At 41.9% G+C, this 72089-nt stretch overlaps 2 protein-coding genes and 1 pseudogene across 4 annotated transcripts; 1 reads left to right on the top strand and 2 right to left on the bottom strand.

Annotated features, from left to right (window-relative positions):
• Positions 1-20382: 20382 nt before the first annotated feature.
• On the bottom strand, positions 20383-53433 carry Map9 (microtubule associated protein 9). Of its 3 annotated transcripts, none has more exons than XM_021655679.2 (14): positions 53284-53433; positions 52382-52531; positions 51532-51616; positions 47769-48092; positions 42738-42961; positions 40065-40158; positions 37261-37505; positions 35383-35453; positions 34035-34203; positions 33226-33315; positions 31862-32023; positions 31591-31736; positions 31291-31423; positions 20383-24553 (listed from the first exon to the last, which is right to left on the bottom strand). In XM_021655679.2, the coding sequence occupies exons 2-14, from the start codon at positions 52454-52456 to the stop codon at positions 24431-24433; spliced, it is 1941 nt and encodes a 646-aa protein (XP_021511354.1). In that variant the 5' UTR covers positions 52457-52531; positions 53284-53433; the 3' UTR covers positions 20383-24430. The 3 variants fall into 3 exon arrangements, with proteins under 3 accessions (XP_021511354.1, XP_021511355.1, XP_021511356.1); XM_021655680.2 differs by having other exon boundaries at positions 53031-53387; XM_021655681.2 differs by having other exon boundaries at positions 53051-53387.
• On the top strand, positions 28482-29347 carry LOC110559999 (small ribosomal subunit protein uS5-like; annotated as a pseudogene).
• Positions 53434-70245: 16812 nt separating the features above from the next.
• LOC110560001 (prothymosin alpha-like) lies at positions 70246-70657 on the bottom strand. Its single transcript, XM_021655684.2, has one exon. It carries the CDS (start codon positions 70594-70596, stop codon positions 70246-70248), a length of 351 nt encoding a protein of 116 aa, XP_021511359.1. The 5' UTR covers positions 70597-70657.
• Positions 70658-72089: the final 1432 nt, after the last annotated feature.

Here is a 72089-nt window from a genome sequence, read left to right as displayed (position 1 = left end):
ACCTAACCAGATGTTAACGCTCATAGATTAAAAAGCTCTCTGTATCCAGCTAAGTGGATGGATGGCGACTTAATTTGATTTTACCTCATACAGACATTCTGTGACTATGCCCCTGGGGAGAGGCACAAGGACAGGAGAGGACCACCATCCTTGGGGACAGTTGCTGTGTGACAGAGATCTCTTTTCTATTTTGAGTGGAGGGATTCAGATAGCAGTATTTTAAGCATGATAGAAACTCCATGTTCAGGACCCCTGCCTTTCCAAATCACAACACTTTTGAAAATGCATTTGAAAATGGAAAGAACTGTTTTGTCCATGACTCAGTCCAGATCCAACAAAAAAGGGTGTGCTTCCCCTTACTCATGGGCTAATTCATTTACCCTGATGTGTCTGTCTTAGCATCCCTGCACTTCGGTAACCGGCGCCATGCAAATGCACAGTTATCAAGGAAGAGGTCTCTTCATTCATATAATCTCATTGACCCTTGTTCCATGCAATACAGATGATAGCTCCAAGCTTTTGTTCATGGCTTAGAATAATCCCCTGCCTGTTAGAGCAAGCTTTATTATTAAAACATTTTAATAAATATTGTTAAGAAGAGTGTGCCTAACTTAAGTTTTTTTATGTGTTTCATGGTCTGACAATTCTAGGAGGGTCAAAAATCATGATTGAAATTAAAACCTCAAGACTTTAAGTCCATTTTCTCATGAAATATCATGAACACATAAATAAAAGTTCTCCATGCCATTGGATGCAGAGACAGTCTGAGGTCTGGGGCACAGTAGGAGTCACTTGGTTCCAACTTGCCAGGGCATTTTGCTGGGAGAACAAAGATCACTCCCATCCCTCATCAGAGTTCTACCTAGATCTTCCATTGGTTAAAGTTTGATGTCAGTCCTAAGATTGATTATTACCTCCTCCTCTGGGATGTGCTTACTTCTTTCTGTTCTAGAGCTCTGGGGTGTACTGTTGAGTTTTTAGTACGCCACCTCCTCTCTCTGTGGGGCTCATGGTCCATGCCACCAGGGGAACTGACACCGCACAGTCAGGGCTTTCCCCCACTGTTGTGAATATTACACAGGCAGAGCTGCTGCTGCAGGCCAGCTCAGATGAAATGTGTTCCAAATCCAGCCTTTGCTAAAAGAAATAGGACCTGCCATCCCTCTCCCATCTGCCGAGGCTGTGATAGCTGCCATTGTCCAGACACACCTGACTGAAAACTTGAGACAAGCTCACTCAGATGATGACATCCACAGACAACAGCGCTGAACTCCTCCAGCACCAGGTGAATTCTCTTGCTGGGTTCTGCTCCAAAACAGGAGCACTAGATCCAATAACTGCTACACATGGGGTGGGAGGAGGTTTGTACAGTATTGGAGAAATGCTCAGTCTTTGTAAATGAATCAAATGCTGTTCGAGACCATTGAAGAGGGCCTTTGAGAGACTCCACATAGCACTGTATCAAACAGATGCTGAGACGCATAATCAAACTTTGGGCAGAGTGCAGGGAATCATATAGAAGAAGGGGGAGTTAGTAAGACTCAGAGAGGACAGGAGCTCCACAAGGACCAAATATATCTGGGTACAGAGGTCTTTTCTGAGACTGTTTCTCCAACCAAGGACCATGTATGGATATAACCTAGAACCCCTGCTTGGATGTAGCCAATCACAGCTCAGTCTCCAAGTGGGTGTCCTAGTAAGGGGAACAAGGACTATTTCTGACATGAACTCAGTGGCTGGCTCTTTGATCACCTCCCCCTGAGTGGGGAGCAGCCTTAACAGGTCACAGAGGAAGACAATACATCCACTCCTGATGAGACCTGATAGGCTAGGGTCAGATGGAAGGGGAGGAGGACCTCCCCTATCAGTAGACTTGGAGAGGGGCATGGGAGAAGATAGGGAAGGAGGGTAGGGTTGGGAGGGAATGAGGGAGGGGGCTACAGCTGGGATGCAAAGTGAATAAAATTTAATTAATGTAAAAAATAAAAATTTAATTAAAAAATATTTGGGTAACAAAGTGCCTGGGAATGTATTTGGCTTATGCTCAACAGGACATTATATGTTTTCTTCTATAAGTCATGTCCTAGAAAATGGAATGTCTTTATTTAAAATAAAAATTGAACTATTCAGCATCAAAAGAGAGAGAGAGAGACCATTGTTAACACACTAAAAAATCTCTGTACAAACTTGCTCTTGAGATTCAGCCCAGTAAGCAGTTAAGTTGTTCTTTGGCCCCACCCTTTATTAGCACTATGATCACAGTGTGTTCTATTTTGTTGCTTGCAGTCTGCCTCATCAAAATTTTAAGATGGCAGATGAGAAACATTGCAAAGCCACTGCCAGTTGGGAGCTGGTTCAGTACCAAAGTCTACCCAGCACAGAAGGCAATGGCTACAATGACCCTCGCCTTTATAAAACAAAAAAGAGGACCTGTGGCTCATGTGGAGCATGCCACCAGGGGACCTGGCATGGAACTGGCGAGGTGGAGCATGTTCAACCCCCAGAAATCTCAAACTTGAGACTGAAAATCTCCTCCTGAAATGGCAGGATTGGGACCACTCCCTCCCCGTTTCCGTGCCTGCCTCTAAACACACAACATGGTGACCCCCCCATGGTGGTCATGGGTAGCCAGGCCTGTAGCCGGCCATCTGGATGCAAATAGACCATTACCCGCATCCCAGCCACAACCAATGGAATCCATTCACTCTAAAATACACTTCCCACTGCCCAAGGTTCATGTAGCACTTGTTCACCCTGGAAAAAAGGTTTGCATAACTGTTCCACTAAACATCATTTGAGAGTTGTTTCAACCTTGCAGGTCTTCTCCCCATAGGTACTCGGAGATGGAGTGGAATCCTGTAGACTCTCCGGTTCCAGACTCTGCTTCATCCTTCTTGGCTTGGTGTCCAGTGGCGTCCAAGCACCGCAGGGAGAAGCCGAACGTGGACTCATATCCCTCCTTTAAAAAAACACAGGCACTTAATGCTATGACTGCCTCAACTGCCACCATTGTGTCCTATAAGTTTGGATATGTTGTGTATTTATTTTCATTCAATTCTAGAATGTCTTTAATTACTGTCTTGTCCCATTTTTTCATCAAGTAGTGAGTTGTTCACTTTCTATGTGTTTGTAAGCCCTCTGTTGTTGATAGGATGCAGGGTGTTCCATGAGACACTGAGAAGAAGGTATATTCTTTTGTGTTTTGGTGAAATGCTTTGTAAATATCTTCAAGTCTATTTAGATGCAATAATTTCTCTTACGAAGGTGTCCATTTCTTCTATTGAGTCTTCAGAGCCTAAGAGTCTTCCACCTCTTGTAATCTGCTGGCTAGTCTAGCCAACAGATGCTCTTGTTCAAGTTTCTAAAGTTTTCCTTTCCAGGTTTTTCTCAGTTTTGATTTTCTTTATTGATTCTATTTCTATTTTCAGGCCTTGAACTGTGGTTATTCATTTCCTTCCCCTGTTTGTTTGTGTTTTCTTAGAGTTCTTTAAGGGATTTATTCATTTCCTCTTTAAGAGCCTCTATCATATGCATGAAGATTATTTTAATATTTTTATCTTATGATTCCGCTATGTTGCAATTCTCAAAGCCCACTATGGTAAGGTTGCTGGTCTCTGGTGGAGACCTAGTGTCCTGATGGTTAATGGTTGCATTTTTATGCTGGTGTCTCGGCGTCTGGGATTGGGAAGACTCTCATTCTAGGTACTGGTACCTGGTCTTGCCTTTGTCGAGTGGGTGTTTTTGTTGTTGGTGGTGGTGGTTTCTGTTGTCCTCTCTGCTTCTTAGAGGCATGTGGTATCCATGCCTTGCCTAGCAGGGAATTCTTCTGGAATCACGATAGGTGTGGCCACTGGGGGGGTTGGCTAAAATGTGTTTCTAGGCATTGAGAGCTGACGTTCAGAAATGAGGATGGTCTGGGGGTCGCTTGTGAGGGACCCCACAGGTGGGATAAAGGCAGCGTCTCCGCCAGGATCTGCTCAGTTCCCTGGAAAGAGCGGCGGAGAGTGAGGACAGGCTGCAGCGGGAGGTCTGCTGCGGAGCGGGATGGTACTCGGCGACTGGATTTGGAGGAGGAGCAAAAATCTTCAGTACAGTAGTGAATTTGTTTTAAAACGTAACATTATTTTTTAATGACATGAGGATTAATCTGTGCCCAAACAATAATACCCGAGGAAAAGCTCCCACGATCACAATGGCGAGACAGACAGCGCAGTGCCCTCACCTTCTGTGTCCTTGCTACTACAGCGTCTGCCTGGGCTGCGGAGACGCCGTGGCTTCCGCAGGAGCAGCATAGGTGGAGGTTAGAACCTTCCGCCATAACGCAGCCAGCTGGAACAAGGTGCACATGTTAACCGGTGAGACTGGTTCCCGAGACTGAGTGGCTCCCAAGAGTGATGGAGAGTTGCCTTTTACAGAGGAGACTGAAAATGTCAGATGGCAGAACGCTGTGGAGAGGCCGGAGAAGTGCTGAGAGTCTGTGCTGCGAGCACTTCACAGACGCCCGTCTCTGTGGGTGGTGAGACAGTGTGCCATAAAAATGCACCCGCATATGCATGACTTTACAGCAGAAAAAGCTGCCCAGGGAATCGAGCTAAAATTCTGCTAGCTTTGCTATTCTGGGTGTTTTTGTAAAGATGAATTTCCTAAAATAAGTGAGTCGGGATTGACTTAGATCATTCAAAATGGAAATAATAAAAACAATCACCACCATTTACAAGTGTGGGTGAGGAGGTGAGAGGCGTGGAGTCACCACACAGACACGAGGAGTCAGGTGAACGCAAACACAGGGCGAGCTGCGGCAGCCTTTGTTTATTCCGGAAGAGAGAACAGGTTATGTAGCTTTGGGCAACCAATCAGGTTCCTCCACACCATCTCTGAGCTCGCCATTGGTCCTCTCTGGGCAGACTCTCCAGCGTCAGCTCACACACTTCCTGCTTGAGTACTTCCTTAGTGATGTCAGCCGAAGCTGCCCTAGGCTGTGAGCCCTCACGGCCACAACTAGGAGGAGAGGGAGATACTCGAAACCACATAAAGACTCAGCAAAAGTCAGAACTGTAAGCCCATCTTTCTAATAAAGATTCACACAAACATTATCAAAATGCTACTTACAAGACATATTCAAAAACACTATAAAGATCAATACCCTATGATCAAGTTGGCCTCCTCTCAAGGAAATAGGGACGGTTCAACATACCTAAACCAGTGAGCATGATTTATCATGTAAATGGCTCAAATGGCTCAAGGACAAAAAAAAAAAAAAAAAAAAAAATCACATGAAAGTTTCAATTGCTGTAAATCAAAAACTTTTGACAAAAATTCAACACCTTCTTATGATAAAAAACCCCGGAAAAAATAATAAAATACAGAGTATGTGGGTCACTCATATAAAATCAACTCACTTGAGAATTAAAAATTAGAGTATTTAAACAAGGTTGTTCTTGACAAAAAAATGACCACACGCCAAAAAAGAATTCCTTATTTTAAAGGGCTGCTTGAATCTTCAGCTCTTACCTCACTTAAACTATTTCTGAACAAGTAAATGGATAAAATGGTTTCATTATTTATATCCAACTTTTGTTTCTTTTTTTAATTTTTAATCTTGTTAACACTTATATTCTCCACTCACATTGATTCTGTTTTAAAAATGGGCCTACTTTTGAATGATTTTCAAGATGACTCTCTTTAAAATCTGTTGCTTGTTTTGGTAGTATCTGTAACTAGTGTCTGTAGCTTTAACAGTCATAAATTAATAGAATTTATCAATGGATGTGCAATACTTTGAGACAATGCACTATTGTCTACTACGTGGTTACACGCTGAAAAGAACTGTGAAAGTCCTCAGCTAATGCTTCCTTTATTTTAAATCCTCCACTGATTTCTTGAGGAGAGCTCTGACAAGGACCCTGGAAGTTCCTAACTGCCCTGGCATCTGCAGTGTATATTTAGCAGCATCACCGAACAGAGCACGTGCAAAAGTCGCTGCACTCCTGACTGTAATACTCCAGATTTTGCTGTGAAACCAAGTATCGTTCTTTTGGACAATTTATTGTGATATTGGGCTAATGGTTAAATAGCCCTCTACATGGAAATACCAACTGTTTCTTACCATGCTCCTGCATCAGTTTGAAAGCAATTTGCCGCTAGGATAAAAGCCAAAAATCATAGCATACAATGATGTTGCCTTGTGTTCTACATTATTCTTTATTGCTTTATGAATGTGTAGACAAAACTATTGATGGCTTGTCATGGTCTATTCATGACAGGTGCAGACAATGGTGCTCATAAAATAACAAGTTAATTATGATTGGGTTAGGTACTTGGTTTAAGTGCAATTCTTTATAGTAGAATCCAAACTCATACATATTTATTCTGAGGCAAAGACGGCAAGTATGTATAGTCTTCCATTTTAGAATACGATGATTCCTAAATGTCATCACTTAGAGGCTGATAAAAAGGAAAATGGCTGTAAGGGAGATGTAATTGCTCTGGAAAATTGGATAATTGTTTCTTTAAATACTTAGGCATACACTTATGCCATGACCCAACAGTTCAGTTCAAAGGCATTTGCTCACCAGAAATGAAGCTCATGTTCCCCAGAGGCCTGAATAAAGTGCTTATAGTAGCCTCATTCAGAATCCCAAGCACTAAGACCCGGCACATGTGGGGTGTTTCACAGTGCAATGTGCTGTAACAGTCTGCATGTGATCAGGGCAGCAGCCGCCAACAGATGCAGCATTACAGAAGAGTATCAACGATGTTTCACTCCATGGAAAATGAAAACATTCCGTGGCAAACCTGCAGTTTTTGCTTTTGTGTAATTCTGATGCGGGAGACCCAGCGGCAAATGAAAGAGCAGAAGTGTGTGGGCTGGGAAGGGCCGTGTGCTTCTCGGGGGGGGGAGGGGTAGAATGTTATGTCTGCGTGCCAGGAGGCTAGTTTATATATAAGTTTATACTTTATACACATAAACATACGTAGAAATCAAAACCTTGGACATCTTCTTGTGACTATTGTACTGTCTATAAATGATCCCTCAATAAAGTATATGTTCAAAGACTGGGAGAGATAATGGCTAAAGAAATGGCTCAGCAGGTAAGAGCACTCGCTGTTCTCTTAGAAGACTGGGGTTTGGTTCTCAGCAGCTGCCTGAAACTTCAGTTGCAGGGGTCTGTTGACTGCTTCTGGCCTCTCTGAGCACCTGAATGTATGTGGTGTATACAAGTATAGTCAGGGCATATACACACATATTAAATAAAATACATACATTTTAAATGATTAAGAAAGCACAGGATGTACACAGATAACATTATTTATGGTTAATATAATCATAGGCAGCAAAATGGAAGGCAAATTTGGTGGGCATTCACCAAAAGTCTGTCTGTTAACGAAAGTGGCTACTGGCTAAGCACCAAAATTGTTTCTGCCCATCCTGGTTCACAGGTGGCTTCTGCGTGTTCCCTCTAACACATGAGCAGGGCTCTGAGCACTGACCAGGGAAATGTGCACCTCTTCTAGGTCTGGCTGTGAAATCCGATCTAGAGTTCATCTACCTGTCTTCCAGCTGGATGATGGAAGTCACTGCGGGAGGAGGCAGGGCCTCTGACTGCAGAGGCTGAGTGTCACTTCTGTCTTCTCCTTCCACTCCTAACCTTATTTTCTAGAGACACACATGTAGGGGGGAAAAAAAGCTTCGATTGCATAAAGGCCACTGAAATTTTGGATTTTCTGGTTGTAGTAACTAGCCTTTTGCACCTTAATGCTTGGTTATTGTAGAAGATGAGATTCATTCTGGTGCTCTGCAGATTATGAGAATGAGAGTGTATTATTTTGTTATTCAGTTACAAATAATTGAAGACCTGTTGTCAGCAAACTGAAGAACTAGTTACTTTTTTTTTAATTAGAACATAAGTTCAGAAGTAACAAGCACTATCTTATTTTAGTAGCTAAGATATACAGAAAACAAGTCTCTTCCTGTTTTCTCATGGTGATAATATGGCTGCTAGAGCGCCAATCATTATTCTGTGTTCAAGGAAAAAGTAACAAAGAGCTTTCTACCTGTGTGTTTTTAATCAATAATTTCAATGCTCACCTACGCTTCTGAGCATGAAATGTTATTTATATTGATAGAAAAATATCATCTGTCAGTCACCATGGGAGCCGGCATGGGAAAGATGCAAAGTCAATGTTTAAACTGGGTACCTTGTGGCCTACCCACACCTCCAACTCTATTACCAAGCAAGGATTGAGGGAGAGAGACTGGCTAAGTAACTGGCCATGTCTCAATATATAGGTATAACAAAGAACACTGCACACCTGATTTGTGGCTCTGAATACTTGTCAGTGCAGGAGATATAAAGACCCTGAAAAGCAACAATGAAGGTGATTCCAAACAATTCCAAAAGTCAACAGAAAATTCTGTTATTATATATTAATGTGTATAATTAGAATTATTTAAGTGAATTGAAATTCCTGATAAAAGATAAAAAGACATATAATGCATTTTGTTCTTTTTCCTTGAACATAGAATAATGGTAGGAGTTACAGCAGCCATCTTATCATGAGAGAACAGCAAGATACCTATCTCTTATTTATGAAGAGGCCACTGAGCCCTTCAAACCCAGCATTTTATTTAACTTATTTCTATTCTCAAGGTTCCCAGCAATTAAAAAAAAGTAAAAATGAGACATCTTTATAAATATGCTCAAAACATTAGGGTAAACATGCCAAATTACAATGTCAAAAAAGTCTCAACGACTTCCATGTACTAGCTTATTCCATCCAATTTTCATGTTTCAATTTAATTGAGTTTTACCTTTCCTAAATTCAGTAGTAGTCATTTCATGTAGTTTGAGAAAAATCAATCCATTAGCTGTCTTCTATTTTGTTTTGCTGGAAATTCCCAATTAAGCAAATCTGAAGAATGATTCATACATAAAGCATATACTTTGGCCCATCAGAAACATCTGGAAGCCGCTTTCACATGTGATATTTGTGACAGATTTTACTTGCTGTCATGGCTCAAGGATGATAATAATTATCATTTATTTGAAGAGTGACATTTTTCCTTATTTTTTTCCTTGATGTGGGTGTTTAAGTCGACAGCTTCAGTGAGCTATATATTTAACCACAGTGGGCGTGGCTCCATTTAGTTTCTCTGTATCTCCTTTACCATAAGACAAATCTTGTCTAAGCCTACATATGAAATACATATTAATTATTACATATTAATATGCATAATTAGATTTAAATGAATTTCTACATAAAATAGTTTCTGCATCTAGAAGTCTAACCATATCAAAAACCTACCTATTTTCAACTGTAATTATGTCTCCAATATGTTCATTACTGTCAACATTTATGGTTGGTCAATATAATTTTTAACCAGGGCAGAAATATGTAAGATTGACCAGGAAGAACTTGACAGCTGTCAAATCTATGTGATAAATACTGCATTTTCACTTCATTCTTTACGACAGTTTTTCTATTAAATAGTACAGGATAAAAGGAGAGAATGTGAATATTGTTGTCCAAACAGGAGAGATAATTTTTATATGTTAGTTGATTCTTATAGAATATGTGCTTCCTGAAAAATCATAAAAGGCACAATTCTGGCAACTTCCTGCTTTCCCGGAGACCTGCCAGCACAGGAGATGTCAGGGACACCAGTAAGAACTTCCCCCAAGCCCTTGCCCACCAATTTCCTGAAAGCATGCCCAACAATGGTAAACTGCACCCCATACCCTGTGCTCCACTTCCTGTCCCACAACCCTGCCTGTTTTCACAGAGGCCAGGGACACCAGGCCACACTGGCAATGGGGACTCTAAAGGCAACATAATAGCACTCCAAACCAAAAAAGGCCCAGAGGAGACACTCTACTGTATCTGAAGTCTTGCTCCTCACCAGAACCACATGCCACTCTGATCAAAAGACCATGAAGAAACAGAAACTAAAGGGGAATAAAAGAACCCACTCATGTAACAAAAATAAACCCAGGAATCAGCACCTGAAACTATAATAACCACAAAATGCAGATGGCTAGAGGGAGGCCAGTGTAAGAACACAACCAACAACAGCCAGGGCAATATGGCGCCATCACAGCCCAGCTATCCTACTACAGCAAGCTCCAGACAGCCTAACATAGCTGAAGCACAAGAACATGACCTTAAATCCAATCTTATGAAGATGATAAAGGCTTTTAAAGAGAAAACTGAATACATCCCTCAAAGAATACAGGAAAATAAAATCAAACAGGTGAAGGAAATGCACAAACCTATTCAAGACCTGAAAATAAAAATAGAAGCAATAAAGAAAACCTAGGTAAAAGAACAGAGATGAGACACAAGCATCAACAACAGAATACAAAGGATGGAAGAGAAAATCTCAAACATACAAGCTATGATAGAAGAAATCACTCAAAGAAACCATTACATCTAAAACTTTCCTGACATAAAACATCCAGGAAATCTGGGACACTTTGAAAAGACAAAACCTAATGAAATTAGGAATAGAATAAGGAGATTCTCAGCTCAATAGTCCAAAAAATATTTTCAACAAATTCATAGACAAACAATTTCCTCCCTAAAGAAAGAGATGCCTATAAACACAGAAAAACCTTAACAAATAGATTGAACCAGAAAATAAAATCCTCTACACATAATAATCAAAACATTAAATGTACAGAAGAACAAAAGCTGCAAGGGAAAAGGCCAAGTAACATATAAAAGCAGACTTATCATAATTACACTTAACTTCTCAACAGAGAGTCTAAAAGTTGGAAGGGCCTGGGTAGGTGCCTTCCAGTCTATAAGAAACCACATATGCCACCCCAGAATACTATACTCAGCAAAACTTTCAATCACCATTGATTGAGAAAACAAGATATTTCATGACAAAACCAACTTAAACAATATCTATCCACAAATCGAGTCCTACAGAAGATACTATAGTAAAAACCCCAGCCCACTGAGGTTAATTATAGCCAGGAAAACACAGAAATAAATAATTACATACCAGCAAAACCAAAAAAGGGAAGCACACACACATATACAAATACACACTCACACACAAACACCCACCCACATATACTACCACCACCAAAAGCACCCACATTTCTAAAAATAGCACTACTAAAGCTTAAATCACACATCTAACGCTGTAAACAAATATTGGTAGACTTTAACACTTCATTCTCACCAATAGACATGTCATCAAGACAGAATCGAAATGAAGAAACAATAAAACTACTTGATATTGAATGGATCTAACAGTTATCTATAGAACAGTTCACCCAAACACAAAAGAACATACCTTTTCTCAGTACCTCACAGAACCTTCTCCAAAACTGACCACATACTTGGTCACAAAGCAAGTTTCAACAGATAAAAGAAAATTGAAATAATCCCTTGTATTATCAGACTATCATGGATTAAAGCTGGACTTCAACAACAGAAAGCCTAAAACCCCATGGAAACTGAATAGCTCTCTACTCAGTGACTACTGGGTCACAAAAGAAGTAAAGAAATTAAATACTTTTTAGAATTCATTGAAAACTGAATACACACCAGACCCAAATTTATGGGACATAATGAAAGCAGTGCTAAAGGAAAGTTCATAGCACTAAATGCCTTCAAAAAGAAATCGGAGCCATCTCACGGTAGTGACTTACCAGCACACCCAACAGCTCTACAACAAAAAGAGACACCCCCAAGAGGAGTAGATGGCAGGAAACAATCAAACTCAGGGCTGAAATTAATGAATAAGAAACAAAAAGAACAATACAAAGAATCAACAAAGCCAAGAATAGGTTCTTCGGGAAAATCAATAAGATAGACAAATCATTAGCCAAACTAACTAAAAGGTGGAGAGAATATCTAAGTTAACAATATAAGAAATAAAAGGGAGACATAGTACCAGACACTGAGAAAACCCAAAGAATCATTAGTCTAACTTGAAAAACCTGTACTCCATGAAATTGGAATATCTAAAAGAAATGGACAATTTTCTTTTTTTTCTTCTTCTTTTTTTCTTTTCTTATCTTTTCTTTTTTATTTTTATTAATTACACTTTATTCACTTTGTATCCCCCATAAGCCCCTCCCTCCTCCCTTCCCAATCCCACCCTCCCTCCCCCTTCTTCACACATGCCCCTCCCCAAGTCCACTAATAGGGGAGGTCCTCTTCTCCTTCCTTCTGATCTTAGTCTATCAGATCTCATCAGGAGTGGCTGCATTGTCATCTTCTGTGGCCTGGTAAGGCTGCTCCCCCCTCAGGGGGAGGTGATCAAAGAGCAGACCAATCAGATTATATCAGAGGCAGTCCCTCTTCCCATTACTATGTAACCCACTTGGACACTGAACTGTCATGTGCTACATCTGTACAGGGTTCTAGGTTATCTCCATGAATAGTCCTTGGTTGGAGTATGAGTCTCTGGGAAGTTCCCTGTGTTCACATTTTCTGGTTCTGTTGCTCTCCTTGTGTGGTTCCCATCCTCTCCAGTTCTTACTATTTCCCACTTCTTACATAAGATTCCATGCACTCTGCCCAACATTTTAAAGAAGAAGAAAACAGAAAACAACCTAGGAACCTGCCACAGAGGGCCTCTGAAAGCCTCTGCCCTGCAGACGATTTTCTTGATAGATGCCACTTACCAAAGTTAAGTCAAGATCCGGTAAATATTTTAAACAGACCTATAACCCCTAAAGAAAAAAGATACAGCCATTAAATGTTACCCAAGAACAACAGGAAGAAAAAGCAAAGGGCCAGGTGGTTTTGTGCAGAATTCTACAGGACTTTCAAAAAGAGCTAATACCAATACTCCTCAAATTATTCCTCAAAGTAAACATATAAGTAGCATTGCAAAATTCATTTTATGAGGCCACAGTCATCCGGATACCACATAAAGACTCAACAAAGAAAGAAAATTTCAGACCGATCTCCTTTATGAACATTGACGCAAAGATACTCTATAAATTATTCACAAACTGGATCCAAGAATATATCAAAAACTGCATCCACTGTGGTCAAGTAGGATCAATCCCAGAGATACAGAGATGATTCAACATATGAAAATCCATCACTGTAATCCACAAAAACAAATGAAAGAAAAAAGAAAGACAGGATCATCTCATTAGATGATAAAAAACAAAACAAACAAACAAACAAAAAACATTGACAAAAATGCAACACCTTTTCCTGATAAAAGTCAAGGAGAGATTAGGAATAGAAGTTGTACCTAAACACAATAAGGGCATTATACATTGAATTAAATGGAGAGAAATTTAAAGCAATACCATTAAAATCAGGGACAAGACAAGGATGTCTACTCTCTCCTTATCTATTCAGTGTAGTACTTGAAGTTTTGGTGAGAGTATTAAGACAACTGAAGGAGACCAAGAGGATACTAATTGGAAAGGAAGAAGTCAAAGCATTACTATTTGCATATGATAGTATACATAAGTGGCTCAAAAATTCTACCAGGGAACTCCTACAGTTGATAAACAGCTTCAGCAAAGTGGCTGGATAAAAAATTAATGCAAAAAATCAGTATCCCTTCATATACAAATAATAAATGGGCTGAGAAAGAAATTAGGGAAACACTCTTCACAATAGCCACAGATAATAGAAAATATCTTGGTGTTACCCTAACTAAACAAGTAAAAGACCTGTATGACAAGAACTTTAAGTCTCTAAAGAAAGAAATAGAAGGTACCAGAAGATGGAAATATCTCCCGTATTCATGTATTGGTAGAAGTAACAATAAAAATGGCCTTCTTATCAAAAGCAATCTACAGATTAAATCCAATTCCCATCAAAATTCCAACATAATTCTTTACTGACCTTGAAAGACCAGGTCTCAATTTCATATGGAAAAGCAAAAAACACATGATAGTTAAAACAATCCTGTATGATCAAAGAACTTCTGGAGGTATCACTATTCCTGATTTCAAGCTGTACTACAGAGCAACTGTAATAAAAAACTGCATGGTATTGGCATAAAAACAGACAAGTTGATTAGTGGAATTGAATTAAGGACACGGAAGTAAATCCACACACCTATGGACAGTTGACTTTTGATAAAGAAGCAAAAACCATACAATGAAAAAAAGAAAGCATTTTCAACACATGGTGCTGGTCTTACTGGATATCTGCATTAGAAGAATGCAAACAGATCCATATTTACTACCCTGCACAAAACACAAGTCCAAGTGCATCAAAGACCTCAATATAAAAAAAGACACACTAACCCTGTTAGAAGAAAAAGTGGGGAAAAGCCTTGAATTCATTGGTACAGGAGACAACTTCCTGAACAGCACAGGCTCTAAGAGCAACACTCAATAAATGGGACCTCATGAAACTGAAAAGCTTCTGCAAGGCAAAGGACACTATCAATAGGACAAAATGGCAGCCTACAGAATGGGAAAAGATCTTCACCAATCCTCCATCTGACAGAGGGCTGATATCTAAAATACATAAAGAATCTGAAACACTAGATATCAGCAAATCAAGTAACCCAATTAAAAAATGGGGTACAGAGCTAAACAGAACTCTCTGCAGACAAATCTCTAATTGCTGAACTGCACTTAAAGAAATGTTCAATGTCCTTAGTCATCAGGGAAATTCAAATGAAAATGACCCTGAGATTTCATCTTACACCTGTCAGAATGGCTAATTAACAAGTAACAGCTCATTCTGGTGAGGGTGTGAAGCAAGGAGAATACTCTTTGCTGGTGGGAGTGTAAACTTGCACAATCACTTTGGAAATCAATTTGGTGGTTTCTCAGAAAGTTGAGAATAGTCCTACCTAAAGACCCAATTATACCACTCCTGGGCATGAACCCAAAAGATGTTCCACCATACCACAAGGACAATTGCTCAACCATGTTCACAGCAGCTTTATTTGTAATAGCCAGAAACTGGAAACAACCTAGATGTCCCTCAACCAAGAATGGATAAAGAAATTGTCATACATTTACATAACAGACTATTATTCAGCTGTTAAAAATGACATCAAGAAATTTGCAGGGAAATGAATGGAACTAGAAAAGATCATCCTGATGAGGTAACCCAGACTCAGAAAGACAAACAAATTATGTACTCACTTATAAATTGATATTAGCCATAAAGTAGAGGATAATCCACAATCCTCAGACTCAAAGAAGCCAAGAAACAAGGAGGGCCCAAGGGGAATGTTCGAATCTCCCTAAGAACTAGACATAGAATGGACGTAAGGTGTGGATGGCATGGAGGTAAGCGACTGGGTTGTGGAAGGATGTGGACAGAATAGGAGGGATCAAGTGGAGGGAAGGGGAGGAGAAGGAGGAAGAGAGTACTGGGAGAGAGAGAACTGGAATCCATCACTGGGGCCATCTCTGGGGTGAGCTAGAAACACGGGACAATAAAAACTCCATGAATCTAAGAGGAACTCCATGAACTCTATGACTTGAGCTGAGACTGCTAGGAATGGAAATATGGAACTTGAAATTCCTTTTTATTTTCAACAGAAAAGACTGCTAATAAAGGGATTGAGACACCAACCCAGCCACAAAACCTTCGATGCACCATTTGTCCTCCTTACAAGACGTACTGGGTTAAGGATGGAGCAGAAGTTGAGGGAATGGCTAACCAATGACTGACCCAGCATGAGACACATACTGTAACAGAGAGCACACCCAACTCTATTAATGATATTTTGTTATACTTTCAGACAGGAGCCTAGCACAACTGTCATTAGAGAGGCTTCACCCAGCAACCTATGGAAATATGCAGAGACACACAGCCAAACATTAGGCAGAGCCTGAGGAGTCCCAGGGAAGAGGGGGAAGAAGGATTCAAGGAAGCAGAGAGGTCAAGGACACCACAACAAAACCCACAGAATCAACTAACCTGGGCCCATAGATGCCCAGGGAGACTGAATTCCCAACCAGAGAGTATGCCTGGGATGGACCTAAGCCCTCAGCACGTATGTAACAGATTTACAGCTCGATTTTCATGTGGGACTCCTAACAGTAGAAGCAGGAACTGTCTCTGGCTCTGTGACCTGCCCTGGATCCTTTTCCCCAAACTGAGCTGCCTTGTCTGGCCTCAGTAGGAGAGTATATGCCTAGTCCTACTGCAAATGATAAGCCAAGGTGGGTTGACATCAATGGAGGCCTCCCCTTTTCTGAGAAGAAATGGCAGAGAGAGAGGGGGAAGGAAAGGCGAGAGAGGGAGAGTGGGAGGAGAGGGGGGAAGCTCCTATGGAAATGTAAAGTAAAAAGGTAAAATAAAATTTAAAATGCACAGCTCCCTTTTATTTTTGCTAAATATTACAACTTACAAATTCTCCCAACATAAAGTCAAGCAAGCTCACCCGAGAACCCCAATGCCCCCTCAGCTGCGCTCCCCACTGTGCTTTCTCTGCACCACTAGCACGCCTACTACCGATCCTGTTTCCTCTCTTCCCCATTCCCATTTCTAAGATTACTCCAACACCCATCTCCGTGCTCAGCTGACATCTTGTTCTCATAAGCCTTCATTGACTTCCATATTATCAAATACCCAGACCATTTGCATCCTGGTCCCTGACCTACCATGACTGTTTGGCACCGTCCTTTAAGCACTTTGAAATTAACTTGAAGACATCTGTAGCACTTGGGTTTCCTCTAATTGCACCAGCTTTCCTTTTTGCCACGTGCTGGGTCCTTTTTCCTTCTGGCCTATAAATGTTGATTACCCTAGGGTTTTTCCTAGCACCATCTTTTCCTCTTCATACATACTCATTGGCTAGCTAACTTTAGCAAGTCACATGGTGTCATTAACACACCTGTATTTGTGGGGCTTCTCTCTTCTATTTGACTATCCAACCTAGAGAATTGTTAACATTTTTACATAATTAACATTTTCAAAAAATTGCCTTTTTTAAAAATATTGATTTTACCCATTTCTGTGACTGGCCTTATAATTTACCACGTTGGTCAATGCAACCTTGATTTTTCTATTTCTACCTTACTCAATCCCAACCCATCAGTAAATCCTCTAGCTTCTTCCTCAGTATATGCATGGAATTTGATGACCCCATCCCCCAAGGACCACTGCCACCTTTTCATCCTTAGGGGGCACATAGCTCTATGATCCTCCATGTTTGCCCTCAGGTGTCTATTGCACACTCCACAGCTAAAGGCCACTGTCTTTGTTATAAGATCCTGTGAGGTCCCTGCTGTTAAGGTTCCAGTTTCACTTGTAACACAGGGTAATGCCCAGTCTCTGTCATGCCCAATGAGCCCTAAGGTTTTGTACTCAGTTCACATAGTCTGTGCTGTCCTTTCCATTGGGATTTTTTTCATAATTCTTTTCTTTTCAGACGTGGGCTAATCCTCCACGTGGGCTGCTATCCTTCTGTCTCTGTACCTTGACTGAAGGTTATTGAACTTCAAACCACTGGCCCATGTGTTCATGTGTCCGTGCTCACCTGTTCGCTGCTCCTGGAGCATAAGCTACACTAAGCAGGAACTTGGTCTTATCCCTGCTGTTCTCATAATCTAGGCTGGCCAGTGCCACAGCCTAGGGGTCCACAGGCCACAGAACCACGAGTGGGCCCACAATCTCTATGACAAACCACAGCAGTGCGAGTTTTTCTAAAGTTAATCTTTCTTGCTTCACTACAGGGTGAAATTCAGTATTTTCACGTGTTTCTATTAACAACAACAAAAACAGCTGTTTTTTTGTCATATAACTCTAATTAGCATAGAGAAATAAACGCAGCTGAGTAAAGCTTTGCTCGGAAAAAGCTGAGTGGTTCTGCTTGCGAACTGCTGAGACTGGAACGCTGAGTCTCTGAAAGGTAAGGCCCCGTCATCAAACATTAGTCATGTGGACCCAGTGTCATGTGACACCAGGAAATCACTGTACTTTTGATAAATCCATGTATGCATAAAGGGCACTGTAGCAGGCTTGGTTAGCAAAATTGAATTTCCCTTTCATAAAAGTAAAAATGCAATTAAAATGCAGTAAAGTAGATATTGAATTCACATAAAAGCTAAATAAATAGTGATTTGAAAGTGTAATAAAAGCCCTGTATCAGTTATTTAGATTTAGCATTTTCCTATCTGACTTGATTACCTGAGGTATCTGCATAGAATTCTGACCAACATATTTAATATTATAAACCATCCTGATTATTCATCCTTGTATGTAAGACAGCTTGTGTTTGCATAAGTGATAAAAGTGTTTTAATATCATGTAGTCCAATCTGTCTCTAATGGAAAACATGAATACAGAAAATAATAGAAAAGATTATAAAAGAAATTTTACTTTTTCATACTTAAAATCTTTGCACTGTTTTAGGACACTATTCTGTTGTTTGTTCACAACAAGGTTTCTCTGTGTAACAGCCCTGGCTGTCCTGGAATTCACTTTGTAGACCAGGCTGGCCTTGAACTCACAGAGATCTACCTATTTTCGCCTCCCAAGTGCTGAAATTGAAGGTGTGCACCACCATACCTTGCTAAGATACTATTTTTAGCTTTATTCTTCACAGTCTTGTATATTTCATACACTAAGATACCTTTAATATAAACTAAGGACATAAAAATGAGGGTAATAAGACATATCTCTTTAAGTGCTTATCATTCCTTTGCGGGAAACCCTTCAAAGTCTGTCCTCTAACTTCTCGAAGGCACTGAGCATCACAGCTGCAGTCACCTTACTGAAGTAGAAGACCCCACTGATGTTTGCGGCCGAACACCAGTTGACTATTTCTTGGCATTTTGGAGGTAGGGTCTTCCTTCTAGTGAGTTCTTTGCTGGACAGAAGTATTTTATTTTGATGTAGTCCAAGGAGATTTTTGAAAACATTATTTTGCATCATCAAATCCAAATTGGAGTTATATTTTTTTTTAAATCAAGGAACCTTTTCTTTTAACAACTGAAATGTTAACATTTCTTGTGAGGAGATAAGTGGACGTAAGTCAATTGAATACTCTGTCAATGTTTACCAAAAGAACCAGGATGTTCTGTTTGCAGGCTGGCACCTTTGTGGTTTGAAAGGACCCCTTCACTCTTTCCAGCAGCTGGGGTACAGTTTTGTCTGACAGTATATGGCCCCGTGGGGAGACTCCATCTATTTTCCAGGTAGCAGCTACCTCCATGGTTCTATCTGGGCAATGCCCTGTAGCTCAGACTCTTGGGTGATTTGGAATTCAGCTCCCTTCCTGTAGAGTTGACAGACGTGCAAAATGACATCTACCAGAGCTGACCTGCAATGTAACATGGTCACGTGACACCAAAGGCTCTAAGGCTGTGGCAGAGGACTTGCTGTTGTGTTCCTCACTGTGTAGCAGTTTTAGCTACAGATTGACATATAAGCCCAAGTGTCCAAGATGGCACTCTCCCATAAGCTCATTTGAGACAGTGCATGGCCAGGGGTGACCGACTGCCTCCACAGGGACTCTGGCAATGTTTCCCTGGCTGCCCTGACAGACACAAGCCTGTAGAACGTCGTTCAGAGCACACTGGCTCACCTCTGGCACATTACTTGAGAATTTCTGGCAGTAAAATGGAACCAGAACTTACAGATCTGCTTCTTTTGGACCTTCTAGGGTCAGTACTGAAAGCTGTATTAATTTAGGAGCTATGGCTATGGCTAGTGGTATTTAAATCTGAAGCTTTACCTAGGTCACTACTGGCTGCTGCCAAGCTCCCTCCCACTTATCCCCTCCGTGTCCGTCTCCTCAGGCTTATGGTCTTGAATAATGCAGCTGTCTGCACACTAGTCATTCTGTGTGTAGAGTGGAAAGGTGAAACTAAAGTGAACTTGGTTTTTCAGGAAACTAGATGGTGGAAACATACAGATAAGTTTCAAGTGAAGTAAATGGAGGACAGGAAATGTGGCTCAGCTATAGAGCATTTGCCAAGCTTGAAAAAGCCCTGGGTTCCATTCTTACCCACATACTCTCTCTCTCTCGTGCATGCGTGCGCACACACACACACACACACACACATATGTGTCTTGATAGGAAAACCTTGGTGACATAATTTATAGGGAGAAGTGACACAGTGTGTAAAGAGAAGTATGAGTCTTTCTATTTGCAGCCCTGATGACCTTACTGATGGTCCAGGTGACCTGCGATGACTTCTGGCTTCCCACAAGGACTGCAGGGAGGGAGGTCCTTTCCATAATACCTCTGTTACATAGGCTAAGGGGGTTCCTGAAATTCTAATTCAGTCTTAGAACTTTTTACTTAACTATATGGATTAAGTGATGTTCGCCATCAATATTATAGATATTTCCTACAAAGATATGGGCTACACAGTTATGACACTTTAAGGGAACAGATTAACCAGAAAAAAATTGTAGGTACAGCATAAAAATGAGTAAAGGTATATTCATGTGGAAATACGAGCCTGATAAGTTACTAATTGTGGCTTTTTATTTCAATGATCAGATACATGATATAAACACATACATATATGTATATACACTTAGCTAACAGAAGACAGAGGGAGTGGTGAGAGAGCTGGAGGAGCACAGCCAGCAGGAGCTCCTTCATTCACCTCCTTATTCACCTGCCACCAGCGACAGCAGCGTGCTCACCAGAGAGAACAGACGGTGAGTGGAAATACTGGGTTAACTGGGTCATCACAGGAGATGGAAACATGTTGACCTCTGTGATCTCCATCTTCCAGTCACTTAGTGCTTACGTCATACTGGCAATCTGTACAGTAAAGTCAGTTTTGCGTCCAAACCTTACCTCAAAAATCACTTCTTGTCCACCATTCATTTCCAATGAAAGATATATCAGTATGACATAGTTTATCTTTAGCTCAGAAATAAACACACATCACATTTATTAACACTTGGTGTACAGTCAATAAATTATAACACTCAATAAAACAAACCACAAATGGCTAACCTTAATAAATTAAGTATGAAATAAAAAATGTATTGCTAACAAGCAGGCATTAAATATATCTCCCCCAATAATACCAAAAGACACTCTAAACTCAGCACCAAGAACTTCACATACTCCGGTTAACCTCTTACAATTACCACTATTTGTAGCACAGCATTCCTTAAGAGCAGTATCGCACGACATTGAAAAGTAAAAGGGCTTGGGAAAGCCTCCCGGTCAGTACCCACACGGCACTTCATTATTCTATCAGTCAGTGTACCTAGGAGTGAGGAAAATCAGGGACATCTGCTTCGTGTAGAATGAACACGTGGGTTTTTAAATGCTGTTCAGCATAGTACAATTGAACTAAGAATAATCAGGATTAAATTAGGCAACTTTGCTTCCTGCACTATCTTACTTTTGAGAATGACTTTGACTAGCATGCCCTCCCCCACTCTGTGAAACCTCCTTTCTCTATGATCTTAGGCCATGCCTTAGGACTTCAGCAGGGCCACTATTTTCTCATACTTTAAACAGCAGTGTGAGCAGCTGTTCTGCTGGAAGGCTGGGGAGGAAAGGGAAACAGGACAGAACAACAACCAGCTCCAGGAGCAATACCCACAGCTAGGCAATGCTGGGGTAAGCATGTTAGCAGACACAACTGTGGGAAGATGGGCAAAGGGCCTACTCTCAGCCCGAATGATAACACTAGGCACCTGTGGATGGCAAATGCCAAGGTGCGGGGCATCAGACTGTTCAACAGAGTCTGGTCCAGACTGAGCAGCAGCTGCGTCACCCCACAGAGCACCCACCCGTGGCTATCAAGCTCCTACAATGCTTTTGGCAACAGTGGAAACATCAGGCAGCTCTACAGTCTCGAACAACTAGCGAAGCAGCACCTGGTCATGTGACACAGGCAACTGGAACACTATTACTCCAAGCTGTTCTTCATCTGTTTCCTTAAGGGAGCTTTAACTCTGCCACATCTAAAGTACTGTCTCGCTCCTTCTGACATGTGCAATATTGTTTTTCTGTTATTATGAAACTTACTTTCATGTTAGAGTTTCATTTTTATTATTATAAATTAATCTGTATTAATATTTGGTCCTTTTGAAGGAAGTACAGGGAAGTCTGGTTCTTTAGATAGGCAAATGCATCAGGATGCTCTTACCAGGTTGAGTCTTCTGTCTGGAACTCAGACTGCCACATGACAGAGCTGGATGCTTGCCCACTGTGCAAAGCTTTGCTTTATTTTCACTACAGGAAAAGGGGTAATCTTATTTAGATAACTTCCGAGTAGGTTGAATCAGGTTGCTGTAGTATTATTCTGTAGATATACTCATCCTAAGTCACATCTGAGGGCATGGCACCTTGGGTCACTGGACACATCTCTGCTTCCTTCTCTTCAGAAGCAATCTTAAGGACTCAGTACTCAGGTGTCTTCACAGAGGGTCCTGTTCCAGGCAGCGCTTGCTGACTGCTAGATCAAAGATGGACCAGAAGACTGAGTTCTTCTGTGTGCTGAAGACGTATGCCAAACAAATGCTGTTCTGCTCATCCCACACTGTCCTCATCCATGATGCGGGGACTATGACAATGAAGATTTGTGGAGTCCTTATGTCCCAAAGACTTCACACGTTAGCTAACTCGTATTGTCCTTTTCTGGTGATTTAGGAACTGTCAGCAGTAATGAACACAGCACTGCAGACCAAAGACTTCACGTTAGCTAACTCGTATCATCCTTTTCTCGTGATTTAGGAACTGTGAGCAGTAATGAACACAGCACTGCGGTTGTGACCAGGGCGCAGAGGTGCGCATTAAGCATTAACTCTACAACATGCACACCTCTGCTGTCTGATCCCAAGAAGAGGTACACCTTTGTCTGATCTTTCTTTTCATTTCTTACAATGTGCAAACACTTTTTTTCTTCTCTCTACCTATTTACTTCAATACAAGAAGCCCATATCACTGTATTCTAGCAGACTTGGTTAGCTGGTATTGTGGGAAAACACACAAATGTGAGTCCTGAACCCCATTCAGATAGCACACTGCTGATAATCTTTCAATGACCATTTCCAGCCATAGGTCCATCTGTGGATGTCTCCTATGTGGTTCCATCTGCTCAGTGATGCTACAAAGCAGCTCACATCAGTAAGGTCAATGCATAGCGGGTCTTACACAAACTACTGCCTTTGCTGACACCCATCAGATGAATAGCTTAAATTGCATGAATCCTCACTTCATTTTATATGTGTAAGGAGGTCTACCATCTGGAGGCACCAGAAGGTGGGTGTCTTACCAATGGTGCTTCACACCCTTGGGAGTGACAAGCACTAGCGAGTCAGAGCCACAAGGGATACTCTGGCTTCTGGTCCCCATTCACATGTTAGCTGTATGGCAAGTTCGTTTGGACTTTCTATGCCTCCACATTCGTTCTGCGTGATAAAGCTAATAACACCTACCCTGAATGGTTGCTACGAAGTTGACAAATCCCATCTGTAAAGAACCAGCAGAGATGAACTAAGAGCTTAGGGAACAGTAGCAACTATGCTTCCCAACGATTGTCTGTGCATTGCACTAGTACCTACAGCAGCATTTCAATGACTGCTCTGTTTTAAGAGACCAGTCAAGTATGGGGCCAGTTGATACAGGGAGAAGCAGAGGTCAAAAAAAAAAAAAAAAGTTCTTGAGTATTTTTACAAATTTACTTTCTTATTCAGCTGCTTCTAAACGCAAGTCTAACCTCCCTAATTACGTTAAGGAGGCGGCAGGTGCCTTCATTACTTTTCTACCTTTAAACTAGAAAGAGTGCTGATAATGACCCTGAACTCCTATGACACTTTCACAACTATCATATAGGAAACTGCTGCCATCAGATTGATGCCTTTTGGTGTCAATCAAATAAAAACAGAGTAAGATGGGATTTAGAAAGAGCATTTCGGAAGTGAGCCCATTATAGGAGTGGCTGTGATTGTCAGGTAAGCCTCCCAGGCAATACGGAGAGATTAAACCATAAGGCAAAGATGTTAAATAAAGTGATTGAGCTGAGTTCTGCAGCCTCAACCGAGACTCTAACATGCACAGCGAAGCTGCTGCTCTGAGCTGAAGGCCAGAGTTAGAGGAGATGATACGTCCATACCCCTAGGGACCTTTAATTCCCACACACCACTCTAGAATTTGCACAAGCTTTCACAGACTGAGTGATCCAGCATCTAGTGGTTGCAGCATCTAGATGGCACCTTTCACTAGGGGGAATAAATGTGCTTTAAAAAGATGCAGAACTCAGTGACACTGACCACAGATCACCCCACAATCAGGAATGATCAGGGCATGATAAAGCTTCATGCATCTGGATTGTCCCAGCAATCTGATAAGCTTCTGGTCTGAGGCAGTTTCTTTACTCTTCATAAATGTTTCCATGGATTAAACTGCAAAGTATCTCTTTCATGCTTTGTAGAAGCTCCTGCAGGTAGTTAAAATAGTCTTCTAACCACAGATAATGAGATGAGTGGTTTGAAATCCATGGTTAAAGTTGGTGAAGTAATAAATCAAGAAGCAGAATTGTCAAAACACTTTTGAGGACACAGTTCTGCTCGGAGGGCTCCACGCAGGGTGTGTCCCACTGTCAAGGGCAGAGTGGCGCTTCTTCTGCTTCCGTTCAGTTCTTTCCTGCCTTTCTTTCCTTTCCTAAAGGGGGAAAACACAAAACAGAAAACTCTAAATTTATATACACTATGTGAACTTGTTATTAAATAGGACTGTTGGAAGAAAATAGTTCATTATAAGATTTTTGCATACACTTTCTTGTTCAGTTATAAAGAAAAAGTAGCTAAGGAATATTGCTGACTTGTAAGATATGCATAAACTTACTATTAATAGGTATCAATGTCACATTTTGAGACAGACTCATAATGCCTGGTCTAGTGCTATAATCAGCATGTAGTGAAGGAGGACCTGCCAACCGCTGGGACTGAAGAAGTGACCACCATGGCTGGCATCATCTCACTTCTTTAAATGTTGAAGGTTACATGTTAAATGTCCAACTTTCCATAGAAGCTTACATCTACTACCCTAATGCCCAGGAAGCTCAGGCAGTATTGTCATGAATTTGAGGCCAGCTTGGGCTACACAGTGAGTTCCAGACAGCCTGGACTACAGATGAGACCTTCTTTCAAGCAGATTGATGATGGATGATGATGATGATGATGATGATGATAGGGAATGGAGAAGAGTAGGATTAAAAAGAAGGATGAGAATAGTGGTAATAGGTGACATTCTTGGCATGGGAGTACATGCACAATCCCAGCTTGGGGGGTTGAGAGAGGAGTATCGTTAAGTTGGAGGCCAGCTTTGTCTACACAGCATGACTGCCTCAAAAGCCAAAATAGAAAATCTGTGGGTGACTGCAGTTTTATAACAAATATCATGATTATAAAGATTAGTGGGGACCTTTGGAGAACACATTTCCACAAGAAGAACTGCTAGAGCCATGTCTGACTCTAGCACAGGACATCCCAGATTCTTGAAAACCTACTGTTTTATTTCTTCTTGAGCTTGAGGACATTTTACAACAATGTGTTGCCCTTCCTGTGATTCTTTTGTTTAACTATTTGATTTATCAACAGCATTTTTAATTTTCAGTAGCTTGCGTATTTTCAAATAATATATTGTCCTTGAGTGATTTTGTTTATGTTACTTTTAGTGTTAACTTTTATACAATGAATGAAGAAATACTTCATCCCCCAAAGGCTGTGGAGTATTAACAGCATGTGAGTACCCACTGAGCATGACCCCACCACTCAAGGCTTTGGGTCAGCTCTCCCTGGGTCAGCTCTCTCTGGGTCAGCTCCCTCTGGGTCAGCTCTCTCTGGGTCAGCACTCATCACATCTTCTCCCCCACCCTCCCAGTGTTTACATGTGTTGAGCTTCACTGAGCACACCCATTCTTTCTAGTTTACACGTGTTGAGCTCACTGAGCACACCCATTCTTTCTCATTTACACGTGTTGAGTTCACTGAGCACACCCATTCTTTCACTCGAGCAGCTGTAGGACTTGATCTGTCTACCAGCGTCCATTGAGTTTTTGATGATGAGACCTTAATGCTTTTCAATTTGACAGCATCGCTTGATGACTCTAAACACTTAAAGGTTTAGAAAGCATGTCACACCTGAGAGGCTGGATAGACACTGAGGTACATTTTCTTTTGGTTTTGGCAAATGCTTAGAATTTTCTATTTATTGCTTTTGTCCTTTTAGCATTTTTCCCCCCTGGTGGGCAGCAAAGCTTTGAAGTCTAAATATCAAAGGAATTAGCCAACAGCAATTCTCCTGGTACCACTAATTCGTGCTGCTCTTCGCCTATCACGTCCTTACATGTGACAGATCCTGAGGTGCCTACGGAGCCTCTTCTGCCACCTCCACACCATGGTGTTTGTTTTTTCATTCAAATGTCAAGCCCTCACCTTCTCCGTGGGGTCAAACACAGAGTGCTCCTCAGTCCAAACACACAGACATATACAGTTTCTGTCCCTCAGAAAACTTTCCAAAGGAAAAACAAGTAAATTTATAACATAGAATCCAAGACTGTGAGTTTCTATGAAACAAAGAATGAAAGAGTCATGTACTTCCACAGAAAAACAGCTTGAAGGGCCATCAGTCTGAACAGACACATGGGAAGGAGAAAATGTGGACTTACTGGGAGAAGCGGATTCAAATAGAGAGGTTTCAACTGTCCTGGCTCAGGAGGATCTGGGAAAAGGCTGAGACTCCGCATGAAACAAAAGGAAGCCACTGTGACTAAGGCTTGGGGGAGAGCGAGTATCAGCCCAGATGAGGACATCAGTAACAGTAAACCACGGCAATATCCAGAAAGAGGGCAACTCAGGACATACGCAAGGAAGGAGGGTGTTGGGAGGACCCAGAAGGAGGAGCACACTGTGGGAGTGCGCGCGCGCGCGTGTACACATGCATCATCACAGGAACAGTGACTCAGTGACTCAAGTGTGTCAGTTCTAGGTGGCTGGGAAGAACCCAGAAGTTTTCTATGCCGGCTCTGGTTATGCTGGAGACAGGAACTAGGTAAGAGTGGAGGAGTCTGGAAAGAGTGTGAGGAATCCCAGAAGTATCTCCAAGCTTTCTAGAGCTTTTGAAAAGTAAAGAAAGGCAGAATATGAGGAACTACAGCCAGCAGGAGCTGCTGAGAAGAGACTTCATTATTTCATTTTGATTCATGATTAAGTTCCAGGACGCATGAGGCAGGTAATTCTGAGAGACAGAAAGAATGCAGCTTCACAGAATGGAACATGGTATGTTTCCATTTTATTGACTAATAAAGGCTTAGAGGCATTACCTAGTATTACTGAAGTGCTCTCTGATGTTTCTACGTTGTTACAGCAGGTGAAGGTGAGGCCCTTCTCATTTATACCTTTGTAAGGAAAAAGCTTTCTACAGAATCTACCCATTCATCTACACACATTTTACTTGGCATCTGAATGGCATTTGCTCTCCCATCCTCAAATCTAGATTGTCTCTGTTTCTTATTCTCTGCTAAGACCAAAAGTTTGGAAGTCCCTCCTCTACGTGGTTTCCTTGTATTACTCAGAGAAGTAGAGGCCTTTGGACAACCCTGTCCCTGCAGGCTGATGGCTTGGGGAAGATAGCAGAGTGGATGTTGGCTGTCTGCATCTTTCTTCAGTGCTATGAAGACTGAGAATATCATGAAAACAATGTGGCAATGGCAGAGTTCCATTTGCAGCCAACAGTCATAAGGCAAGAACAGTGAGGAGAGGACTTAATGTACCCAGCCTTGCTCCATGAGAATGACTGCATACTTGATACTCCTGCTGAAGCAGAGGGGCCTTTCAGGACCTCCCAGAGGAAAAGCTGTTATCAGTTCACTTGATGCAACTATGCTTCCTTTTCTCCAACCTGTCTTCCAGGAGAAAACCTGAAACAAGTTTGACCTTACAAGTAGGATGCTGAACAGCCAGGAGCAGAAGCAGGCAGTTTTCACCCTCATTACCACGTAACAGGACTCAACAATGTTAAAATCACTAAAAGAATTTGGAGATGTTTTCTATCAGTTGTGGGAGTCTGGGCTCCTTCCTTCTCTCTCCTCCCTTTACCACAGTTTCTTCTGCCAGCAGAAAGTTTAAAGGAATGAAGGAGAGAGCAACATCAATCGTGTGCTGTGTACTCACGTTCTGCACTCACAGCACAGTGAATTTACCGTGCAGTACAACATGCTAATTGTTCTTAAGGCCTTGAGAATTTTCCCCAAGAACTGATGAGAATGAGGATGTGTCAACACACTGCAATCTAAATGGTAGCGCAGAACTATGGCCACTACTGGGAATGCTACTCCACTTTCAAGAAAATGTGGACATAAAATGGAAACTCAAACTGTGAGACTGATAGCAGCGATAGCATAGATTGCAGATATGAGAAGGACTTTTGGGCTGGAGAGATGGCTCAGCCGTTAAAGGCTAGGCTCACAACCATAAATATAAGAGGACATAAATATAAGAGGACATTTTTTTTTTTAAAGAACCAGGCACTGTATAAGAGTTTTACTTAAAAGATCATAATGACTTCTTCTTCTTTGGAAAAATATCAAATGGAGGATGATGCTAGTACAGTGGGAGGACCCAGAGGACCTGGGGCCCAGGATTAGGAGGCCAAGGTGGCTTTTGAGGAGGGCAGAGGTCTTAGGGGCCATGGTCTGTCTTGTCTGAGGCTGTGGGCATGGCCAAGGCCATGGGGCTCCTGGAGGTAAAGCTGAAGACAAGGAGTGGATCTCTGTCACCAAGCTGGAGCATCTGGTTAAGAATGTGAAGATCAAGTCCTTGGAGGAGATCTCCCCGTTCTCCCTGCCCATTACGGAATCTGAGGTTATTGACTGTTTCCTGGGTGCATCCCTAAAGGATGAGATTCTAAAGACCTTGCCAGTGCAGAAGCAGACACGGGCTGGCCAGCGGACCAGGTTCAAGGCTTTTGTTGCTATTGGGGATGACAATGGTCACGTTGGTCTTGGTGTTAAGTGCTCCGAGGAGGCAGCCACTGCCACCTGAGGAGCCATCATCTTGGCCAAGCTTTCCATCATCCCTGTGTGAAGAGGGTACTGGGGGAACAAGATTGGCAAGCCCCATACTGTTCCGAGCAAGATGACAGGCTGCTGTGGCTCTGTTTTGGTGCATCTCATCCCTGCTTCCAGAGGCACTGGCATGGTCTTTGCTCCTGTGCCCAAGAAGCTACTGATGATGGTCAGTAATGATGACTGCTACACATCAGCCAGGGGCTGCACTGCCACCCTGGGCAACTTTGATGCCATCTTCAAGACCTACAGCTACCTGACCCCTGACCTCCGGAAAGAGACTATGTTGAACAAGTCTTCTTATCAGGAGACTGATCACCTTGTGAAAGAAAATGCATACCAGAGTCTCTATTCAGAGGACCCAGGCTCCAGCTGAGGCTACCACATAAGGACTTTTATACAAGAAAAATAAAGTGAATTAAATCTGAAAAAAAAAATATCATAATTAAACACGAACTGTTTCATTCAAATATTATGTTTTTAATTTTTTATTTTTAAATACAGGGCTGTATAAGTTAATTTCACTAATTTGACCACCTAATTTTACTGTTTCTCTGCAAGGACTTGTCATGAAGCAGTACAAGAGTCCATACAGACTGGCAAATGATATTTATTTTTTACAATCAAGACTGCTGACCTGGGGACACCTTTATATCACCACTTTAAGGGTGATTCTGTCCGAGAGCTTTGGGCTGCATTTCCTGAAGCCTTGCCAGTAGGAGAGTTCTACAGAGTTCTTTAGGCTGCTCTTGCATTGTCATTCACTTTCCTCCTAACTGTTTTATCATGTATTCTGATTTTAAGGAATTCAGTTTGGTCTTTTATGCTCTAGGGAGTGCTAATTCTAAAATGAGCATGAAAAATACAGAAGCACAGTGAGAAACACTGTGGAAGAAGGATTGTGTCTGAGACTCACCCAGATCCACACAAGACTGTAATGAAACTGACTAGAACAAGAACAATTACACATACAAAGAGACTAACCAATGGAGCACAAGGCCAGGAAATGGAACCTGGAATGCAAGGATATACCACAAAAATGAGCTCTTATGTCACCAGGAAGAGATGTGCTGATTTGCAAAACCCACATCCTAGAGAAATTAATTTGGACGCAAATTTCCCATAACGCATGAAAACAACTCGAGGGCAGGGCAATTGGAAAGACACTGAAACGGTGAAGCCGTAAAAGAACGAGAGATGCTTCAAACTAAGGCCGAAGGTCTTTGACCTAGGTTTGAGAATCAGAGGCCAAAAGAAAAGGCCGAGAAATCCAAAATAAAACTGGAATTGGCATGGCCTAAGACACTAAAAGCAAAGCTGAGAAAGCATGAGTAGAGTGGGTGAAAAAGTTGCAACTTCTATTAGAAAGTATATGTGAATTTCTCTTAAGAGACTTTTAGAAGTCAGTAAGAAGGAGACAATACAATAGAAAAATGTGTGTCTATGATGCAACAATTTACAGAATATACATTATTAGTACATATTTATACAGGAAAACATGCTTAAGTTCAGTCTGAGATTTGCAACTGAAAAGAAATAATGTGATGTTTTTAGACAGCAGATGGGGATGACTTCAGTTAAGGCAGATAAGGAAAATCCCTGTAGAGGGATGTGGAGAAATTTTATGTGTGAACTATTCATAAAAATGTCATCTACTTGCACAAAGTACAATATTAGTGGGTGCTATTTATTAAAAATTAACAAAATGAATATTTGTTCTAAAACAGAAAACTATATTTTGCTTGACAGTAACCAAAAGGTAACTTGTTAACATATGTGAGTGAATTAAAGACAAATATTTACTACTCACACATGTAGGGCATTGGATATTGTCTCTTCCATCCTCCAAGTTGATCCCTTTCATGAAACAGTGTCTAAATAGAACCCTTTCCCTAGATCATCGGCCTCATCAGAACGGTATAGACACAGAAAAAGTTCCTCACCATTAACTTGAGTGTTATTGCATGCAATGGCTGACCCTGCCTAGAACACTCTGTACCCCCAGGGCACTTGTCTGCTTCCTCAGATGTCAGAGACAAGATGCAGAGAAGGAAGAACGAACAGGGTGGGAAGGGGCTGAGGCATGATGGGAAGGGACTGAGGTGGGATACAGGCCTAGAGCTTTACAACTGGTGCAAGCTCAGATGCTCCAGTCAACCTCAGAAGCATGGACAGAAATGAGAGGCCACAGGATAATCTAGTCTGCAGAAGAGGAAAGACTGGGCTCAACCAGCTAGTCTCCAGGCTGAAGCAGAATGGGAATGAGAAGCAGAAAAGGAATGAAACGTCAGTTAGAAAGGCAAGTTTGTCCACACAGGACTGGGACACCTACCAGCCACTTCTCATATTCACTGAGGGCTTGTTTGTCTTTGTCTTTCTTCTCTGCTCTCTTCAGCTCCTCTTTTCTCCTCTCATTTATTTTTTCCTTTTCCTTTTGCTTGAGAAGAGCCTCCTTCTTCTCAGTCCTGTGTAGGAGAATATGAAACACTGGGAAGTTAAAGGAGAATATACAATGGAGATCCCCCCTTTGGAAGCAATGAGCTTGAGAGGCACCGGAGACTGCAAGCAGCAAGGCCTAGGAAAGCCTAAGCGTTAACTGGAAGCCGCCGAGCTGTGCAGCATGTGGGATTACCATTTCTCAAAAGCAGTTAAACTGTCTTTCTTTTTCTCAGCGACCGTTTCTTCTTCTTTCTGTTTCTTTGCTCTTTCATATTCTTTCTCCTTCCTGCTCTTCTCTTTCAGGTACTCCAGCTTTTTCTCTTTCCATTTTTCAAATGCCTAAGAAAGTTCAGAGTAATCTTACTTGCCATGGCTTTTCTGAGGTGAAGGCAAGTACAAAGGCCTTCATTCAAGCACAAGCACTGACAAGAACTGAGAGCAGAACCGGGGCCTGAGGGGCTCACCTGCAGGGCCTCGCCTTTCCTCACAGCATTTTCTTCTTCCGTTTTCTTCTTGTTTTTCTCCTCCAGTCTTTTTTTTGCAGCTATTTTCTTTGCCTCCTTTTCTTTCATAGCCTTCCAGGCCTCAAACGATGCTAATGCTTCCTCTCTCTTAGCAGCTCTTTTCTATTTGAATAAACAAACGAGAAAATAAATTAGCACACATCTGTTTCTTGACATGAGTATAGGCACAGACATAAATATTCAAGTATGTATTTGCTTTAATCTCCCAATAGTTGTCATACAAAGAAGGTACAAAGCAGGTAATTTATTTAGAATGATTCGGACAAGTTGATTTATAAAAACTGTTCACTGCTTTTTACAATGTCAAAGCACTTATCAGATTGACCTATTTAGTAATGAGAAAAAGCATCTATTGACTTTGGGATTTTGCTACGTAAACGTTTTCAAAATAACTACAACAGGCTAATTGGTACCATAAACTGTTTAGTTACAATGTATCACAGAAGTTTAAAAGCTTAGAAGTAAGGTAAGTGGCCAAGGCACACAGTGGGTACAGATGTTCGGTTTGCTCCCGTTTTTGATATCAAAGTATAACTTTCTGTAATGTGAACATATACCAAATGTCAAATAAGGGCTCACACTGTAAGACATGTGAGGGCTGCACTGCAGCCATGTCATGAACTTCCTGAGCCTACTCTAACTGCCCTAAGGCCAGTATTTGACCTCAGATACTGTTCAACCCTCGAAGACATAAGATGGCATCAAGGAGGTGATAATTCAGAAGCAGGAGGACCCGAGGGCACACACAACAGTGTGGAGAGCAGAGGCGCAGCCGCTGGAGGCCGCTCCACAGAGGCTGGACTGAGGGCAGCTCCAGCGCCCAGCATTTCAGGAATGCTTTCCTGTCCACCTACTTAAGTGTGGGTCAGTACATGAAAAGGGAAACATGAAAGATCTCAGGCAGGTGAGAGGGACAGAGTGAAGTGACAGGAGGGGCTGGACAAGGGTCTCCTGCTGTGTGTGTCAGGAGCCACAGCAGGTTGGTGTGGACAGCAGAACCGAGGAAAACTGAAGTCTGTATACTGACCATGTTCTTGGCTAAACTCTAACTGAAGTCAGTGTCTGCAACTGAATTTGGTGTCACACAAATACTAGGGCAGCAGCCAGCCCTGCGGAATCTAAACTGTGCATATAAAACCTGAAATGTCTACATAGGCAACATTTGTATTGAACCCAAACAGAAAAAATGATGTCAGAAATCAGTGCATCCATCCATGCATTTTACCACCTTAAAGTAGTTCATTTGATAATATTAAACATCCAGAGATATCTTATTGACAAAAATATTCTTTCTTTTATGATACCTGTTCATTTTGAATCCTTAAGTTTTCACTTTCAATTCTTTTTATTCTGTGCATTTCATGTAAATACACATTTTTCTTTTCTAACCACTCCTGTGAAATTAAAAAAAAAAAAGTTATAAACTATAAGGTGCCCAAATGACTTAGAATTTTTATCTACTGAAATATTCATTTAAGGTTTAAAAAAGAAACCATGAAATTAATATATTTCATCTAAAACAGTATTCTCATTCCAATAATATTGTAAAACATGAAGATGAATGTTATTGTTTAAGGATATCATGTGTATCATCTTTTTGTATTGTAAGACTTCAATGATTTAATATAATGGCTAACTATATCAACATTTTACAGAAATTCAAGTGTAAAATTTTCCAAAGTAGATTATATTCTGTGTAACAAAACAAAAAAGAGCTTTCTTGAAACTGCAAAAAAAGTTAGGAGTCTGCGGAAGTCTAACGAAGTCTCAGGAAAGAAAAACTTTAAAAAAAAGTTTTGTTTTGTTAATTATGACTGATATAAACTTTCAGAAGAAACAGAATAAAACGTGTTGATTTTACCACAGACTGGCTTTACCTATCTTTCTATAACTTACAACAGTAGCTTCTCTTTTCTTAGAAAATATAATTTTTATATTTAAAGAAAACGTGGCAGCAAATAATTCAGAGAAATCCTCGGGATTGCGCACACACTTGTGAGAAGAAAATCTTTCCCGGTGACAGTGCGCATCCAGCCCTCATTTCTGATGCGCACCGTATCCTGATGAGCAGTGCTGCAGACATGAGCAGTTCTCGTTTAATGCTTCCCTTTACCTGATAAACAGCTGCCCGTATGTGATCAGCCTTGTCAGGCTCTAGGCTCTGCTTCCGTGATGGCTTCTGGTCCAAGACTTTCAAAGTCCCTAAGTAGTGAGAAGAGGTAGTTGCAGATGGACTTCTCCTTGTGGGACCGGATCTCTTTAAAAACTCAGAGGTCATCAGCCTGCAAAGTTCCAAATGCGCCGAGAGCAGGACAAAATGAAACCAAATTGTGACAGGATGTAATAATTACCTTGACAATAATCCAGTTAAAATAACTCATGTTTTCTTAGTTCCACTCAATATAATTTAAACTTCATAACTTTGAACTAGAGTTCTCTTTTTAGATACTTATAATTAAGAGCCTTTTAAAGAAACAGACTGAATCTCAAATTATGAAAATATCAACCAGGTAAGTTTTAATTACTTTGACTATGTTATTGCATTATTCTGTCACTTGCTCTATTCTAACTATAAATTGAGAACAAGAAGACCTGAGTTTCAGGTGCTCATGGGAAAACCTGGCCTGTCTTCTCTTCTGGTAAATAAGGTTTACTGCACAGCAGCTTATTTGCATATCCCCCTCCCTCCCGAGGCTGCTGTGGCAGAGCTGAGAGCTGAAGGCAGGCGTAGAACTGCCTGTAAAATGTACAGACCTATGGGCCAAAGGTGGCTGGTCCTGCTTCGTTTAACTAAAGATTTAAAGGAATCAGAATGTTTGCCAAACACTGATGAGTTAGCAATAGCAATGAACAGAGTAAGGACGAGGCTACATGCATTCTCAGCATTTCTTCTTTTTCTTCTTTGGTTTCACTTGAGACAGGGTATCACTGTGTAGTCCACTCTTGCTTTGAACTCACACAATCCTGCTTCTGTGGTGCTAGATTATGTACCTACATGCTTAGCTTCAGAGTCTTATAATTTTAATAAACCCAATTATCCCATGGTAAAGTATCCAATTTTTTTCCTGTGTTTGACAAAAACACTTAATAGAACAAAAGTGCTGGTCTTTGGCTTTACGGCTATTTGTATATGCTGTCTCATCAAAATACAGAAGCATTAGCCACAAAGCTGTGCAGTGAGATTAGGACAAAAAAAAAAAAAAAAAAAAAAAAAAAAACAGAACAAAACAAAACCACACAGCTGGAGAGAAAAACCTGAAGAATACTGCATAAAATGATGGTTTTCTACGAAAGAGGAAAGGCGACCTTCATGGAGCTTCATCGTGAAGTATCTATCCATCTGACAATGGAAAGGACAAGAAAAATCCATGATGGCAAGTGAAGTTCGTTCCATGGAGTCCAGACTAGGGGGAGTTTTGCTGAAATAAGAGCTCCTGTGTAATGGTGTTAGTGATCTTTACCTGCCAGAGGCACTGGACACTCTGCTGTTGGGTGACTTTTTATTCTTCATGTTACTGTCTTCATTTGTTTTCTAGTAGATGGAAAACACAGAACCGGGTTACTCACGTGATTGAGGAAATTAGTAATGTTCTCCATCTAGTGCGGTGGTTCTCAACTTTCCTAATGCTGTGGCCCTTGACTATAGTTCCTCATGTGTGGAACCCCAACCATAAAATTATTTTCATTGTTCCTTCATGACTGTGATTTTGCTACTGTAGTGAGTCATAATGTAAATATCTGAAATGCAGATGGCCTTGGGCAAGCACTGTGAAAGGGATGGAGACCAGCAGGTTAAGAAGGGCTGATCTATTGTGTCACGCGCTTTAGACACTGGGGTAGGTCAGGATACTCTCAAAGTCTCTAAGCATCTTTAGTATGACTGGCGGCATCACGGAGTGGTGCAGCTCATGGAGCAGACTGCAGTGGACAGTGAGTGAGTAGAATGGGAGTAAGGGGCTGCTCAGGGGAAGCTGACCAGAGGAGGGCCCTGGAGGTGGGATGTGGGCTGGGAGGCAGAGTGGAGGACGATGTGGTCTACCGGAACAAAGAAAAGCACAGGTGCTTAAATGTCCTTGACAATGCACATAGCAACTTGATGCTGAAGCTTAGGGAGAGAGGAGCAAGGAGCACACATGGATGGTGGTAGGGAGTACTATGCCACCCTCATGGACAGAAACAACAAATAAACTGTCACAGGGGGATTGCTGGGCTAAGAGTAGGAAGGGCACTCACAGAGCACGAGAGCAAAACCCAAGGTCACCTCACAAGAAAATGAGCTTACTGTTGTGTGTAAACTGTGTATTTTAATTCACGCTTGTCCCTGCTCTAAGCTTCTGTGTGTAATTTACAAAGGCCTTTTGCTTGTTAGATGCATTTTGTTGCTCCACGGCGGGGCTGGCTTGGCAGAACAGAGAGGGTGTCAGTGTGAGCACGGCCCTCCTGGCGGCGGGTTTCTGCACTGTGGCTTCAGGAGCCTCCCTGACTTGGGACCAGAGTTTGGATTCGTAGCATGTTTGTGTTTGTCTTATGTACGGCACCAGGGAGTGCTGTACTATGTGGGGCAGTTCTTAGCTACTCATCATGGCGAGGCACAGACATCAATGGCAGAAAGCTGTAATGGACTAAGATTGAACTAAAGAGAAATAAAGACTCACATCGCCACACCGTACAGTTTAAAAGCTCAGTAGTCTGACAGATCTTATCATAAAAACCATAGTTACCCCACAAGACATAAATCTATTCCCAACATTATAATGTTCCTGATGATGGTTCTGTTCCTCCAGGTTAAAAGAGACAGACATTGAATAACACTTCTACAAACGTTCCTTTTTTTCTTTCCCTCCTTCCTTCTACCCCTTGCCCATCTGTTTCTCTAGCTCTCTCTGTTTTTGTCTCTCAATAGGGTCCCATACAGCTTAGATTGGCCTGAAAGTCACTGTGCAGCCACGGTGCTCTTCAAACCTTTCCTTGTATGACATGATATTAAAATTTCACCAGTGTAATATTTCTGTAGCTGTTCTAGACAGTTGCATTTTTATGGTCTGATCTAAGAAAGCTTATATACTTGCAGACACATACACTATAGCATTCTGAAGTATTTTAAATTATATTACTATGCCTGACAGTTTCCTGAGAACACTTGGCTTCACTCTACCAAGGACAACTTTCCTTGAAGCTGAAATTCAATTGACTTGAATAACATCTACTGAAAAATACAACAGCACTATCAAAAGATGCTCTCCCCAGCTAACACGGGAGGAGTGAAGATAAAACAAGATACTTGATGGTTCTATTTCATGCGTGAAGCTGCAGTGCAATGCTATGCATTATGGCCATACCTTGGTGGGCTCTCCCAGCTCAGTGGGTGTTATGACACTCGGAGATGTGGAGAGCAGTGGGTCAGTGGTGAGGTCATCATCTGTAAATCCAGCCTTCTCTCTTTCTTCTTCAAGGTTGTCAGCTGCCACCTGATCTTCCTGGGGCTGCTCAAGCTCAGGAGTAACACACTTCACCAAAACTGAACTTTCTTCATTTTCATTTGATATCAAGGAATCCCAGACTTCAGTAGTTTCTCCATCATTATCTGTTTAGAGGCAGAGCGACAATCTTTCTGATTCCACAGCATGCACGACAGATTCAGTCAAACAAGTGTTATCACTTTTTAAAATATTTTGTTTTTAAGTGCATGTGTGTTTGTGTGTTTTAAGCGTGTATGTGACCATTTATGTATGAATGTAGGTGCCCTTCTCAGAGGCCAGAGAGATCAAAATTCCCAGCTGTGTGATATGCGTGTGGGAATATGTGGTAATATGTGGTTTTAACTGCTGACTCCTCTTTTGGAAGAAGGGATTACATAGCTGAAGCTTGACTTGAACCACTGAACATCTTCCTCTATCTCCTAAGTGCTAGAAGTATAGTCATGTCCCATGATGCCTGCATAATCTTTTTTCTTATAAAACACAAAACTATCCAATGAAATTTGAACAGATTTATCAGTGTAAAAATGCTTATTCAATCTAATTAAACATTTTACAAGCCTCACACTTAGGAAATACAGTAAATGTGTAATTAGAATGGAATAATTACCACCAAGTAAAGGAGAGGGTGTGGATGGGCAAATGAAGTAACTGAGACTGAAATATCCATTCAGTGAAAGCCCGCACGTTTGAAGCTAAAAGAGCATGCTGGGCAGGCAGAAGGCCCACAACTCCATAGCAGTGTAGGCAGCAGCAGGTCAGATGAACCGCACAGAGAGAAGCACAGTGTGGTGGTTTGAACAGGAATGGCCCCATAGGCTCAGGTATGTGAATGCTTGGTCCCCAGGGCGTGGCATTGTTGTAGGTGTGGCCTTGGTGGAGTGTGTGTAGCTCTGCTGGAGAAAGGGTGTTGCTCTGAGGTTTCCTAAGCTCAGGCTCCGCTCAAGGTGGCACACAGTTTCATTCTACTGCCTCAGGACCAAGATGCAGAAGTCTCAGCTCCTTCTCCAGCACCGTGTCTGCCTGGACACTGCCATGAGGACACCATGAAAATAAGGACTAAACCTCTGAAACTCTAAGCCAGCCCCAACTAAATGTTTTCCTTTAAAAGACATGCTGTGGTCATGGCGTCTCTTCACAGCAATGAAACCCCGACTAAGGGTAATTCATCTGACACAGCGCTCTAGGCAGGCTCAAGCCAAAGGCTCAGGCCTTCCCGTTGCACACTCAGGGCCCCTCAACACAGGCTCAGGCTCTCCATAAGAGGACTAAGTTTGGCTTTCACAGAATCGCTCTTATACTGACTCTGTGGTACATTGGGGCACCAAACAGAAGGAGCCAGCAGGCCCTGTGGCATAGCAGTTTTGACTTCCACCAAGATCTAACTTTCAGTTACTGAAATGTCTTAATTTGGCTGCATTCATTATGGCTCTCTGGGGAGGGGGAGACTTTTGGGGGTAACTGTGTTTAGTAATCACTTCCTCAGTTGCTATGTTCTCATTTGAAGAGTATCTCCGACTCAGTTCACTGTAGGAATCTTGCTGTGAAAAGAACAAGGACTAATAGTCAAAGAGTCAAACTGTGTCTCTGTCACTGACTTTAAGTCTGTGTCTCAATATCTGTGCACTTCAGGTTTTTTTTAATCTGCAAAATGACAAAGATTACACTATCTGGTAAGCACTTATCCTTATTTGCCTCTGTGTTACTGTGATGAAACACTGAGCAAAACTCTCTTGGGAAGAAAAGGCTTTATTTACTTCCCTGACCTGCTCTCAGTCCACCCTTGTGGGAAGCCAGGGCAGAAGCTCAGGGCAGGAACTGAGGCAGAGCCCATGGGTGGATCCTTTTTACCGGCTTGTACCCCGTGGCTTGCTCATCTTGTTTCTTATACATTCATGACCACCAGTCCAGGGGTGACATCACCCACAATGGGTTGGTTCCTGCCACATCAGCCATTAATCAAGTAAACAAGCCACAGGCTTGCCTACAGACCAATCTAACGGAAGCACCTCTCCACTGAGATTCCCTCTTCCGAGTCCTGGCTAGGTGTGTGCCAGGCTGAGTGAAGCTAAGCAGCACAGTGCTGGGTGAATGAATGCTGGTCCCACAACCCAGTCTCTGGAACACAGTTCTTCCTCTCAGCTGCATCCTGCTGCATGTGCTACAATACTGGAAACAGAACACCTCACATCCAATATGTGCTTACTCTGGCACTGTTCTCAGGGCTTTTTATGCATTACTAATTTTTAAAGTTCTCACAACTTATTACTAAGAATAACTCACAGGTCCAGAGAGGCTTGCTACTCTGTCCATGTGACTCTGACTGGATAAACAGTCTGGGTAGCCATTATGCTAGGTTGGTCTGCATGATTAAAGCAACACGCACATAACATGGGCTCACCTTAAATGATGGCTGCAGTTGTCTCTGACAGTCTGCTAGATGCATAAAAGCACCCTAACACTTAACTTTTACAACAGCCCTGAGAAAGGAGTCAGAGGCCCTGCCAAATTAACTCCTAAAGCCGCCCAGTCGGTGCAGTCAGGGTTAGAAGTCACAGAAAAGCAAACACAGCTTTCCCTCAGATATACAAAACATCATTTCCCCTGCAGACAGGACAGTAAGTATCCAGAGTTGACAAACATGGTATAGTAAGAAGTGTCACTACCTTTTACGGATGTCTTTTCCTGAGATCCGGGTGAGGCGCAACTTCCAGGGCTTTCTTTGAGGGAAGATGAGGTCAGGCTTTGTAAGAGTGAGTCCTAGTAAAAGAGTATTTACCACATAAGGTTAGCCCTAGGACTTCCGGAGGCAACAGGATCATTCACACTGTTGTCTGTGCTGGAAAGATGGCTCAGGACCTCACCTTAGCTCCTAGAACCACTGTGGGCAGCTCGTAACCATCTGTAACCTCAGGTTCTGGGGACCCCACACTCTTTTCTGCCCTCAACAGCACAAGACAAACTCTCAGGAAGGAAAAACCAGGGGCCAGCAAGATGACTCAGGAGATGAAGCACTTGTTGCACCAGCCTGGCCTCCTAAGTTCAAGTCCCACAACACATGTAAGGCCTGGGGATTTTAAGTTCCACAAACTTGTCCTCTGTCCACTCTGCTCAAGCCGCAGCAAGCACTGACACACAGAGGCAACAAACAAAATTAGCAATAAGTGCAATGTAAAACAAGACAGAAATAGGAGAAAAACATTTAATGGTCCAGATGTCTCCACAGAGAAGATTCCAGTCCCAAACCATTTTACCACTGAACCTTCTAATTTAACTTTTCATAACTTTGTGTTTCGTAACACACTTCTAGCCAATTAAGAGAGAAAACACAACAATGGATTCACAATAAATAATTGCATTTGACATTCAAGCTTGATTATAACAGCTTGAAAAATAAAAACCCCTACAGCAATTTCCTTCAGATATATAGAGCTGGAAGGTTTAACAAATAGTAACAAATCAGGTTGGGTGGCGGTTGCGCTTGCCTTTAGTCCCAGTACCTGGGAGGACAGCCTGGTCTACAGTGAGTTCCAGGACTGCCAGGGCTACACAGAGAAACTAAAAAAAAAAAAAAAAAAGGAACAAATCAATTACAATGCTTCCCTCAGTCAGGACTTAAGCCAGAAAACGTGTGACTGACGTGAACAAAAGCACGCACAGGCATGCCAAGGAGAAGCGAGGAGGGTGCAGAGGATGCTAATGTTCCTCACTCTTGTGTCTTCAGTGTCTGGTGTGATGTCTGAGGCAGATGAGGAGGCAAAGTGTTAAGTGAGAGCTTACACAAAGATGAGGGGCTTGAGCACCACTGAACATACGTGTGAGCAGTGAAGAGATGCCTTGCTCTAACTACATGGGAAATCACACCTTAAGGAGGAGGAATCAGAGCATAGCCAGGGAGCCTCTGGCAGGGAACAGCTGACAGACACAGTGTCCAGCAGGACAGTCATCCACCATTTTGGGCTATGTCAGAGCATGAGAACAAGGCCTCAGGACTACCTCATGGCGTGGAAATGCCCCATGACTTACAGTGTGATGACAAACATAGGAAAGCAACCCGGAAGGGAAGACAGTGCTCGCGCAGGCAGTGGGCTGGGTATGTTCCCATCAGATTTTTGTCATAATATGACACAACTTAAAAAAAGGGGGGAGGGGGCACATACATCACATACATTTTAAGTCAGAAGACATGAAAATACAAGGAAACATTACAGTTAAAAATCCACACCTATATAAACGGTGCTCCTTTCACCAACCGAAGTCCACCCAGGGTCCTCTGTTTGTAAGGAGCATATTTGCAAGTGTATTTGTAGTTACATGACGACACACTGTCCTAACTCTGATAGTATCTGTTTTAGGAAAAGAGAGATACAGATGCACAAGGCAAGGTGATGAAGGCAGAGTGGTGATACCTCCTGAGACAGTGAGGGCCAATGGATGCTGGCATCCACCAGAAGGTGCCAGAGGCGAGAACGGAGGCCCCTTCTAGGGCGGTAGGCAGACGGCACTGACATCGAGATTTCAGAACAGGAAAACAAAATTTTTCCTATTGTCATCCTCCTGACTTATGGCAGATTTTTCCAGCAGCTACAGAAAACCAATCTCTTATTCAATTGAGCAGGTAACTGTGTAAAATGCATAAAAATCACTGTTTTGGGTTCCTCTCTTGATTTTTCAGAAGAAATTAAGAACTAGCCAGAGGAATGCCAAAGTGAGATCAAAACTGTGTGCTCTAAAGGAGCTGTGATCCTGGGGTCTGACTTAGAGGCAGAAATGCCTGGTCTCAGGTACCGAGCTATGTCCACACCCTCCCCACATACCCACACTGCTGAGGAGTGGAAAGAGTGGGAGACTCAGCCAGGCTGCTTGCCGCTCACCCCCCGGGTCTGCCCAAGCAGACTATGAACGAAATGTACTTTCCTAAGTCGTGAACAGGAAGGTGGTTTTTCATAGTGAAGCACAAAGAGAGGTGACAGGTGACTTCCCTGGGGACACTGTAATTGTAACTCATCATGGAAACCTGGGATATATCAGGTCCCACAGGACACAGAGCAATACCCTGAGAGGGAGTCCAGCAAAATGAAGGAAATGAACTAAACTGTTCTTAGCAAAAAATTATATGAGGAAAGACAAACACATAAATTATTATAATTCAAGGTAGGCAATATTACAAATACCCAGAAAAGCAAAATTATTTTAACATTTTACCATCTCTGAAATTGGATGCAAGTGGCATGTAAATTCATAAGTACGTACACACACACACACACACACACACACACACACACACACACTATAGGTCTGACCTGAAGAACAACTCAATAGTTCCACATTATACCAACCTCAAGATCAAGGTTTCCAGAACACACTTTTTCCTCAGTTTGCAACTCCGTGCCATTCTGCGTTGAAAGAAAAGGTGTGGGGGCAGAGTCTTCGCTCACAGAACGTTCTTTATCAGTTCCTGGTCTGTCCTCCTCCTCACTGTGGCTGCTCTTCTTTAACATGCTCCTTGGCCGAGGCGAAGGCTTCGAGTGGCCATCAGCTTCAAGACTGCTGCTCTTTTCCCCTGAGAAAGGAACACTTAGGTGGGTGTATGAAACTGACCACGGCTCAAGCGGCCCTTAGGAGATGATGCCACAGTGCTCGGGGGTCCAGTGAGCCCACAAGTCTCCACAAGCTCCAAGGCAGCACAGGGAGCAGAGAGTTCATAAGCAAAATCGAAGAATTGTTGCCATCTGTAATTAGCTAGTCTAATTCAGTTTTATAAAAACCTAATTTCAATTTTATGAGTTCTTATAATATTAAAAAAAATTTCAAAACCATAAACTATTACACAATTTTCTCTGTATGGAAACAAAACTCAGAATAGCTAAAACAACCCTATACAATAAAAGAGCTTCTAGAGGTATCTTCATCCCTGATCTCAAGCTGTACTATAGAGCAACAGTAATAAAAAGTGCATGGTACTGGCAGAGAAACCGACTGGTGGATCAATGGAATCAAACAGAAGACCCAGAAATAAACCCACACACCTATGGACACTTGATTTTTGAGAAAGAAGCCAAAACCATACAATGGAAAAAAGATAGCATCTTCAACAAATGGTGCTGGTCTAACTGGATGTCTACATGTAGAAAAATGTGAATAGATCCAAATTTATCACCCTGCAAAAAACTAAAATCCAAGTGGATCAAAGACCTCAAAATAAAACCAGACACACTAAATCTGTCAGAAGACGAAGTGGGGAAGAGCCTTGATCTCATTGGCAGAGGAGACAACTTCCTGAACAGAACACCAACAGCACAGGCTCTATGAGCAACCATCAACAAATGGGACCTCATGAAACAGAAATCTTCTGTAAAGCAAAGGACACTGTCATAAGAACAAAACAACAGCCTACAGACTAGGAAAAGATCTTCATCAACCCTATATCTGACAGAGGGCTAATATCCAGAATATATAAAGAACTCAAGAAATGAAACACCAACAAGCCAAATCATCCAATTAAATATGGAGTACAGAGCTAAACAGAGAACTCTCAACAGAGATATTAAATGGTGGAGAAACACTTAAAGAAATGCTCAACATCCTTAGTCATCAGGGAAATACAAATCAAAACGACTCCTGAGAGTCCATCTTATACCTGTCAGAATGGCTAAGATCAAAAACTCAAATGACAACACATGCTGGAGAGGATGTGGAGAAAGGGAAACTCTCCTCCATTGCTTGTGGGAATGTAACCCTATAAAACCACTTTGGAAATCAATCTGGCTTTCTCAGAAAACTGGGACTAGCTCTACCTTAAGACCCAGGTATACTACTCCTGATCATATACCCAAAATATGCTCTACCATACAGCAAGGACTATGGTCATGGCAGCTTTATTTGTAGTAGCCAGAATCTGGAAACAACCCAGATGCCCCTCAGCTGAAGAATGGATACAGATATTGTGGCACATCTACACAGTGGAATACTACTCAGCTACTAAAAACAATAACATCATAACATTTGCAGGCAAGTGGATGGAACTAGAAAAGATCACCCTGAGTGAGGTAACTCAGAACCAGAAGGACACACGGTATATACTCACTTCTAAGTGGATATTAGCCACATAATATAGGATAAACATACTAAACTCCACAGACCTAAAGAAGCTAAATAACAAGGAGGACCTTAGGGAAGATGCTTAATTCTTATTCAGAAGGGCAAAAGAATATACACTGGAAGCAGCTGAAGACAGCGAACAGGACGGGAGTCTAGCATAAATGTCCTTTGAGAGACTCCGCCCAGCAGGGGATTGAAGCAGATGCTCAGACTCATTACCAAACTTTGGGCAGAGAGTGGGTCGTATGGAAGAAGTGGGGACAGGACCCAGAGGGATAGGAGCTCCACAAGGACACCAACAAAGCCACCAAATCTGGGCCCAGGGGTCCTGCAGAGACTGATGCACCAACCAAGGACCATGCACAGAGAGGACCTACTCAGATGTAGACCACAGTCTTCATGTGGGTACCCTAGAAAGGGAAGCAGGGGCTGTCTGTGACATGGGCGCTGTTTCTTGTTCTTCGATCACTTCCTTGTCAGGTCACAGAGGAAGAGGATCCAGGCAGTTCTGATGAGATGTGATAGGGTCAGATGGTAGGGGAGAGAGGTCCCCTTTCTGTCATCTAGAAGAGGGAGAAAACGCCGAAGAGGGAGGGAAGGTGGGATCAGGAAGAGACGAGGGAGGAGGCTACAATAAGGATATAAAGTGAATAGATTAGAAAAATTTTTAAGTGGAAAAAAAAATCCCTTATGCTTTCCTTTTAGGCCTGACACTTGTCACCATAAGCTGCCCAGTATGACCTAACCTTGGGGTGTGGTGTGGTTAGTGTTTGTGAACTTGGCGTACAGACATGTCCTGGCGGGAAGAATCCCAGCTGAGGGGCTGGCTTGTAGGCAAGTGTATGGGGCATTTTCTGCTTAATGGTCAGTGTGCGAATACCCGGCCCCCTAGGGGTGTTTCTGCTCTCAGGTGGGAGTGCCCGGTTATATAGGAAAACAGGCTGAGCAAGCCCGGGAGTAAGTGGTGCTCAGCCCTTCCCCATGGCCTCTGCTTCCGTTCCTGCCTCCTGGCTCTCCTAGTGCGGCTCCTGCCCTGGCTCTCCTTGCTGTGGTCACGGTGTCTCTTCCCGGCAACAGAACTAAGTAGGACACTTCCTGGGCTGCTTTTCGCTATGGTGCTAGCACAGCAGCAGAAAGTAAACTGAAGCAGGGGTTTTCCCTCAACTACCTGCAGAGCCCGTGAGAAGACAGCTGGAGCCCAGCGCTGGGTGGGCACAAGCGCTGCTGAGGATGTCTTCCATTTGTGCTCACTGACTCCTTAGAGAGTCTAACAGGTAGCAAGTTCCAACACTGCAGGGAAGAAGAAGCCTAAGAATGGAGAGCATGGCGAAAGCCAGGAAGCACACCACTTTCCTCAGGAGTGAGTCACCATGCACTCCTCCATTCGGCTAGATCCTTTTCTCTTAGCACCACTGGTTTAGTCTTCAGACTGAAAAAACCTTCTACTTTAGTAAATTTTACGCCCCAATTCCATTTCCAGAAATATTTTAAATTCTCAGGAAGAAAAGTAGGTTCTTTTAAATGGTTTCAAATCTAAGATTATCTGCTTAATGGGTCTCAGCTTGGAAACACTGAGCTCCGCCACACCTACGGGTACACGCAGAATGCTGCTGCCACCTTGTGGTTAGAATGTAGTATTGTCTCAATCATTTTAATTCACTTTTACGATCGCTGCCTCGTCCACGTTTTCCAGTAAAGAAAAGGTCTTTTTTTGGTTCACATCTATGTAGCACAGACTAGCCTCAAACTCACAGCAGTCCTCCTGCCTCACCCTCTAAGTATTCACTAACACACCAGGCTCTAGCATAACTGTAAAATGTATTAACTAGGTGGAGCACAGTAAACCTACAGAAAACTGGTAACCACACATCCAGATGTTCCAGACAAATTTTCCTGCTATATTCACATTTGTGTCTTCCTTTATCTTTCTTGTGTGTTTCTCTGGCCAGTTCCCTTTACATACAATGTGCAGGCACGTTATCATTATCCTGTATCCTCAGTCCTCATCTTAACAACTAAGTTGAACTATGTCCTTTTCTACCTCTGGTACCCTCAGACACTCGGAAAGGGCAGGTTAAAAGTCAGTGCAAGGGGCTGGAGAGACAGCTCTGTAGCTAAGAGCGCTGACTGCTCTTTCAGAGGTTCAATTCCCGGCATCCACACTGTAGTTCACAACCATCTATAACTCCAATATCTGACATCCTCACACAGACATGCATGTAGACAAGGCACCAATGCACACGAAAGAAAACTAGATACTTTTTTAAAAGAAGTTAATTCAGCTTCCTCATGCTGACTGCCTACATTTGATGGCATTTTCTAGTTACTTTAAAAGATTCTTAAACGATACTGTAGGACAGGAAAATCAGGTTTGCCCTCCTACTCAGAAGCTGGAGCTGTTGAACCTATTTTGCCTGAGTCACAGATAACTAACATGTGTGGACACTTTTGTGTCAGCGTCTTGGACACTTTTCTAGGGGTCTCTGCTCTACTTTAACCTTTTAAAGTCTGTAGGACGGGCAGGGAGGGAAGGGTCATTCCTTAGTATATGTTAACAGAACAAACCAGGTTTATTTGATGTTACTGGTGCCACGTGAGGAACTGACAGCGCTGCACGTGCCAGTATAAAGGGGGCAGCTGTGCTCAGCATCAACCAGTTTTTCCTTTGTAAAACAGCATTCCCTCCATCCTTCCGCCAGGTCTAGAGTCCAGCAGACATGTAGAGAGTCCTGAGGCACTTCCCAGTCTCACCAGAAAGCTACTATCAGGAATTCAATTTTGGCTGATATCATATGCACTAGACCAAAGAAAGATGCTGTTTTCTTAAGGACAGATTAGTAACAAAAGCAAAATGTTGATATGAAAATGCTTCCGTGCTTTGTGGTCCTGACCTTGAACCCAGGGCCCTGTGCACGTGAACCGCCTATCACCACCTCAGTACACCCCAGCCTGTCTTGCAGATGAGCGTTTTAATCCTGGGAGAGGGTGGGCATTAGATTAGACCCACTGCAGCCCCGCCCCCACAAACATAAATGAGGCTGACTAGCCGGGTGTTTGGGAGCCAGATGTGGGTGACCACAGCTGCTCTGACTTCCCTCAGGCCCCAGCACACATTCTAGAGTGAATATACAGTTGGCTCTCCTAGTTGCAGCTACTATGTCATGGCCGGGAAACTAGAAAGTTAATATATCAGTTCCCATACAAAGGCATTTTGTGACAGGTTATCTTAAAACAAATGTTTTGAAAAAGTCCTTAACTTCCCAATTTACCTGAAGATGCACTTCTTTTGACAGGGAGAACCCTGGGTTTAGGCTTTATTGTAATGATCTCTTTTCCAACGTCTTGATCATTGTTTTGAGATTCGGGAAAGGAATTTCCAATCATATCTTCATGCTCACCCGGGGGTCCATCTTCCCTGTTCTGAATAACAGGTTCCTGCTCATCTTTGGATAAATCGCTGTTCACTTTCTTGGTTTTCAGAAAGGACAGTCTTGGAGAATTCTTTTCCTCCTCATCAGATATATGAAGATCATTAACCTTTTTTCTAACTAGGCTTTCATCTGGTGAGGTATCTGAAAATTCACCTAAAGAAACTGAAATATGAAATAGAAAAGGAGTTTTCAACAGTGTATTTTAAACATTCAAAGGTTATATTCCTTTTGTCTGAAAAGCAAGACTATCTTCAGGAAGAAAAATAACTAGAAATAAAAAATAAGCCTAAACAAGTGCAAACTTATTTTGTAACTCTTGAAAACAGCTAGATTGGCAGTTCTGAAATAAAAGTCTGAGTTTCATTAACTTATTCAACATATTTATCAAGTGCCTGCATCACCATGTTTATTGGTGGGTATGTCCCTCAGAGGAGCTCAAGGTAGCACCCGCCCCAAAATACTGCACTCTAATAAAGAACAAATTAACAAGACAGACATGACACAACAGCTTTTACAGAGAACATTAATTCCGTGAATATTGCAAAACAGCACACTTAATTTCAAGTTTAGAATTCTATATGCTTATATTTGAAACCTAAAATATAATGTTTTACTCGCTTAAAAAAAACTAAGTGAACGCATCGATGTGAGGGGTCTATTTCTTGTTGCTGTTTTGTTTTTTCAAGACAGGGTTTCTCTCCATAGCCTTGACTGTCCTAGACTCACTTTGTAGACCAGGCTGGCCTCGAACTCACAAAGACGTACCTGCTTCTGCCTCCCTGAGCGCTGGGATTACAGGCGTGCGCCACTACACGTGCTATAGTTTTGAAAATGACCCACTTTGGTGGTTTGAGTGAGAATGTTCCCCATTGGCTCAGTTGCTTCACTCGGTCCCCAGTTGGTGGCCCTGTCTGGGCGGGGAAGAGCATCACTAAGACAGGCTTTGGGAGTCCGTGGCCTTAACCCACTTCCGGTTTGTTCTCTGCTTCCCGTCTGCTGTTGATGTTCAGCTCCCAGGTCCTGCCACCCTGCAACTTTAGCCATGCTGCCCCCACCAAGATGGACTCGCATCTCTCTGAAACCAGAGGCCAAAGCAAACTTTCTTCCATAGGTCCCTCTGGCCATGCTGCTTTCTCACAGCAAAAGTAACCAATGCAGAGGTTGGTAACAGAGACCACGAAGTTTCTAATGGTTGCTGTTAGAAAGCTGATCATGCTATTTTTTGGGAAATACCCTGGAACTTTCGATTAGAATAGAGTTAAACCCTCTAAGGCAACCTTAAAAGACTGAAGTGCTGAGAGTAATGGCGACTGTGGAGGTCCAGCTCAAAAAGTTTCAGGAGGAAGCAAAGATTTTAACAGCATCTGGGATAGAGGCCATTCCTGGGATATCTCAGGAAAGAATCTGGAAGCCTTCTGCCCTTGTCATAGGACCTCGCCTAAGGATAAAGGTGCTGGTTAGTTCTCCTCAACTTGATACTCAGGCGAGTATCTAGGAAGAGGAAATCAGAACTGGAGAACTGCCTGCAACAGAGGCCCTCAGACATGTCTGTGAGGCATTTTCTTGACTAACTGACTGATGTGGGGCCAGCCCGCTGTGGGTGGTGTGATCCCTGGGCAGGCAGTCCTGGCGGCATAAGAAAGCAAGATGAACAAGCTAACACACTACTTAGTGGTGTCCCTTCACAGTCTCTGCTTTGGCTCCACCTCCAGGCTCCTGGTTGACTTCCTGCTGACGTGCCTCAAGGGTGGATTGCTATGGGAAATGTAAGCCACATACACCCTTTCCTCCCCCCGCTGGTTTTGGTGTTTTCTCACAGCAATAGAAAGCAAGTAATACACTAAATTAAAAGGTAATAGGCTAATCTTGTTAGAGAAAACTTGAATAGTACCCTGTCGAATCTGTGGCTATTACTGACTTTACTTATGTACGTCTACAAGAAAATGAAGGAGTGGGCCAGAAAGAAAACAGCCTGGAGAGAAAATGAGGACTAGGAAGTATAATGTTTCAGCTCGGCTTGTACTGACAGAAAGCAGATTTGGAACAAAGGGAAGGGGGCCCTCGGGGCAAGCCCCCTCCCAGTTTAGGAGCTACGTTTTCAATTGTGAAAGAGCATAAGGAATTTTCTACCTCTGGAAAACAACTTCATTTTTAAAAGATGTGATTCAAGACAGAAAGAGGTCTTCCCAAGATGGCAGCCAAACTTGGCAGTGTCACCCACTCGGTACTGACTCTGAAGATAGAAAATATGGAATAGTAGGGGATCACAGATTCTCCTCCTGCGGGTTCTAGAGTGTTCCCTAGGCTAGGCAAGCTGTGTCACAGAAGTCTCTGTGGAAAAGCCCTGAGAGGGCAAAAGGCCACTGTGTGTGAAATGGTGAAAGTGTGGCTTGGGCTGTGGTGGGGACCCCAAGATGTTAGTGATGCAGAACCACGAGGTACCTGCCAGAGTGTTACGTGTGAGATGAGAACCGGCCCAGAAGACAATGTGTGCTGCAGGCAGAAAAGCGTGAGGAGCCAACTAGGGTTCCAGACACGTGCAAGGAGCTATGTGGGGCTTCAAGTTTGCCCTACTGTCTTGCTTTCATCCAGCATTTCCTCACTATTCCCCATTCTTCCCTTGCAGGATGATTTTATATATATGTGTGTGTGTGTGTGTGTATACACATACACACATATATATATGTATGTGTATATATATGTGTGTGTATATATATGTATGTATATATACACATACATATATATATATATATTCTGTCCCGTCATATTTTCCTTTTTGATTTTTTGGGGGATTATGCTTAATTGATTGCCCTGAGACCGAGAAGAGACTTTGGACTTATTTTAAAGTTGGGCTAGATGGACTTCACACTGGCCACGAGTCTGTGGGTCGCAGGAAGAGGAATGTGGCGGTCTGAATGAAGACGCCCCCACCGGCTCAGGGACTGGAATACTTGGTCCCCGGGTGATGGCGCTGTTTGGTGAGGAGGTGCTGGCTTGTGAGAAGAGGTGTGTCACAGGGGGCAGGCTTTGGGAGTCCATAGCCTTGACACAGTTCCAGTTCACTCTTTGCTTCATGTGTGGGTGCTGGTGAAGGTGTCTCTCACCTTTCTGCTCCTGTCACCATGCCTGTAACGTCTGGGTCACCTCACAGTGGACTGGCATCCCTTTGAGACTGTAAACTAAAATAACTTTTTTGGTCATGTTCTATGCCAGCAACAGAGAAGCGGTTACTACACAACCATTACAGCCCAGATCTGGCCTGCATGAAGCGCTGCACTGGTGTCTAAACTGTGAGCTCTGCTGCCATCTAGACGGAGAATCCATAAAGCTGAACTTAACGATGAGCTACTCTCCAACACTGCTTAATCCTAAGGAATCGTTTTAGTGTAGACCTAACAATAATGCATTCAGAAATATGCAAAGGTCACCCATAAGCTTCTTAAAAATTAAAGGTGGTTGGCTTCCTGTCTCACTGCAGACACAGAGTTCTGAGCTAACGAATTCACTGGCAGGGTTTTATCATGAGAGGTTAGGGGATAGGTGGACTGCGACTACGGAAGCAAACACAGGAACGCATTCACATGCACATTCTCTGACGTACCTATCTCGTCACTGTCAAAGTCATCTGAGTATTCCGAACTCCTCTGCCTGGCTGAGCGGGCCGTGATTGCTCTGATCAGCTCATCCTGAAAAGAGATCAGCACTATCAATTCCGCCTCAGAAAGGGATGTCTCAGCCTTTCAAGTAAATTTTAAGCCGACACTACTCGACTATCCTGCTTTCACATGTACGCTTCATTCACCTATGTTCACCCTAAGCCTACTGTGTGCTCTGCACCCAAGTCATCAGACTCATCCAATAACTGGAGCCATCTTCTATGGGGTTTGCAGCAAATCAGGAGGTAGCCATTAGTATTAGGCAAATTAGTTAGCTGCAGATGACAATCTAAGCGAAATTCTAATAAATGATAAGGGCATCAACTTAGACAGGAGTTGTTAGAAACTGATGTATTGTTAGAGAGGAGTAGGTTTTGAGGGAGGTAAGGGCTTGGGGTTTGACAAGTATGATAGGCACACAGCCTACCACTGAGGCACACTGTCAGCCTCAAACTGGTACTTTAAAATAAGCGCATTGCAGAGATGGGCACAACCACTACTGCAAATGTGGGAGAGGAGTTGGAAGCTATGTCGATCCAACAGCAAGTCCTCACAACGCTGAGAGAAGACCCAAGTCCAGACAGAGACAGACTCTGCATCAGCTCTTTTACTTTCAGCTTTAGAAGGCAGGGTAGCCACTGAGGGGTGTTTTGATAATGGAGTCCAAAGCAGAGAGATCAACTACAACACAGCGAAAGAGAAGCAGGCACCCCTTCCATCTCATGCAGACCCTCTGAGAATCGGCGGGTGCTGAGTCTCCATAGAATCAAAAGCAAACGCTTGTCTGTATTTTACCTGAAAAGAAGTTCTCTTGGTAGCTTTTGGACTCTTGGTATATGCCAAAGTAGTGCTGAAGATTTCATCTGACATAGTGTAACCTTTTTCTCTACTTTTCTACAATAGTCAAGAAATAACTGAAATGATTCCTTCAACCTCTGATGGTGGCTGAAACACACAAATAAGTATATAAAAGAATTAGACGTTTTCCCATGGTTGGGATGCTCTATGCCTGGCATAGTGCGCTTTCTACCAAAGAAGGAGAAATCACTCTAAACCATGGTCAATACAGTCACCTAAAAATGTACACAGTGTTTTTGTAAAGACATAAAATCCTCACAATGAATTTGTTTTTGCAATAAAAAAGTACATCAAAGTTATTGTTCTACAGCTATTTTAAGGATGAATAAACTGTACAAACACGAAATGCTGTCAAATAATTTCACCTTTCCATTATGAAAAAAATACATAAATATACATGCAAATATATGTATATAGAGCATTGCAGATGCCAGCGTGACTTATTTCGAGACACAACCAAGAGGACTGTCAAGAGTCAAGGTTCCCTGCGCTGGAAAATGGCTTGCCCACAACCGTATTCAAAACAAAGGTGAACCACAAACAGCAGCAGCGACATTTCCCCAAGCCAATTTTTGCTCTCACATACAAACAAAGACGTCTCCACACCGAGTTGCAAGACCCCAGGCTGCATTAAAGTCTCCTTGTCTCGCGCGCGACGCAGGAGGCCCATTCGGGTCTCCAGCCACCGCCCAGAGCGCCCCGGGCTGGCCAGGTGGCGTCCCCAGCTCCGCGCGGCTCCCGGCCCAGCACGCGCCAGGCCCGCGCACAGCCCGCGCGGTCCCCGCGGCAACCCCACGCGCCACAGCCCGCGCTCCGTGCACCCGGGCCCCTGTGACCACCTGAGAGCCCAGCGGCTGTGATCTAGCACCGACGTCGCCCCGGACCCGGGCCTGGTGCAAAACCAGGTACTGGAATCAGATGGAGGCGGGGCAAAAGATGGAGGCGGAAAGCGGTTGCTAGGCAACAGCGTCCTCGGGAGGAAGTGACTCCCGACCGCCTAGTCTCTTGGGTACCCAACGCCGCCTTTCCGCCTGCGTCGTTGGGACAACCGCACAGACCAAGGAAGTGACATCACGGGCGGAGATGTTAGCAGCGCCGCGGTTCAGCCTGTGTGCAGCAGCTGTTGCCTAGGAGACAGGGCCAGCCCCCTGCAGTCAGCCGCAGGAGCCGTGATTGCTCACGTTCTCTTAGGATCTTTGTTTAGGTGCAGTTTTTGCGTGAGCGCGAGGACGAGCTCCGTTCGGCTCGCTAGGACGCAGACTCTGTGAGTCGGGACTGCGTCAGCGGACCCGACAAAATAACGTAGAGTGACGTTTGCCAGCTTTGGAGTCAAACTGCACGTTGATTCTCGGCGTTTGCAAACTAAGAAACTATTGATAAGAAACTCATAATGATAATAACGCCCCTGAGCGCTTCCTGTGACTAATCCAGTTCCCGGGAGAGGGCGGGGTAAAGGGTTCAAAAGTATCCCACGTGCACACAGCCAAGAGTCTGTTTCACATATTTGATGGAAGGTTTCCTCTTTCTAACCTGGTTAAAAAATCAGTCAGCAAATAAAATGGGCGAGTAGGCTAGAGGACAATAACTGCTAAAGAATCAATATCGTTATCATTTAATTATCGTCGATGATATTAACCCAAAACACTTAAAAATTTAGCTTACACAGATTGCAGCTATTTTTAACTTAAAAAGTTTGTCAAAAATAATTCATTACCTAGTAACTAAACACGTTTATTTCCATATCTCCACCTTATTATACTTAGTAATTATTTCTAAAGAAATAACACTGAAAATCAAATTTAGTAAATCAGCATGTAGAGAATTTAAATGCACGTAAAAAGAAATATGAAGTTTAGTAAGAAAAAAGGTTTTTAAATATTTGCAATGATCCTTTTTAAAAAGCTCAGTTTGTGTTTTTCAACTTGCTCTTGTTTGGTAAGTTTGTTTTCTTTAATTGTTTTGTTTTTAAGTGAATGTCTACATAAGAAAAAATTCCAATCTCAGCAGTTACTATTAACTTTTTGGCTTATATTTCATTCTCAGATATGTTTCTGTTAAAGCCCCTGTGCCCCCAGCAAACAAGTTCCCAAATTTTCCTCATAGGGGAAGAACTAATTTTTAGATAATATATAAGAGCTGTATTTGTTTGGTATCCATTTGGCTGATACAAGTTTAATTCAGGCATGACTTATGGAAATAAAGTTACAACATCAAGGATGGGCTGGAGAAACAGCTCAGCAGTGAAGAATGTCTCCTACTCTTTCAGTGTCCCCTAGTTTGGTTCCCAGCACCCACATCAGACAACACACAACCACCTGGAACTCAACTACAGGGGATCCAAGAGCTTCTTCAGGGCTCCAATAACTGCCCCACAGAAGTGGTATACATTTAGGCAGACACACACACAAACAGTCTTTAAAATCTCCAACATTATCAGTAAAGAGGGCTCCTTAATAAGGATCTTATTTTTCTGCAGAGTGCATTTGATTTTGTTTTAAATTCTTAATCAATAGAAATAATTAGTAGAAGACAGAGTCATGCTTTAGAAAGCTACAGGAAACAAAACAGTTCACCTGAAATAGTTGATTCCTCCACAGGACCTAAGAATAATGTCATTTCATGTTGTCACATTTTTAAGCTACAATTTTTAGTGCTGTGTTAATACTTGCAAATAACTTCAGTATTATGTTAATAGTAATGTTTTATAACATCAGAATTGTGCTACCATTTTTTTGTAAGGAACACTTGGTTATAGACCTATAATTGTTGAGTGAATAGGCTCATGAATAACTGAATAACATGTTAATGAAAAAACAATTTTAAATCAATGCAAAAGCGCACAGATAACCCACATCAAACAAAGAAGCCTTGCAATGCACAGAGAAAATTCTCAGTAGCTCTCCAGTTTTCTCTGAATTATAGATTACCCTCTCAGATGTCTGCTGAGCTTAACACCTTCAGGTCTAAGCTTTGTGCTCGTTTCTTTGTCCTACTCCCACAAACAGCACATTCTGAGTCAGACTTGGAGAGTGCAAGTGGAGAACACCGAGTTCCTGGCTACCCACAGGACAATGGCTGCAAGGCTGAGTAAAGGCACACTGGGATCTGTTCAGCCGATTGCTCCTGCACAAACGGGAGCTCTGAAGAGAAGTCAGCCTGGCAGTGTTCAGCTGTTACAGATGCCAGTGTTGAGTTGAGTGCTGAGCTTAGGAGGGAAGCCTGGACCAGAAGTCCTGTATGAGCTGCCATCTGACAATGGAGCTGCCTTTAGCTAGTACTGTTGGGATTGGTGTGTGTGTGTGTGTGTGTGTGTGTGTGTGTGTGTGTGGTTGGTCAGGATGTAGGGTAAGAAGACCCCTTTTGGCATCACAAAGAAATTCAGATGTGCCTTTTCTTCAACAGTTCCTTATCCTCACACAGCGGGAAGCTATTTCTGTGGCTTATGGTGCAGGTTAGAGATCATATAAAAATTAAAAAAGGAATGAGAGTCTTCTCACAGCCATCATAAGAATATAAATAAAGCATCCTATGTGCACTGGATAGTGTGTTGTAAGACATGAGTCCCATAGCTGTTGAGGGACGAAGGCTGAGTTTAGATACAAGCACACTGAATTGCAGAATTATGCGGTGTTGCACTGCAGCAGAAAGGACTCACAAAAGAGAACACCAGAGTCTCAAGGGAAGCCACCCAGCTGTAGTAAACTATAATGACTCAAGTGATTCTTCATGTATGTGGGAAAACTTAGCATCACTATTTTGAAAGAAATGCCAACATCATCAAAATCAAAATGGAGTCACTTTTGTCAGCCTTAAGCTTAAAGGGAACTAATACCTTGCTGTTGCGGAATGAGAGTTGTGCATGGTTGGCTGATCTCAACCATAACCAGCAGCTTCCTAGACAGCACCACCTCATATAGACTGTACTTCTGCATGGCACCTGGATGGCATATTAATCAGAGACTGAAGATCACTGTTTCAAAATGCCCCATTTTTGATCCTGCGCCCCAATGTCCTTGCAAATGTCCATAATTTACTATGGTGTACATGTTCTCATGGCAATGTTCTGCTGTTTGATTTTGTATAATCTCTTTTTTTAAAGCAAATTCACAAATATAACTATGAACTGTTGTATGATACATAGAGATACCAGAATTATTATACGGCAAGAGAAACCTAACTTCTTCTTCTGAAATAGAATGCATCGTTTTGAACAAACTGTCTTTGTTGCTTGGCTAATGCGCTAAGTAGCTTGTCACTGCTAGACACACGGTCTGGGACTGTTGCTAACTGTGCTGGGTCCAGGATAATTCTTTCTGCTTTGTCTACCCTTGAGAAATATCTTTTTGTATAGTCACATTTTATAAACGAGAAAATAAAGATATAGAAAACTTAATTAGTTTCTCTGGGATATTTATTCCAGTGATCAATGACTAGCCTAGTGTTCTTAACTAACAGACTAAGTAGACAGGGTCCATCTGCCCCAGGGGAAGGGCCACAGTCTGATCCCAGCACTTAGGAAATATATTACCTATTGGGTTTTCTTTAAATTGATTGAATTAATGGTCTCCAAATGGAAGAAATACCTATCTCTTTGATTCTGGAGGAACCATTCACAAAAGTCTTCACAGGAGCAGTGTGGGAGAATGTCACGTGGTCGCAGTGAAAGCAGAGGTTCCCGTGATGCAGGACCAATGTCAGGGGATTCGAACAGCTTTCATGGGTTCTCCTTTGTAGCTTCCAAGCTTGCCACCCTGTCTACCCATTTCAGATGAAACCAATAGCTAACAGGTGACACTATTCAGCCCTCATCTAGCTTGTTGAACCAGTGATTCTATTCAGTGTGCTGATGGGAACATGTGTGACTTAGGCAAATACATCACTGAAAAGCCCACTCCTGCAGAGCAGATAGCATCCCAAAGCTATGCCACTCCAGTGCCCCATGTGAATGTGACTGTTTGTGTCATACTGAGGGGGGGTTTCTCCAGTCTGCCATCTTCCCCCATCCTCTAGGAGGGAAGGGTGACAAAACTTCTCATTTTGTAAACCGTAAGGGAGTAAATGTGTGTCAATAACGATTTTAGTGTGTTCTGAGAACATAAGAAATTATGTCACTCCCATGTTGTAGTTTTTTTCATACACTTGGTTTTTAAATCAAGATTCTGTGCTTTAAGTGGACAAATCATATAGAAAGTAGGTTATTTTTATATTAAAAATTATCTTATATCTAGTTTTTGTTGGTGTGTGTTACACATAGTGGGAAAGCAGGAGCAGCTATGAACCACTACAATTTTAGTCTCCAGGGCAATGGAAGCAGTTATGACTGATTGTCCTAAATAAAGGTAATTTTAACTATCAGAGGCAAGAGGGGCTGGAATAGAGGAGAACCAGGAAAGAAGCTGGAAGAATGACATCACCCAGGAGGTTATGGCATCAGCTTAGGGCAGATGTGACATAAACAAAATATCAGACAGTGGCAGTGGAGAAAGAGTGAAAATGTGTCTAAGCTGTTGTGGTTGAAATTCGGCTAAAAGTGCGCTAGGCGAAAGAGGAACAGTGTGCTGTGTTCCTGAGCTGCTGAGTCAGATGACTGTGGCAGCTGAGGGAGGGGAAAGAGATCAAGGTAGTGTGGACAGAGAACATAGGATGGGGCAAGAGATGGAATCCCGGGAATCGTCAACTGGGATGTGGGTGTCACGTAGCACAGAAAGACAAGCATCTGCTACAGAAATAGAGAGAGAACCTGAAGAGGAGAATGAAGGGTTTCCCAATAAGGGGATGTCCAGTACTGCCCACTGGCCAGCAGACAGAGAAATTAAATGTGTTAGACGGTCAGAGCGCTGCATCCCGCCCAGGGGAGCCATGCTGGCTTCAGGGGAGGGGCAGGATGAAGTTGCGCCTGCCCGTGAGAATCCATTTGACACATTCCGTTCCAAGTCGGCTTTCAGTGAATCAAGGCGACCGCTTCAAATCAGCCATGGTAGAAGGATTTTGAGTCGGCAGATACGGTAATACTGTAAGTCAAGGCTTTTCCTACTCACTTCCACCCGAGAGTCAAACATTCTCCAGCACTTAACTTGGTAAGAAGGGAAAGCTTACAGGCAAGTGTGGGATGTGGCGGCAAGAGGGACAGAGATCCCTGGTATTAGTTTCTGAAGTTAATGGCGAAGGGGAAGAATGGAAGTGCTACAGTACTTGGAGACATGGGTTGGTTCAAGAAAGCGTCCCGGAAATGTTCCAAGGAAATGCTGTAAAGTTTTATCGAATTCACTCCAATAAACTTCTCACGCTTGCAGCCCTGCATTGTGGCTGTGGAAGACGCTGACGCAGTGCTGTGTCTTTTTGCTGATCTCCCAGCACACATCACTCTATATGTACCTGTTCTGTGAGTGTGTCTCTGCTCCAGGTACCAGGCTTCCCCAATTGCTTGGTGCCCTTCTGCTCTGTGCCCTTTCCTTTCAGTCAGATTCAGTTGTAATGTGGAAAGCAGTAACTATTCATTTGCATCTCTCTGCTTATTCTTTTATTATTATTATTATTATTATTATTATTAGCAGCAGCAGCAGCAGCAGCAGCAGCATTTGCATTTTAAAGTATACACTTTTTTGTGGAAATAAAACCCAGTTTGAAGCCAGCTCAAGGAAATGCAAAATGGGAACTTTGTAAAAGACCAGTATTTTCAGGATGTTAAAAGAATGTCCAGAGGCCAAATGTAGGTTGCTGGTATAAATGACTCACCCAGTCTGTTCACAGAAGCTGATTTCCACTTAGCATTGCTCTGACTTTCTCGTCCAGGGAAGTTTTCTCTAGAAGGGTAAGGGACTGTTGGCATGCACTAGTGACTACATTCCAAAAGATGGCAGCAAAGGATTGCACCGTGCAGACAGAAATAATTATGACTACTGAGGCTTAAAATGCTTTAAACTTTTAAAAATTCAAAAGTAAATTTTACATATTTTAAATAATTTCATGGTGCTTTTTACATGATCAGATTTTTCTTTATATTATAAAGTTAAATGCTTATTACTAATGTAACAAGAAAACATTTTTAAGGTTTTGCATCAGCAACTGACCCAAGCAAAGCAACTCTCTCATTAGACTTACTGCCACAAATGCTTTCAAAATATGTGTAACTGTATACACTATTCATGAATAAGTACAAGGAGAGCAACGTTCACCTGAATTCATCTATCAGCTATGCACCCTTATTGTACCCTAGAAGTTGCAATTTCTTTCCTAAATCGTCTCATTTTTTTAGGCAACTCAAAATTATTTTCTCTTTCAGAAAAGAAATCACAGAAATCCACAAATTAAAAGCTAGATATCAAACAAAAACTTACATACAATACTGTTTCCTCCAGTTTCTAAAATTAAACATTAAAAAAGGAAGGGTAGAAAAATCACCCAAGTGTTACTGGAAAAGTCTCACGGATAGATAAAATAAAGTATTTTGAACTCACTTTCTTCTGTAACAGTGACAGGAACCGTTCAGTACAGTTCTGTTGAGGAGATGCAGTAGGGCATGGGAACTATAAGTACCATAAATTAAAGCCCTTCATATTTAGAACAAGCCAGGATGAAAGCTAAGGAGCCACCAAATAGTTTATGTAACTTCAAAGACATTAGCTGCCTCATCAGGCATCCAGGTTTAGATACTTTATACACACATACTGGGTAGCTAGCTCTAGAGTAAACGCTGATAAAAGTTTTCTATTATGCGAGCTCCTTAGCCTCAGAATGAACTTTTCTGGCTCTCCGGTAAATATTTTAAGGTGGTGCTTTTAATGTTTGGACTTGCTCCAGATTTCAACCACACTTCTCATGGCATGCTGTGTTAATAGCCACTAAGTTGTTTCTGTTACAGACAGAGTGAGAAGACTGTTTCCTGTAAAGTTGTATGCATACTTTTCACTCCACTCTACTGCAGGGCCCACCTTTCTGCAATAATTTCTTCTCTAAATGTTAGCATTTTGTGCTCATCAAGACCAGTTTCCTCTCAGGGTCGTTTTGATTTGCATTTCCCTGATGGCTAATGACGTTGAGCATTTCTTTAAGTGTTTCTCTGCCATTCGATATTCCTCTACAGAGAATTCTCTGTTTAGCTCTGTTCCCCATTTTTTAATTGGATTACTTGGTTTGCTGCTTTTCAGCTTCTTTAGTTCTTTATATATACTGGATATTAGCCCTCTGTCAGATATAGGGTTGGTGAAGATTCTTTCCCAATCTGTAGGTGGTCGTTTTGTTTTGATGACGGTGTCCTTTGCTTTACAGAAGCTTTTCAGTTTCATGAGGTCCCATTTATTGATTGTTGCTCTCAGAGCCTGTGCTGTTGGTGTTCTGTTCAGGAAGTTGTCTCCTGTACTAATGAGTTCTATGGTCTTCCCCACTTTTTCTTCTAACTAATTTAATGTCTCTGGTTTTATGTTGAGGTCTTTGATCCACCTGGACTTTAGTTTTGTGCAGGGTGACAAGTATGGATCTATTTTCATTTTTCTACATGTAGACATCCAGTTAGACCAACACCATTTGTTGAAGATGCTATCTTTTTTCCATTGTATAGTTTTGGCGTCTTTGTCAAAGATCAGGTGTCCGTAAGTGTGTGGGTTTATTTCTGGGTCCTCTGTTCGGTTCTTACACCCATCAGAATGGCCAAGATGAAAAACTCGAGTGACAACACATGCTGGAGAGGCTGTGGCGAAAGGGGAACCCTCCTCCACTGCTGGTGGGAATGTAAACTTGTACAACCACTCTGGAAAGCAATCTGGCACTTTTTCAGACAACTAGGAATAGCGCTTCCTCAAGATCCAGCCATACCACTCCTGGGCCTATATCCAAAAGAGCCTCAAGTACACAATAAGGACATTTGATCAACCATGTTTGTAGCAGGTTTATTTGTAATTAGCAGAAGCTGGAAACAGCCCAGATGCCCCTCAGTGGAGGAATGGATGCAGAAATTGTGGTACATCTACACAATGGAATATTACTCAGCAATGAAAAATAAGGAAAACATGAAATTTGCAGGTAAATTTCCAGGTGGGACCTGGAAAGCATCATTCTGAGTGAGCTGTCCTAGAAGCAGAAAGACACACACGGTATATACTCACTCATATAGACATGTAATATAGGATAAACCTACTAAAATCTGTATATCTAAAGAAACTAATCAAGAGAGAGGACCCTGACTAAAATGCTCAATCCCCATCCTGAAAGGCAAAGAGGAAGGACATCAGAAGGAGAAGAAAATGGGAAACAAGCTAGAAACCCGCCACGGAGGGCCTCTGAAAGGCTCTGCCCTGCAGACTATCAAAGCAGATGCTGAGACTTATGGCCAACTGTTGGGCAGTTTGCATGGAATCTTATTTAAGAAGTGGGAAATAGTAAGATCTGGAGAGGACAGGAACTCCACAAGGAGAGCAACAGAACCAGAAATTGAACACAGGGGTCTCCTCATAGACTCATACTCCAACCAAGTACCAGGCATGGAGATAACCTAGAACCCCTGCACAGATGTAGCCCATGGCAGTTCAGTGTCCAAGTGGGTTACATAGTAATGGGAAGAGGGACTGCCTCTGACATAATCTGATTGGCCTGCTCTTTGATCACCTCCCCCTGAGGGTGGACCAGCCTTACCAGGCCACAGAAGATGACAATGCAGCCACTCGTGATGAGATCTGATAGACTAAGATTAGAAGTAAGGAGGGGAAGACCTCCCCTATCAGTGGACTTGGGAAGGGGCACTCGTAAAGAAGGGGGAGGGAGGGTGGGATTAAGAGGGAAGGAGGGAGAGGCTTATGGGGGGATACAAAGTGAATAAAGTGTAATTAATAAAAATAAAAAAAGGCCAGTTTCATCTGTCAATTTTCAGTCACTCCTCACAAACTGAAGAAAATACTTTGTTTCTTATAACTATTGTGGGCTTTTGTTTTGTTTTGAATCTTGGAATAATGCATCGTGAATTTGTGGAGATTGGCCCAAAATGGCCATATTCGAACATGTGTAGACAAGTCAAAACAATTTTAGAGGGCTTGATTTCAATACCTAAGTGTGTGGGAAGTTTGGGCCCAGTTTTAAAAAGTGAACCGTCACCATTTTAACTGAAGCTAGGTAAGGAGTTAGTGAAATAATGTTTGCAACTGCCTTCCAGCATCATTCTGAAGACTCACCCTCAGGGTGTGGTTTAAGAACTTTCTAGAAAATGCCGAGAGCATTCGGATCCATTTTTAGAGTTATATTAGCAAGTTGAAACAACTGTACTGACTGCGCTTTCCCTATGCAGGGGAACTACCATGCCATGGCTGTAATGCGGTTTGATCCAGGAGTGCTTTCGGCCCCTCTTGACTGAATACGTTGGACAACAGGACATGCTGCGGTCACACAGTGCAGGGACCTGGCTGGCCCCTGCCGCATAGTTTCATTTTCCACATTTGGCTAAAGTGTTTTTCCATCTTCTGTCGACTGATCCCAGCTCTCTTCTGCAGTCCCAGGAAAGAAGTTTTAGCTTCCTCTTGCTTAACAAAAACTTCCTGTTTGGAAAAGATTTAGCAGACTCCTAATTTATTATTTTTCTTTCCTGCTATTTCATGTGGTTTTAAAATCAGACAACATTCTGGTTACACTTTGCTTTTTCTGATTGATTTTGTCTCACTAGAGTTTTTTTCTAAAGGTGAACAGTAGAGCAGAGACAGTCCAACCTTTACAGAGAATAATCTTGCTGTGAAATCTGTGCTCTGCTCCTAACACAGCCTGAGCACAAACCAACATTTCTTTTTCTGTCTAATACATTTTGCTCATACTTTGAGCTGTGAATTTATAGATTATTAAATTATCATATGACTTAATTGATCTTTTAGAATTAAATATAAAGTTTTGTGTTTTATTTGCTCTGGGGCATCCACTTCAAATCTTTCCATCTTCAGATAATTATTTAAGTTCTATAAGCATACTATTTTTTTTCAGTTTAGTGTTATCTTCCATCTTCCAATTCAACATGTTAGAAAAGTGTCTATTAAGTCCTAACAAATTAAGATATTTAATTTATTGCCATTCGTGGGTTTTTTCTGGCCAGTGTAAGGGCCAGGTAATCCTGACGTTTCTCCTGGTGTGATGTGTTAATTTTAGAAAAGAAACTTCTGTGCTTTCCAAGGCGGCAGCAACAGCGGCAGCAGCAAGGGGTGTTTACCCGTGGTTCTCCTGTGCTTCTGTTTCAGCTATGGTCAAACACAGCTACAATACTTATGAGATGAGGTGTTCATTCTTTAAAGATTTGTTTAGTTATGTGTATCTTTGTGAGTGTGTGTTTGTAGGCACATGTGTGTGCAGGTGTCAGCAGAGGTCAGAAGGTGTTGGGCTCTTCAGAGCTGGAGTTACAGGTGGCTGATTATGGGAACTTAACTTGGGGGACCTGCAAGAGCAGTATGCGAGCTAACCACTGAGAATCTCCTCAGCCGCACCTTCTTGTCTTTTAAAACAGAGTCGACAGTGTCTTATTTTAAAAGGAGTGTACGATAATGTACAGAAAACAATAAATGTACAAGGCATGCTAATTGCATGGAACCGCAATAGAAATTGATGCATGTGTTTTACTGTAATTTGCGATTAATTATTGCTAACTTCTCTGATTTTCTAAGCATTCTTTTATTACACTCAAATCTTAAAATCTCCTTGAGGTGGTCTTTTGGAAGTGGAATTGTTCTCCTGAAGATGCTCCTGAAGGTAATTACAGTACTAGTGAGAAGACTGGTGGGTTCCTCTTAGGCCAGGAGGAACTTGGCCAGAGTCAAGGTGGAAGAGGAGAACACCCCGGTATTCCTGAGGTGGACTGGGAGACATGACATGAGTGGGCTATGTTTTGTGAAACGCTACCACTCCTTTCTGAGTATTAAAAATTAAATTCATCTAGAATCCTAAGAAAAGCTATGTTTCAACTAAATGATACCCTAACAGATATGCTCATATCTACTTATTTTTAATGTAAGTCACACATATAATAATGAAAATATTTTGATTACATGGCTGCACTATTGTTAAACAGATTTAAGCTATTGACTAAGTAAAAGTTTTTTAAAATAAATGTCAGATTCCCATTGAATAATTCCTTTTGCCAGTTCAAGCACTTCCCCCTTATATTTCTCCCTATTTCTGTCATCCTATGGTCATTGTATCTGTTTCTGTAACATCTCAGCTATATTCTCTATACCCACATCAATATATTGCTAAATATTAAAGAGTGAGATATGTGGCACATTAACAGTTTCCAATACTTTCAGTCTGTCTATACAACAACGTTTCAGTATTTTGTATATAACAAACCCCCAAATTTATTTATTGCTTCTTTCTAAAAATTTACATTAGAACTATAAGAAAATAATACACAAAACTGATCATAACCACAAACATTAAAAAAATGAATCAAAATGAAATGAATATGTAAGCCTCTTTAAAATGCATACGGCATGATTGAAGAGTCAGGAGCATGTGTACTGAGTGATAGACAGAAGAGGGGAATGAGACAAGGACAAAACACAGGTAGTAGAGATACTACCTTATTGCAAAAAAATGAATTAAAATATATTCTAAAAAGAAAATATTAGGAAAAGTAAGGTTAGAAATCATAATCAAAACAGGAATTTAACCAATTAACAACAAATCATCAAGATTATAATTACACCTGAGGGGACTCAGCTTGCCCAATGTTTTATTTTTAAATTAATAGTCAGGTGTTAGAAAATTTTCTCAAAGTGACACAAAATCTGACACATACCATCTATTCATTGAAAGATTAGGCTCTGAGATTTCACAGCCATGTTTGTACAGCAAATTCTAGATTGATGCTGCTACTTTCATAAATCTAAGTCTTCTATGTCTCTTGTCTTTATTTTACAAATTTCTGTAGTGTGGTGCTTGCTTCATATTTATGCTTTATGTCTTCAATTTTAAAATTATTGTTGCCTCAGCTCATCTCTTCTTTATTATTTGTGGGTAGGGAGCATCCACAGAAGTCAGAAGACAACGGTGCAACAGACTCAGCAACAAGCTCCTCCAGGTGCGGAGCCAATTACTGGCCTTATATCATCAGTTTCAAAATAAAAAGTGTAAGTGCTTGCTTTGTGTTGGCATTATACTGTAGATAGTTTTTTTTTCTTTTTGGTCTTGTTTATCAAATTTTGAAGTAGAACATTTTATGCAAACCCTTGCTTTTTACTTAATAATTGACTTCACATACCTTACACAACCTCTCCACCTCTTTCCCTGTAAAGCAAAACAAACAAGAAAATGATAAGACCAATATCTGGTAAGTGTTGAGGATATTAAAGAAAGTAAACATGAAACACATATGTTGTGCTGCCTAACACAAAGTCTACAGCCATTAGAGGACTGTGAAAATTATGTTTATGTGATATGGCCCACGTGTCTAATGTTGTGCATTTTATCATCTGTTAGGTGCTATATTGTTAGAGTAGAAAAATAGCTCCTTCTGGTCCATCACATAACTTCTGGCCTGGGTGGAGACTAACGTGCTAGTCTGGCTGGTTTAATCAGCTGGCCAGGAGACCACCCTTAGGAAGGCATGTTCACCGTAGACCACACTAAAGAGGTAGGTGGAGCAATTATTCCTTTAATGAGGATCTGCACCCAGTGCAGCAGCTTATTGCCCACAACAATGCAACTTTATCAGTTTGCCCCTTTTTGAGTTATCCAGAAGTAACTTCTCCTTAACACATTGGGACTCCCCACCATCGAGTCTCCTTCCTCCTTCTCTAAATCCTCCTACCCTGTCGTGTGGCTGCTTGTCTGCCACGTGTCGTGTCTGATTTCCATGTCTCCTTAAATGGCATGACGTTTTTCCTTCTTCCCTCCATTGGCTTCCTCTGGGCAGCTGCTGAAGTTACAGATTGCCTTCTCTGGGGCTGTTTTCTTTTAAATTTTAATTAAATTGTCCTTCAGCTTCTGTTTGAGTTCCCTCTTAAGTTCTCTTATTAATGAGACTAAGTACCTCGAGAGGAGACTCCGTTTCCTCTGTACATTCCCAGATTAGTCTTCCCTGTCCTTATGTAACAGGTCTCACACTTGGTAGGCTCCCAGACCTTAGCACAACTGACTCCATGACAGAAGTACCATTCAGGCTGTAAAACTCAGCACATAGCACCCGCCAAAACGAAAACAAAGGCGTAATCCATTAGAGTCCATATGGCTCTGAGAAAGTCTCAGAATGTACTAACCTTGCTTTTAGCTTCTGTAGTTCGGCTTCTGGCTAGCTGTTCTTGTTAACTGAAGGTTTGTGCTTGAAAGCTCACCCCGAGAAAGGCTCAGTGCTACACTGGCATCCTGATCACCCACTGTAGTCTCTGATCAGCTGATAAAGACTTTCTATTGGTTTAAACCCACCTCCAGACAGTCTTCTCTGGTGAATACCCCACAACACTAGTGGAGAAAACCACCTCACTGTTGCCATGCAAACTAAGATCAGCTACTCTAGTGCTTATCTTGTCTCCAAGTAAAAGCATTATCCCTTAACAAACAGGACCTTCCCAGAAGGAGAATCTAACATTTCAGGCAAGAAACAGGTGTTAAGTAATTCATTAAGAATCACAGTGAGAGAAGCCCTTGCCCCTTTGAGACTGGCATCCCCTTGGGAAACCAGCCACAGCTACTAGAACTGTTCAATGTGTGCTCTGTATCTTGTGAGCCGGCCACTCAATCTTTGTGAGTCACAAAAAGTGACTTCACTCAACCACAATACTCAGATTGTTGCTCCTGGGTAAGAGAACACATGCAATCAGCGAATCTCGTCGTGTCAACCAAGTGATTTGTAAAATTTACTCCTCAGTTAAATACAGCACTGAGGGAGATACTATGTTGGTGAAAATGACATTCAGCAAAACTATTATGTGGTGACAGGACAGAAAATAAAAACATGCACAGACAGAAAGTATGCACGCACTAGAGATCATGAAACTCAACACTGTCTACGGTAGCTACGATCCAATAACAGATATTGTTTAAAGGTGACTGGTTGGTCCTTTTGCATATGGTACTCTAGCAAAAGCTTGGTATGATGTTTCTTGTTGAATCATTAGACGTGTAATAACAACATTAGCTAAAACTGTCTTGGTGAGCAGAAATTTAATTAGTTGATGTCATATAACCTCCATTTTTGCTGCCATAGTCAATTAGGTCAGAGCCTTTTGAGAAAGCAATGGATGTTCTGTGTTTTATCCCTCACAGAAATCAGATCTTACCCACCAGACTAGTCTCAATTCTAGCATTCATTTATAGCCCAGTATGCTCAAAGTATATGACTATTCCAAATGAATTATGCAAACTTCTCTTATCACCAATTCTTTCACCTTTTGTTTGGTGGGTCATTGGACAAAGCAGTGAGTGGTGAGTTGGGGTAGACAGGGCACCATCCCTCTGTTACTCAACCAGAATGAAGAAGCAGAAGAACTGCCTGGTAGCTGCATGTTGCCCTGTTTTTTCTTCCTTTTCTTATTTTCCTTAACATTATAAGAAATTTCCAATGAAGTCATTGCTGAGGCTTATTGCATGAACAGCAACTAGAGTGGGAGCCATAGAAATCTGATACACCTACTTGTGTAACCGTATTGTTTTCAGGTTGAACTTAGCATTGCACACTTTGTTTTATTTGCTAATTGTAGAGTACTGTTTTTTTCCACCCAATTTAACTGCCTGGCAGCTTCCAGAGGTAGCTAGTAGCAGTACACCAGGGATGTTTTCTTAAAGGGATTAGCTATTTTTCAAGTAAGCAAGACTAGTGTTCTAGTGTTCCTTTTCAAGGATCTTCATAACACTCTATAACCTGTTTATGGACCAGAGGCCTTAGGCAAAGGTGCATGAGCTTAATGAGGAATCATAAGCAGGGCAATGAGACAAATATTAAGTTTTAAGGAGATAACAATATCTCTGAAACCATTTAGTATCTGGGAATAGATATGCAAAAGAAAATCCTTGCACAGGAGGCTAAGGAATCTCAGCCTTCTGTGAATTTGTGATACCTGGGGACAGGTTAAAGGCACATGCTGACACAATAGGTATGAGGTAGAATCTGAGTTCCTGAGTCTCTAACAACCTTGCAGTTAACACAAACACCAGCCGTTAGCATGTTTCCTGAGTAGCATCGTCCAATGCAAGCGACCTTGTAGATTTTAGATAGCAAATACCTGTGTTCATAGAAATGGTTAAAACAGTCTCTCCAGTGGAATGTGAATGAGCAAGCCTGTACATACTCCTCATAGATGACTTTGGCCCTCTTGTTTCCCTATTTCTTATGTAGACAGCAAGAATATTCTCCTGGAAACTGAAGTTATGAGTACAAAGAGAGTATTGTTTATGTCCTTTTATCCTTCTTTGCATGAATCTCGCCTCCTTCCCACGTACATTTCCCTTCCATGTTTTTCTTTTTCTTGCCCCACTCCCTATTTTCTTCTTTGTTAAGCTCTTTTATAATGAAAGAAATATGAGAGAATAGGGAAAAGGTAAACAAATGACTCTTTGTACTGCTGAGGACAATTTGATTTGTAGACAAAGCCTGGCAGCTTCAATCTATTTCTTCAGTTTCAAAATGGTATTTTCCAGATTTGTTCAGAAATATTATACTGAGGCAACCTGTTCATATGAAGACACATTTTTGTTACAGGGAGCCCACTAGAGATGATCACTCCAATTCCAGCCGGCTGAGACAACACTTGGGTTTTCAGGACCCAAGCATAGTACCGAATTTTAGAGTAAGAGTTTTTAAAGGGCAAAAACAGTGTTCTGCTTTCTAATTCAGCACATGCAGAGAGAGATTTTGTGCAAGCAAGCACTTTAACAGAAGCTAAGATAAGCAGTTTAGTGGGGGAGGTTTGCAAAAGCAGGCAGTTTAATAGAAGCTGGGATATCCTGAATTCCAGTTCCTAGAAAAGAGTTGGATAACTTTCCACAGGACTTCTCATCAAGGAAATCAAACTCTAGTTAAACATAAGATGCCCTCAGCAAGAAGATGAGGCAGTGGAACAGCTGCACGCTCTTGCCCTGTTACATTTCAAAATGCTGTGTTGAATTAATAGCATTCTCTGAACTTTTATCAGAATAACTGATGTTGGTATTATGTTCTAACCCAGAGAATAAAAGACAATTAGAACAGTAAAAATGGGAGACAAAACAAAACTTCATGGTTCATTCTGCCATATTATCTACTTACATGTGGGAATGGCCCTGATTTAAATACCTTCATATATCTATGCCCTTTACTCTCCTCCCTGTTCTTCTTTCTTTCTTTTTCTTTTTTTTTTTTTTAAACAACTCAGCAAAATAAAATTCTGGTGTTTTGTTGGACATGTTTCACACATACATCAAATGGGCCAATAAACAAACAAACAAACAAACAGCAACTTCATAGACAAAAAAAGGGGGGGGAAGAAATCTTTTGTCTTTGGCCTTTTTAACCATTTCATACAAACCAAATACTTATGGTACAGCTAAGTACATACACAAAAAAGTTACTGCAATGCTCGGAATAAGATTGTTTTGTTGTTGTTGTTTTTGTTTTGCTTTGTTTACAAGTTTTTTTCTCCTTTGAGATTATAATGAACATGGTCACACCACAAGTAAAGTCAGAAGAGGACAGAGAACGCTCTGAAGGCTGGTTTGGTCACGCGTTATCATTAAAAATGGCTGACCACTAATAGGTACAAAAATATAAAATGTAAATAAAAGATGCAAACAAATTTTCCTTTTAAAGTATTGTTAAGAAAGAAAGCAGGGCCTGGGAAGTTAGATTCTTCTTCTCCCCTGTTGCAAATTCATGTTGTGGTTTTGGTGGGGTGGTGGAGAGCGCATGTCATCTGTGGGTGACACTGCCCGCTGTGGGGCGGGGCCTGCTTCTCCGCTGGAAGGTGACCACGTCTAAATTCAGTTTCCTCATCTTCATCTCCGTCCTCACCGTCACCTTCTTCCTCCTCCTCCTCTTCCTCCCCACCTTCCTCCTCTTCTTCTTCTACCTCATTGTCAGCCTCCTGCTTCCCATTCTCCTCATTAGCATTCCCATTGGCAGGTGCGTCTCTTCCATTTTCTGCCTCCTCCACAGCTTCCTTCTTCTCCTTCAAGTCCTTGGTGGTGATCTCGGAGCTGTTGTCCACTGCTGCGTCTGACATGGTGGGGCACGCCGGTGGTCCGATGCAGCGGAGGGGGAGAGAAATCAAGTTCAAGGACTCCGGAGTCCGCGGTGGAGGAGGAGGCAGGGGCGAAGGCGGCTGCAGCGAGCGGGGAGCAGGACCCGGGAACAATGCAAAGATGGCTTTTCAGAGCAGCCAGTCCCTGTTCTTCTTTCTTAAAAGACAGGCTTCAGTTCCTCAATTCTTGATCTTGGGTTCTGCCTGTTGACTTGTTTTAGCTAGGATGTCAGCACATTTGGCATTACATGTTTATTGCATTTGTTTGAGTTCTGGGGATTTGAACTCAGGTCCTCATGCTTACGCAGCAATATCCTATATCCTAGGCCCAAGAGTAATTCTTTAGTAAAAGCCTTGCACACGAAGCTATCTTAGAATCCGCATTGGAGGAAATGAGCCAAAGGCCACTCTCCTAACGTGGGGCCACCTATTCCTCTTCATATATCATTAGCCATTATGATTCGGCTCCCGTGTATCTCCATGGCTCACCTTCTCACTTCCACAGGTAATCATGAGCAGACTGGTCTAATCATTAGGTGCTCCTCATTTATTCTCACCATAAATTAAAAAAAAAATAAATAAAACGCATTGATTTATTGATTATATATACTAAAAATTCAGACAGGGCAAAATTTTTGAAAACTAGCGTTTCATTAATTAATAGTTTATACATTGCATAGTCAAGCTGTTTATTGTGACATAAAGCTCATTAGTATTGTACAATAAAGGAATTTTTAAATCTATCTGAAAATATTTTATTTCTTTAAAAATACTGTAGTTTTGATGTGAGTTTTAACAGCTATGCAACTTGTTTTTTTTTCCACCATCTGCAATTTGCCTGAATCTATTAATAAAAGAAACATAAATTACCTTATTATACTGATCAGAAATTCAAATATGTCCAATTTGCATTCCCATATTTGAATCTCACATATTCAACTTAAATTTCTTTTCATTGATCTCACTGGCTTCCCTAAAAAATGAAAAATGAGATGTATATTTTTGAATACTTACTAGCTATGCTTCCCAGAAAATTTATCTAATTTGGAAGTTTTGATTATCATTTCTTTTAAATGCAAATAAACCCAGTAAAGTGTCTAAAGATTTAACATTCTAAGGATTTATCATCCATTTCAAAGCTTCTTGCTTAAAAGGGTAGCTGCAGCAGTATCTATTTTCTTAGTATGGGATAATTTCCCTTGTCTTCAGCATAGACACCAAAGGGACTGGTAATTTAACAGATTTATTAGTATTTGGCATTTTATTTAAACACTAATAAGATTCCTGGAAAGCCCTTCATAATCTTCTTAGAAGGCATAGTGTTTTCAAGAAAAAATGTTTATTTTGCTTAATAGGAACTCTCTGGATGTTGGCCATTTGCTATCAAAACACAGGTAGTTTGCAACCTGAGAATATTGGGTCTTCTTTCTACACTTTGAAAAAATTACAGTGTGCCATGAGAACCCATCTCTCAT

Source organism: Meriones unguiculatus, chromosome 2 (genome assembly GCF_030254825.1).
Source record: "Meriones unguiculatus strain TT.TT164.6M chromosome 2, Bangor_MerUng_6.1, whole genome shotgun sequence".
In the NCBI taxonomy this organism is placed as follows: Eukaryota; Metazoa; Chordata; class Mammalia; order Rodentia; family Muridae; genus Meriones; species Meriones unguiculatus.
This window is presented reverse-complemented; position numbering and strand designations above follow the sequence as displayed.

Coding starts and splice junctions, on each gene's coding strand:
- Map9 (XM_021655679.2), bottom strand. CDS start 52,456: ATGTCAGATGAAATCTTCAGCACTACTTTGGCATATACCAAGAGTCCA. Junction 40,159..42,737: donor CTGGAAACCTTGATCTTGAG/GTTGGTATAATG, acceptor CTCTTTTACTAG/GACTCACTCTTACAAAGCCT. Junction 31,424..31,590: donor TTAACTGCTTTTGAGAAATG/GTAATCCCACAT, acceptor TCTCCTACACAG/GACTGAGAAGAAGGAGGCTC.
- LOC110560001 (XM_021655684.2), bottom strand. CDS start 70,596: ATGTCAGACGCAGCAGTGGACAACAGCTCCGAGATCACCACCAAGGAC.